Genomic DNA, 72,089 nt, shown 5'->3' on the forward strand with positions numbered 1-72,089 from the left:
TCCAGCCCACCCGGACCCAGCGGCACATCCTCCGGCCCACAGGGATCCAGAGGAATCCTCACACAGGCGGTCCTGCAGTCGCAAGAGGACAATATTCAGGGAATAACGAGGATCAATGAGCAGCTTGACCGCCTGATAAATGTTCTGGAACGTTTAGTGGACAAAATAAATTAATCTGGCTTCATGAATCATGTGGTAGCTTCTTACCCTTTCACACTGTGGAAATGAAATTCTGGCGTGCGAGGACGGCTGCCCGGCCTGGATCGACGTCCATCCCTCCAGCCTCTGTGCATAGATGGAGTGGAAACCCTTACGATGAACGTAAGCGTGTTCCTCATGGGATGGCGTTTTTCTGGCAACATGAGTGCAGTCATTAGAGAATTAGACATCTGAGAATCCGGCTGTTGCTGCAAATTAATATTGGCCTGTTCAATGATCAGGTACACCACCCAGGGCATGGCCCGGCCGAGGGTCGACTGACTCACCCCGGAATGGTCCGCCATCTCCCGCTGGAAGGCTTTTTGGACCCGATGTATGTGCGGTAATCAAAAAATGTCAGTTACCAAACACCGCCACAGGGTGTCGCCAACTGACCAAAGTGCAGTTAACGCAAGAATCGGTTTTCTGCCAACTTCTACGGCACCTCCAGAGTTGGAGTGAAACAACGCAAGAATCGCCGAACTTTTCGTGTTGATACATCTGAACGTGAGCGTTGATCCTGGCGTACGCAAGTTTTTCTTGCGTAAACCTCATTGATACATGAGGCCCCAGGACTGCTCCAAGCTGAGAGGGATCCCTCCTTTGAGCTCCATGGAGATCCTGTTCCTGCTGTCATCTCCATTTGGTGGCCATTCTCGAAAAACCCTTTCCACATATCCAGGGATGCTGGGATGCTCCAGATGTGGCTGATGATAGATCCGCCCCCTGTGTGGGTGGAGCCAAAAGACTGTGAGACCCAGAAATCAGGGCTTCTTCTCCTCCATCTTAAGGTGGTTGGACTGAAGTCTCAGCTCTGACTCTGGATCTGGTCTCTGTGAGCCAACATCAATATTCTTGGACCAGAGAAGCGAATGAGTATTTAGTGAACCGCTCCCCTGAGGTGGAACCATCCTGGGCAGAAGGAGAGGCAACAGTTCCTCCTTCAACACTTTACTGTGTTGTGAATAATCTGCAATTCCAGGGAGAGACGGTGTTCAGGAAGCTGCTGAAGGGTTTTCTTGTTGGCCTCACGTCTCCATTTGAGACGTCAGTTTCTGTCAGTGACACTTAGCAGTCATTAAGAGGGCCAAAGCCGTCCCGCTGGTCGCTACACGTCGTGTGCAGAGCCCTGGTCGTTTAGGTTGTCTTTCTTATTTTCTTCTTAAAAAAGTGAATAATTTCATGTAAAATAATTCATGTATGATATATTTTTTAAAATGATCATGTTTTTATTACTGTATTTTTTCCTCGTGTTCCAGTGATAACTTGATGATCTAAACTTGATATTTAGACAATCTGGCAGCACAAAACTAGAAAATGCCACCCTATCATTGAAACTTTCTGTCAAATCAAGTACAAATGAACATGTTGACTTTCTTCTATTCAGACAAACCTTTCCTGTAGGGCTGGTGGCGTAAAGGAGAACGCGTCTGACTTCGGATCAGAAGATTCTAGGTTCAACTCCTGGCCAGCTTGGTTGGAACTTCCTACTCAAGTGGGACCTTTGATAAAAGTCACTGAAATCCTCCAAGGTGGCTTTCCTTTGGTGCTTATTACAACCCAAAAGATGCAGAATGAGCCTGGAAGTAAATAAGGAAGTATCAAGGCTGGCCTGCCATTTATTCGAGGCAGCAAAAGAAAGAAAACCAAACCGAGGCTCTCAGCCCAGCACACATCTCTCAACGTCGTTTCAGGAGGAACTACAAACTTTCCTACTTGCTCAGGTGTGCTCATGGCTCTTCCTGTTATCACTTCATAGGGAGATAAACCCATTTTTCTGCTTGTTGTGGATCACATGCACATTAACGCGATCGGCAGAGCGCCAGGCCAGCTCAAACTTGTGTCAGCACATATTTTTGTGAGTTTTTGTTTTAAAGTTTGGTTAAATGTTTCCACCATGCCTGCACTCTGTGGATGGTACGGCGTGTGCAGTTTATGGTTTATCCCCAACGCATCTGTTATTTCTTTTATCACGTGCCCTGTGAAATGTGTTCCCCTGTCACTATTTATTGAGTGAGGGACACCAAACCGCAGGATCAAATCTCTAAGCAGTGATTTAGCCACTGGTATCTGCCGTGTTCTGGCATTTGTACAAAATCTATTTGTAAGTTAACAAAAGGACCATAAGGAGCAGGATGAGCACCTTGTTTTGTTTCCTCGCATGCTTTATCTATTCCACTAATGTACCATGAGGACTTTAAAGTTCTTACCATTCCCCTTTTGTTCACGTGTGACTTACCGTGAACAATTGGAAGTAAATAAGGGAGCAATGCTTTAGGACAAGCAGGACGTCGGTCCACTGAATAATAAACATTATTTACAAGAACACGATGAGTTTCCCAATGAACTCTGTCCAGGTTATCAGCGGCTGTTTGTAGGGCAGCAACATCACGGGTGGAAGGAGAAACTTCAGGAGCAGTAATCATTGGTAATGAGGTAACAGCAAGACCAGGAGAGGTAGCTGCCTTTTTGCCACCATTCCCTTTATTCAGCACATGTCCCAAATAGTCCTCCTTTGTTTGTACTAGCTGTAGCTTGTCCAAGCTAGCTTTGGGTCCTTTCACTGCAAGAGCAGTTAACAGTGCCTTTGTATCAATGTCACATGCTTCTTTGCTGGGGCTAGCTACGAGCAAAGCATCAACATACTGCACCAGTGTGCTACCACCAGGCAGAATGATGTCTTCTAAGTCATCTTGAAGTGCCTTAGCGTAGAGGGTAGGTGAGTGTACGAATCCCTGAGGCAAACGCGTAAAATTATATTGTTGTCCCTCATAAGTCAATGCAAACAAATACTGACTTTGAGGATGCACTGAAATACTAAAGAATGCTGAACACAGGTCTTCTACTGTATATTTGGGACCACAGGGAAAAAAGGAGCCACATAATCATTGACACTTCTCAAATCTTGCACAAAACGCCATGCATGAAGTTTGTTAGGTTTTTTATCAGTAAAATGGGAGTGTTGCATGGACTCTGACATGGGACTATTGTTCCCTGTTCCAATAATGAATGCACTACTGCTCTGATACCTTCTATAGCTTCTTTGGAAATTGGATCCTGTGGTTTCCTAGGAGGAGGAACATGAGGTCTTACATCAAGAAATACAGGAGCTACTGATTTAATTAGTCCACACTCATTAGAGTGGGAAGACCAGAGTTTAGAAGGAATACCCTGTAACAATGGGTGCGAAGTAAGTTGAGACAACTGAGGAACTGCCACTGTGGGGCAGTGGTGCAACAGTGCAAACAGGAAAGAATGAATCATCATACCAATTAGCATTTACAGTCACAGTCCAACCTACACCTTTGTAATTGCTGAACATGATGTCATCATAAAAACCCTTCCTGCAGGGAATTGTGAGTCATGTAATGTGCTATAGGGCCGAGTCGTTGTGGTTCTATTCCTTCTACAACAGCCACGGAAATATGGGGCGAGGTTTTATCAACCTGAAACAGTGACAAAGCCAAACCTCCAACGTTTGGTAAATAGAAAACACCTTTTGGGGTTCTTGCCAAAGTATCTGAGAACACAGAGAATTGTGATCCCATATTTGGGTCTAACAGTTTGAAGCAGGCAACATCCGTTCCTGTCATATCAACATGTAGAGTTACATGGAGGTCTTGTAAACCCGTTAACCTGGAATGATCTGGCAGGTCTTCTTTTCCTGCTAAGAAATCATCCGTCTGAATCCAGGACACCGTCAGCATCTGATTGAAAAGGAGTACATGAGAGAATAATAGCATCCTGTATTTACCGCCTGTAGCATGTTGAAGAAGCATTTAGAATCATGGTCAGGGACTGTGGTATGAACGCCTTCAGGAGAACAATGAATAGTTGCACGCCACTTGGTTAACAAATCCTGACCCAATAGATTACTTGGTGAGTTATCAGTGATTACAAATGGATGCTCTCATGAAATGGGTCCAAATTGAACTTTGGCTGGTGCTCCAAAGGACTTTGCATAGTTGCTCCAGCAATTGCTACTGTTTTTATATTTTCAGAAGTAGGAACTAATCCTACACAGTTAGCATCTGACTTATTAATGGTGGAAACTGTTGCACCTGTGTCCCCTAAGAGTTCAGCAGATTTTCCATCTACTGATAATTCAACTTAAGGTTCAGCAGTTAGAGTTATTCGAGAGCATTCAGTTACAAATTTCTGTTTTTCATTTTCATTGTTGCACACACTGGAAGACACTGAAGTGCTGTCCTATTGTTGAAGGGGATGCCACGGGTTCAGAGACGGTCCTGGTCTGGGGCCCCGTTGAGTCTGAGGTCTGGGGTGCCAGTTTCCTCTTCCTGTTGGTCTTGGCCTTCAAACCCTCTACCTCTTCTAGGATACAATCCTCTTCATTAATCACTTCTTCTCCTTCATCATTTAACACACATTTTTGTCCTGGTATCCTAGGTTTCCAGGTTCTAGTTCTTCTTTTAAATGCAGGGCTCCATTGAGCAGAGGGAGAGAGTGAGGCAGACAAGTTCTGCTCTCTTTTAGGAAGCTTAGACAGTTCACTAAGTGACGGAACAGGACTTTGGAGATCATCATTGGCAGCAGCAGCTGCTCAAGCAGAGGTGGAGGACTGAGTAGGTTTGCTATTGGGAGTCTGCTGCTGTAACTGGTAAAAGGTGTTCTCCTACCAGTCTATATGATCAGTGGAGTCGTTGCATCGAGTCTGTAACCTCAGGTGTTTAGGATCCCATCCTCGTCGCCATTAATTGTGGTCAAGTGGCCCGGCGTGGGGGGGTCGTCCGGCGGAGCAGTGAACAGAAAGGAGGCGGTGGTCTCTTTCTCAAACCTTACACACTTTATTCATGCATGAGAGAGAAGTTACAGCACTCATAGAGCATCAGAAGTTCTCTGATGTTTCTGAGGAACAGTCAGCTATTCATCACCGTGGGGAGGGGACATACAGATTGGAGGTAGAGTCATGTCACATCCAAGAATTCTCAAAATCTCAAAACAGGCGCCCAGGTTGAGGTCAAATAGTTCAGATTATTAAAATTAACATACGCAAACATCAATCTGCCAACCACAAAGTAAGTTTACAACTTTGAAACCTGGAGCATGAGGGTACACACTTCAGCTCCTGTGGTTTGACCCAAATATATTTTAACGTCCATGAATAAGCATCCGATTCTGCATGAATAGCACTTTTACAACATGAGCAAACATTCTCTCAGGTTTTAACCGTCTCAGCTGTGACGCTCTTCCACATTCTGCCTGACGTTTGCAGAGAAACATAGAAACCAACAGGTCATCTTCAGCTGCACAAATCCTGAGTGTCATATATTTTCATGAGCTCTTTTCTTGATAACTCATCTGGAGGGCAGGGAGCTGTTCATTCCTCTGAGTTGGAAGCTCCTGAGTCCAGAGCTCTCTTCACTGACACCCCATTACTGGCCACTGCTTCCTCCTCATCCATCGTCACTTTGATTTTCAGCAGCCAACATCTCTTCCTTTCACCTCTAAAAACTCGTGCACGCGCACGCACGCACGCACACACACACACACACACACACACACAGACTCTACTAATGATCACATCCCATTTTTCTCTTAGTTCAATTTCAGTTATTTTTGCATTTTTTGTGAAATGAATTCTTTAGTTGGACTTCAACATGCAACTCTCACTCTGGTTACGGCTTCAGAGCGACATTGTGACAAATGGCTTATTTCAAGGGTGTGTTTTCATGTGTGTTTTCAGGTGTCTCTTATCTAAGAATCTTCTGCCACATACCGAGCAGGGGAATGGTTTCTCCCCTGTGTGCATGCTCGTGTGTATTTTCAGATCCCCCTTTCTGGAAAATCTTTTGCCACAAACTGAGGAGGGGTATGGTTTCTCCCCTGTGTGCGTTCTCATGTGTCTTGTTAGTTGTCCTTTTTCTGAGAACCTTTTGCCACAGACAGGGCAGGGGACTGGTTTCTCCCCAGTGTGAATGTACATGTGTGTTTTCAGATGTCCCCTAAGTGAGAATGTTTTGCCACAGATACAACAGGAAAATGGTTTCTCCCCAGTATGTGTTCTCATGTGACTTTTCAGATATGCCTTTTCTGAAAATCTTTTGCCACAAACTGAGCATGAGAACGGTTTCTCCCCAGTGTGTGTTCTCATGTGTTTATCCAACCTACTTTTGTAACTATAACCTTGAGTGCATGTTGAGCACCTAAAGGGACGCTCATCCTTACTGACTTCAGTCTCAGCTTCAGAAGAGTCTGACATCTGGTCTTCAGTCTGGGGTTGTACAAGTGGATCTGGATCTACCTTGCTGGCTGGTTCTGGTTCTGGTCCTCCACTCTCTTCTCCATCAGCTTCTGTTTTCAGAGGATGAACTGGGCTGCTGCTCAGAGACTCTTCTTTCAAGTTCTCCTCAGTTAGACTCTGATGAAGCTGTGGGAACTGAGGTTTCTCTTCGTCCTCTTCACTCTTCACAGGGACCAGAGTGAAGGGGAACGTGGTGATATCAGCCTCCTCCTGCCCTTGAAGCTGCCCTCCCTCCTCACTGGTCCAGAGCTCCTCCCACTCCTCTTTAATGTGGGGGGGCTCTGGGTCCTGCAGCTCAGGGGGAACCTCTTCTTTAATCACCAGCAGCTGCTCCACATCTGCAGGACACAAACAGCAACATCAGAAATCTCTTCATTTGACTCTGAAACAGCGGAGCAACAGACAGAAACAGAAATCAACTAAGATCTGTTATCACGTAACTTCAAACTGAACATACTTGAATGACTGCAGATGTGTATGATGGTGTCTCATTGACTAATAAAGGTAGGGCTGCATTTCAAAATAAGAGAATATTAATAAAACTGTGCATGTTCAAATCAAGTGCTCCATTTCAGAAAAATAACACAAAGGAGCCAAAGCTTGAGTTTCTCTTGTCCTGTCTCACATCTTGACTCAGTCTCAATCTCACAGAGAGGAAATCCCTCAACAGGTGAACCCTTGACTTCCTTCCCCTCTTGTGTTCTGCTCCTCCACTTCTTTGCTCACTGAGAGAATTGAGCTGACAGGATTTTAAACCTGGGCCTGAATGGAGTGGAGGGGCTCATTAGTGAGCCTGGAACGATCCTTAGTTTGATTAAGAGGAGGAGAAACCTGCCTGCAGTGGTTATGAGGAGCCAAACAGGACCAAACACAAAGATACTGGCTGACACAACTGGACCGGAGACACTTGCTGGCTGGCATTGGCACGATTCTACACTGGAGCATCACTTGATAGCCAACCTGGCGAGTCCAAACTCAAAGGAGCAGTTTTTTGAGGCGCTGGAATAAACAGACAGACATCGCTTTCGGTCGATGCTGCTGGGAGCGACACAACACCGGTTCTCCTGGTCAGTGTGGGGGGACTCACCTGCTCTGTCCAGCCTGACTCGGGGCTTCAGCACGGCATCGAGCAGCAACCTCTGCCGGCGGTTCTCCCGCTCGTACTCCGCCACGGTTTCCTCCAGCAGAGCCACGATCTGCTCCGCGGCCGCCGCCAGCCGCTCGGTGAGCAGCGCTCTCAGCACCGGGACTCCAGCCGCTGAGTCTCCTTCTCCCAGCTGCAGCAGGAAGTCTTCAGCGGCGGCGAGGATCCGCTCCTGGACCGACACCCGCAGCAGCTGCGCGGCGCACATGTTGAGGTTCTACCGGCGCCACTCAGCCTTCCGGAGACAAAGACCGAGGCCTTCCGCTTCTTTTCTTCTTCTTCTTCTTCTTCAAAACGAGCAGAGTCCAAGTTCTGTTCTCTGTGCCACTCCAGACTCGCTAACGTTTGCTTAACTCGCTAACCTGGTAGCAGCGGTAGTGATGAGTGGAGTGATCCAGGACTTCGTTTCGAAAAACGCGTATTGATGACGTACTTAGTGACGTCCAAAACCTCGCCGACCGGCAGTGACCACGTGACTGATTCAGGACCTGGTTCTCTGGCTTGGCGTGAGATTCGAAACCACTAAAGCCTGATTTATGCTTCTCCGTCGCGTCGACGCGTGGTGACGTCAACGTCGAGGACTGTGATTGGTCCGCTCAAAACGTCATTTCCGGTTCAGTCGCAGCCCAACAACACCGCCATTTTCAAAGTTTCTGTGGTGAAGGCTCCAAGAAAAAATGGACCAAGCCGAAGAAAGGAGTATTCTTGGCACTACAAAGACTGACAAATGGCCAACAATTGTTGTCTGTGACCGGAAGAAAACCAAGGAATCCGACAAGAGCCCCGTAAACAATACAAAGACAAAGCCACACCCCCTAGCGGCTTGGCGGTGAAGAGCAGAGCAACGCGTTCCCTCGACGCAGAATAAACCAGGCTTTCCAGTCGCACCTGTCTTACGCCCCCGTGCCAGATAAGGACCCCCATCGGGCTGTGCCACTCTGGAGGGAGCGCGTCTCACAGTCAGTCAGCGGAACCATGCGGATCCGGGCCGGAGCTGTGGGAAGGAGCGCCAATTGTATCGGGTTGTTGTTTTCTGGACTGCAGCAGAACAGGAGCAGCCGGGACTGGAATGTAGAAGTAGGTTATCTTGAAGTTGACTCAGTTATGGTGAACGATATTGTGGTTCAACACTTTAATGAGCTTTAAGGCAAACATATTTCATGAGGAAACAACGCCGGAATTGGACGGATTTCAGCGGCACACAACAACGTATCCGATACACCTCATTGGAAACCTGGTGGTCTAAGACTAAGAAACACCAGTCACCATGAAGAAAGGAACTTTTAGCTGAGCACTCATGTTCTTTTCTGCAGGTTGAATGTCGCATTTGTTGGACAGAAGCGTCTCATCTCAACAAAAGCACCTCTTCAGTGCTGAGGCATGATGGGGCCAGGCATGAGAATGAAGTCCCAGATCCACCAGGATGAACTCAGGTATACAGCCACTCTCCAACTGACTCACAGGTGCTTCATTGATCATTAATTCCTATTCATTTCTTCTCTCCTTCATCTTTAACCATCCAGCTTCCAGGAAGCAGATGCTGGATGAGGCTCTGCTGAATTTGATCCTGAAGGACTGCCAGCCCCTCAGCACTGTTGAGAGGGAAGGGTTCAGGGAACTGGTTCAGGTCCTTGAGCCTCATATGTTTGCCAACCAGAAAGGTTTGTGTGGAAATGATCTAAAGCACTCCAGTTTATTTCATCTCTAATTTCAATGTATTGATTTACTCTGGGTGTCATTTTCAGACCATCAAACAAACGGTGGCCAAAAAGTACCAGGAGGAACGGGAAGGAGTGAAAAAGGAAGTCCAGCTGCCATGTGGACATCTGTGGACATGGAGGCTCCCTTGGCTCTGACCTGTCACTGCATTAGTGAGAATGAATGTGTTGGGAGTGCAAGACTTTCCACAAAGTCACCCTGCTGACAGTTTGGCCCCAGTCCAAAGAGGCATGATGGAGGACTGGGCCATCACCAACAAAGTCAAGTGTCTTGTGAGCGACGCAGCACCAAACATGACAGCATCCACTAGACAGCTCCAAATTCACCACTCAGTCTGCACTGCACATCGTCTGAATCTAGGAGTCAGAAAATCCTGTGATCAGATCCCCACTTCCATCATCAGACACAAAGCCAGGAACACTGTCACATCCTTCAGATCAGCACTACAGCCAAGGAGAAGCTGGCTCAGGTGCAGCAACAGATGGGAGGGCCAACCCTGAAACTCATCAGTGAGGTGCCAACACGCTGGAACAGCACACACAGCTGTCAGGGCTGCATGATGAGAGGGAACCAGTGTGGGAACCTCTGGCCTCTCTAAGACAGATTTGACTCCACTGACAGCTGAGGAGTTCACCACCATAGGAGAAGCACTTCTAGTAAACAGAGGTCATTCTAGTAGCCTGGTCCCTCTGTGGTTGAGCTATAATTTTAGGAAATATGGTCATTATTCAATGGTGACATCTCTCTGCTGAATAATGTAGAACTGAACGGATCCACTGGACCTTCTTTTTACAAACAGCAGCATGCAGCAGCTGTCCTGAGTGGAAAACTGCACATTTCTGTTGGTGAGAGTTAATCAAGCGATGGACTTTGTCTCTCAACAGAAGCTGTGTGGAAAAACCCTGCAGCTACGAGCGCTTCAGATTCTGAGAGTGATTCTTACGCCATTGGCTGGTTTAACCTGGCGTCTGACCGTGGAGGTGGCCGAGAGGAGCGTGACATGGCTGCACAGGTAAATCAACTAAAGCAGTGTTGGCAGCAGGCCAGGCCGACAAATGCTAATGTCTCTGACTGACTGACTGATGAAGTTGGACCATTGGTCAGACACAATGATGCATGACCCCAAATAGTGGCCTGGGTCTTGATGAAGCTCACGTTAGTGTTAGCATCATTTTGATGTCATGAGCAACTCTTACTACATCACTGTGGCATCATTTTGAAATCAGGAGCAACTCTCACTACATCACTGGAGCGTCATTTCTTCGATTAGTAGCAACTCTCACTACACCACTGTAGCATCATTTTGAAATTAGCATTAACTCTCACTACATCACTTTAGCATCATTTTGAAATTAGTAGAAATTCTCATTACATCACTGTAGCATCATTTAGAGGTTTTTAGAAACTCTCACCACATCACTGTAGCATCATTTTGAGATGAGTAGCAACTCTCACTACATCACTGTAGCATCATTTTGAGATGAGTAGCAACTCTCACTACATCACTGTAGCATCATTTAGAGGTTTTTAGAAACTCTAACCACATCGCTTTAGCATCATTTTGAGGTTCGTAGCAACTCTCACTACATCACTGTGGCATCATTTTGAGATTAGTAGCAACTCTCACTACATCACTTGAGCATCATTTTGAGATTAGTAGCAACTCTCACGACATCACTGTAGAATCATTTCTTAGGTTAGTTGCAACTCTCAGTACATCACTGTAGCATTGTTTCTGAGATTAGTAGCAACTGTCATTGCATCACTTTAGCATCATTTTGAGGATAGTAGCAACTCTCAAAACATAACTGTAGCATTGTTTTGAGGTTTTTAGCAACTCTAACCACATCACTGTAGCATCATTTTGAGGTTTAAAGCAACTCTCACTACATCACAGTGGCATCGTTTATAGATTAGTATCAACTCTCACTACATTACTGTAGCATCATTTATAGATTAGTATCAACTCTCACTACATTACTGTAGCATCATTTATAGATTAGTATCAACTCTCACTACATTACTGTAGCATCATTTATAGATTAGTATCAACTCTCACTACATTACTGTCAGCATCATTTATAGGTTAGTAGCAACTCTCACTACATTACTGGCAGCATCTTTTTGAGGTTCGTAAAAACTCTCACTACATTACTGTCAGCGTCATTTTCAGGTTTTTGGCAACTCTCACTACGTCACTGTAGCGTCATTTCTTCGATTAGTAGCAACTCTCATTACATCACTGTAGCATCATTTTGAGGATAGGAGAAACTCTCACTGCATCACTGTAGCTTTATTTTGAGGATAGTAGCAACTCTCACCACATCACTGTGGTATCATTTTAATTTTTGTAGCAACTCTCACTACATCACTGTCAGCATCATTTTGAGGTTAGTAGAAACCCTCACTAAATGACTGTAGCATCATTTTAAGGATAGTAGAAACTCTCACTACATTAGTGGAGGATCATTTCTTTTTTTTTTCTTTTTTTTTGGTAGAATGATTTCTTAGGTTCGTAGCAACTCTCACTACATCACTTCAGCATCATTTGAGATTAGTAGCAACTCTCACTACATTACTATAGCATCAGTTTGAGGTTTTAAGCAACTCTCACTACATCACTTTAGCATCATTTTGAGGTTAGTAGCAATTCTCACTACATTCCTGTCAGCATCATTTTGAGGTTTTTAGCATTTCTCACTACATCACTGTAGCATCATTTTATCCTTGAGATTGGGGACCAATAATTTTAATGTCCATTTTAGGGACATGTACTGTACACAGACACACAGATTTATGAAAGTCACTTTCAGGTGCCTGAAATTCCTTTGGGGACTAAAGTCTAGAAAAGTAATTTGAACATTTGTGTGTACTTTGTTTTGTGATGATAAGATTTACACCGACCAAGTCAGCCATATTGGCACCACAATCCAATTGGCATGTCAATAAACATCACCCAATAAACCAAGGTCTTCTGTCTAAATGTATGTCACTGAAACATACTGTATTGTATTGCCTCACACTTACAGCATACAAGGATGCATGGCGTGGGTGGAACTGCCTGAATCTCTTCTGCAATGGAAGTTTGGTCAACCGTGTGGAACATTCCTGCACGATCCCCTTTGAGTGTGAAAGTAGCATCAACACAGCACCACGTGGTCCACCAGCAGCTTGGATTTCTGCTCCTTGTCTTGTAGTTCCACTTGACTTCTCCAAGGGAAGAGACTGCAAATAGTCAAGAACTCTGGGAAATTTGGTGGCTGTGGCCTCCTCAAATTCCACATTGATGTGGACACCAGTTCAAAGTTTGAAGTGCAGTTATCAACTCTGCACTGAAGTTGTTTTGTTAAAGGATAAATGATTTCCATTGTCCAATGATTTGTTACCATTCCAATCCTCTTAAGTGATGGACTGATACTGTAAATATGCAGAAATTCTCTATTGTTCAAAGTACAGATTCTGTGTTTATACATTGTCATAGTTTTTATACTTGGAGAAACCAGAATCTAACAGGAAATCACTGTAGAAAGTTGGCTCAGTTTCATAAAGTAACAACTAAATAGCTTCAATTGACAGTACTTGACCTTAAACTTGGCTATTTTGATGGACTATGCTTGCTTTTCCACTGTCAAATGAACTTTTTTAATGGGAAATTCCTGCTCATAGACTGGTTTGTTTCATAAATGAACCAGTAAGAGCCCTGAACTTAGAGAAGAACCTGAAAGGTCCTTGTTCTTCATGTTTTTTTACGTGATGGGCCTGTTTTCCTGCAGTTGAATGCACATTTATCAACACTAAATGGACTGTAATTTCATCAGTTGGGACTGTGAAACCTTCTGTGTATTTTTACAGTTTATTCCATGTAATTTTTTGGAACAGTTAATTACTGTAATTTGACAGTGTTCGTCTGGAAACTCTGCTGTCAGACTTTTTACTGTTTTTTTTCAGTTTTTTTTCTTGACAGTGTACACAGAGGTCTGGTGGTTGAGCCGGGGCATTTTTACAAGCTGCTACCCAAAATGAACGCATTTCTTCATTCAAAAGACAAAACGGTCCCAGAGCTGATTGACCCAGAATGGAAATGGCACCTCGCATTTTGTGTCTGTGTCCCACAACATTGTGTGTGATTGACAGGTCAACTGTCTGCCAGACAGAGTCCCGCCCCCACACAGCTGAGAAACGCAGCTCTCAGCAGCTGCCTCAGTCACACAGAAGATAGACGCGTTTCCTGGTTGGCGAGTGCAGACACAACTTCTCTGAGTGCAGGATTCACTTCTCTCATTGCTGTTTGTTCACTCTTGAGGTTTTATTCCTCCACCAACCTGCTTCTGTCTGGAAAGAAACAAATAACTGGAGTGCTGCACATCAACACACTTGGAGTTTGGACACGGACGAATGAAGTTTGGCTTTTTGTTTCTTCCATCAGATCAGAGCTGATTGGAAAAAACAATCAGGTGGTTTATTAAACCAGCAGTGAGCTGGACTTCAGCCCAGGTCCACAGTCCCACTGTCAGTTCACTTCAACATGAAAGAACAAAATCCAACCCTCACATGGCCTGGAAATAAATAGCAATTACATTACAACCCCTTTATTTCTCTCCTGTTCAGGTCCAGTTGGACTCATTCATCTCTATTTGGTAGGATTTCACTTCATGAGTTCAGAAGCATCTTCACATGAGACGCTGGTTCCTCACATTGATTGATCGTTGAATTCTGTCTTTGATCTCTGCATTCTGTGTTTGATGTCTGAATTCAGTCTCTGATCTCTGGGTTCTGAGCATTGATCTCTGACTGATTCTAAACTCATCAAAGGATCACATCAGCATCTTGGTCCAGACTCCAGATGGTGGTTTTACCAAGTTCACCACAGTCCTTGTTGCTGTCTGCTGTTGGGTCACAGCAAAGTAAGGAAACAGCCTGACGGTCCTCAGGAGGAAATTCAACAGCCTCCAAAGATGGAGGTGAATCTAGACCTGCTCATGTTGGCCAACCTTGATGAACTTGGGCGGTACTGTGGTGCTGGGATGAGGTCATGGAGCTGATCTGGGAGCAGTCCTGATGTTAAATGCTGTGATGAAGGACAGTGTGGAGGCAAAATGGACAAAATGTGTCAACATGAAATAAAGTTGTAAACCTGCTTGAAGTCTTATTTTGTGTCTGATGGCCATTTTTAAAATCACTAATGATTTTTTGACTGAACATCCTGGATCCTGTGGTGCCTGATGAGGAGACAATTTGAGTACAGAGTTGGAGAAGAGGGTTTTTGGAGGGGAGATGATTTTTGCAGTGCTACAAGTCAATAATAACTGTGGCAAAATGTCATCATGTTTCAAAATGTCCTCACTAAGATGGTTATTAATTCTGTCTCTCCCTCATTCTCAGCTGCTACAGCCTTTAAAGAAAACCTTTGACTGGTGGATCTAACAAAGATCAGATGTTGTCTCCTCTAGAACATCAACAGTTTAACGTTGTGGGCAGGACTCCTACCTGAGCAGGGAGACCCCAATAGATTTCTAGTCCTGATAGGGAGAGGGAGCCTCCTGGGTCACGGAGTGGGGAACCTGATAGGGAGTGGGACGATCCGCCCATTGTGGGTGATTGACAGGGCAGGTTTGATCCATGTTTTCATTTTCAAAAGTAATTTTGAATATTTGTGGAAAGTTCGCCCACCTTGAACATGTAGAAGATGTCTTCTGATAGTTAATCGACTGTTGTCACATTTAAGGATCACTGTAGCAGGTAAGATGAAGGCTACACAGGACCAGCTGGAGATACCGGGGATTGAACCCAGGGCCTCATACATGCTCAGCATGCACTCTACCACTGAGCTACATCCCCTCTGTCAGAGTCACTGTTTAACTGGTGAATGAATTTCCAGTTGATTTTAGGAAACCTAGAAGCTCCTCAGGTGCCATCAATCTTAAGTCTCTCCTTCACTTTGTGTGTGGCTCAAAGTCAGTGGTTTCATCAGAGCTCAACAACAGAACAAGCTGAAGTCTTCTGGAGAACGAGGGCACCGATCCCACCACCTCTCACATGCTAAGCTAGCGCTCTACCATTGAGCTCCTTCCTCTGCTCAGCAACATAACAGATAATGCAGGTTGACCTTCAGGCTGCTGGGAGGTCAACACCTGAAATATTTCCAGGATTCTGTCGTGTTGGTAGAAACAGTTTGAGGGAAGAAAACCCTCAAACATGATGATGTCATTATTGAAGGCTTTACTGCTCCAAACCTTTGCTTGTTCTTCTGGGGTTGTGAGAGGTTCTGAGTGATGAATGGAAACTGAAGGTTTAGGCATCAGTTCAAAGTAGCAGGAGCTTAAGGGGACATTTCAGATTTGTTGAAGTTGAGTCCTACTGCCTTCTTGTTCATGACGATGGTGATGTCAGAGTTCTTGCTCAGAACGATCCATGCTGTTCCTCCTATTAGTTCTGGAAAGTTGGAGCAAAACGTCATGCAGGGTCACATGTTTTGTGTTATCAGCAGATTTAATCTATAGAGTGAGTGACGTGTGGTGTGTTTGTCAGGAGCTTAAAGACCAAAGTTGTTGACGTACAAGAGAAGTAAACACGTCAAAGCTGCTTCATTTTAATGAGTGAAACTGAACATTAAGAGAAGAGTGACAACAAAAATGGAGTCAAGAAGTCGTCTTCAAAACACACACACACACACACTCTCACAAACACACACACACACACTCACACACACACACACACACTCACACACACACCCACTCTCACAAACACACACACACTCACACACACACACACACACTCTCACAAACACACACACACTCACACACACACCCACTCTCACAAACACACACACACTCACAAACACACACACACACACTCACACACACACTCTCACACACACTCACACACACACAAACACACACACACTCACACACACTCACACACACACACACACACACTCACACACACACTCACACACACACTCACACACTCACATAGTCATATACATGCAGTCAAAAGCCAGTAAATTCGGAGTATTTTTGAATCCATTTTCATTTCACTCTTCTCTTTATGTTGCCCCCTGCTGGACAATAGGTTTAAGGTTAATGTGGAAAAAAGCAGACAATAAATACGACTATTATTGAAATGTCGGCGACTTCATTCGATCTGAAAGTTCATTGTTGACCAAACAGACACTGATACAACAGGCTTAAAGTCTACCTCCATCGGCTAAAGATGCCCCTGGATCATAAAGCACAGCTCGACTGCTGGCTAACATGCAGGCGTGGGCCCATCACTGAAATCAGCAGTCATGAAAAACTGTGTTGGCCTCCAGACCCAAGCTTGAAGAGGTTTGAAAACTGGACCCAGGAGAATTTTAACTGAAAACCCCTGCTCTGGAGGATCTGAGGGATGCATGACTGCCCTCTGTTGACCTGTTTAATACAGGAATATCTGAGAAGTACTGAGGACGGCAAAGGGTGCTGATTGGCCAGCAGCCCCACACAGGTCAAAGGTCACCCCTCACGGCGGACCAGTTTATTATAATAGTCAGGACACCATCCGTTACAGTTGGGTTGGGTTCAGGCTCTTCAGCGCTTCTTATTTTTCCGTGAGCTCCTCCAGCTGCTGGTCCGTCTCTCCTCTTTTCTTCCTCTTCTGCTTACTTTTTTGTTTCTTTGTTCTTTAACTTTAAACAGAACTTCTCCTCTCCCCCTTTTCACGGTCACAATACTGTTGACCTCCCGTGAGCCTTGAATCTCCATCCTGACCAGCAGACAGAAGCCACCTTGTGCTTGAGAAGAGCATCGCGAATCCCAGTGGGAGCCACGGTCGTTGAGGTGGAGGCTTGGTAGGCCGTCCCCCCACCAGGTCGTTGGAGAGGTTCCGTACATTGATGAGAACAATCCAGCTGAGAACGTAAGCAGGTCCTGTTGGTTGTCGTGCTGTCACAGTAACAAAGACCAGTGCTGCGTCTGTTCAGGCCTCAACTCCTGTCTCACTGCCAGCTCCACCTGACTCCTCAGACTCTGCTCAACCTCCATTCAGGAGTTTTCTTTGTTTGGAGGTCACTGACCCTTCATCCTGAACACCTTCTCACCTGCTACCTTTGCCGTCCACTTGAGTCTCAGATAAATCTTTTGATTCATGTCTGATCCTCCATGTGCCTTCATTGCTTTACTGGTATTATTACTCTGTCTTACGTGCTTCCTTGTTTGTATTCAATCCTCTTAAAATTCCAGGAAGTGTTTCAACTGGTTTTTATATTTGTATGTAAGTCTCTGACCCTCAAAGAACTCACTGATAAGCTGGAACCTGAGACTGAGCGTTTCTCATTGGACTCTAAATTACAACCAGCGGTGCCCTGAGTAACAACTGTGTTAGCATCCTAAAGCTACATCATCACCACCAGCTGATCAAGTCACTACTCTGTACACAAGTCACTGTAACCTAGCAAAGTTGAACCTAGAGGAAAAGTACAGTTGAAGCCAGATGCAAACAGATGTTGATGTTTACTCTGTAGTCCTGGCAGCAAGTGTCCTTGGAGACGTCACTCCAGACACTCGCAGAGCTGACAGAGATGGTTTGACACAACTCATGATGTTACTGCACTGTAGAGCAGCAAGAAGGGAGAGAGGAGGAACAACTTGATTGAATAAACAAAGACAAACAATCAAAGAGAGTCAGAGCAGAGGGAGCGGCCCTGAGTCACAGTTAATGATGGAGTCTGATGATCCATCATTCATCTCCTTTAAATGCTGTCAGGGAGGGAGAGCCGTCTGCTGGTGGTGGTGTTCATTCCTCAGTGGGAGCCTCCATGGTTAATATTCTACTGCCCTCTGGTGGTAAGGCAGTGGGGATGCAGGTGATCTGCTGGTCTGGTTGAACGTGAGTGGACAGAAACCTTGTTGAGGTGACTGGGAGTTCCTGACTGTGGTGAGCTGCCTTGCTTCTCCTCAGGTCTTCATGGTGGCTTTCTGCTGGACTGTTGTTGAAGGGAACATGGCATCGTATCATTTTCAGCTCTGACATCTGGACAGTGGACAGATGTGACATCATCATGGTCTCACTGCCTGCTTTGTTCATGGATCAATGGAACGTTGTGTTGGAACCTTTATTGTAGAACTGCTATGAGCTGAGAGCTCAGTGTTGTTGGAACAACGCAGCTCCACATGGGACTGATGTGATGAAGAGGTTTTTATTGAGCTGAAGCTGGAGAGCAACAATCAAAATGGAGCAGCAAACATAATGTCTGGTCTCTCTCTCTTCTCTTCCCCACCTCTCTGTCTCCTCTCCTCCCTCACCTCCATCTCTCTCCAGCCCTTTTTAGACAGAAAATGTGCCAAATTTGCGGCCTGGTAGAGGCGGGAATTTGCCGTCTTGTCTGTGTGAAATGGAGGCGTAATATTCCTCTTTTTAAAAAGACACCCTTGGTGGGCATCAACACTTGATGTGATGTGCAGCTCACACAACCTCAGTCATTGACAACGCAATGACTGAGGTTGGCAGAGCGGGGCAACAACAGACTCTTGAACTGAAACCCAAGATGGAAACCATCTCGGAGCAGTTGGCCACTCTGCGAAGAGGAGAGTGATGTTGAAGACAAGAAATTTGACTTTACAATTTGGATTGGACTGAAAGAGAAGACAGATTGGAATGTTTGCTCGTCTGCCCAAACCCACAGCTTCCTTATCTGCTGCCCCATTGTTTATCCTCCAGGAGAACTCCTTCTGCCTTGGTGACGTAAATGGCGCGTACTATCCTCCCCTCCCCCGTGATTTCCTGACCCCTGCCTCTGCCCTCTCCACCTCCCTTGGGGTGGCAGCGCCGACCTTGTAGTCTGGCTGCAGGCCTCACTCTCACTTGCCTCCATTGGGACAACGGACTGTTCAAGTTTAGCGTACATACACAACAAATGTATATGTGCTGTCGTTAATTCTGAAGTGTACCATTATTACGATTGACCTGTAATAATTGTGACTGTTGTGATCGCTGTATCAGGCATTTGAGTGTGGAAGTGGAATTTCCCCTTGGGGATTAATAAAGTATCAATCTATCTGTCTATCTTTAGTAAATCTGATTCCTCTCTCTGTAGTAACAGGACATGAACCACAGTCCTTGAAAGGAGCTGTCATGAAACCACTGCTTCAGAAGCCTCCTCTAGACCCTGAGGTTCTAGCCAACTATGGACTGACAGCTAACCTCCCCTCCTCTCTAAAATCCTGGAGAAAGCAGCTGCTAATCAGCTGAGTGACTTCCTCCATAACAAGAGTTGATTTGAGGGTTTTAGTCTGGTTTTAGAGCCCAGCCCAGCACAGAGACAGCACTGGTAGAAATGACTGGATATTTGTGTGTAAGCTGTAACTTCAGTCCACTACTATTGACTAGAGGAGAGGTAAAATTACGCCTGTGATCTGAGGTTTGACCCACAAAAAGAAACGCGACTTAGGAAAAGTTTTTGATCCATAATGATTCTATCAACAACTCACGCCAGCACTAGAATTGCAGATAACGTCAGCAGGACCAGACCCAATGGGTCCAAAACTGTCTCCAGTTGCTGGTAGCACCCTGGGTGAGCTGGGAAGGCCAAAGGTCCAAAAAAGTGAACCTCCCCTTCAAGACTGCAGCTGCTCCAGAATGCAGCTGCATGTGCATGGACAGGAACTAGGAGGAGAGACCACATCACCAATGCAGAACAGAGTTCAAAATCCTTCTCCTCACTCTTAAAGCTCCTAAAGGAAAATTCCAGCTAAAAAGGAACCTCAGGTGTGTTCTTGTGTTTTTATTATTTCAAACGACTGCAAATGGAACCCAGTTGTGGTGCATACTACTAATTAGCTCCCAACGCAGGTCGTGGGGGCAGCAGATAAGCAGAAAAATCATAACAATAACATCCACTCAAAATAGCAGAACACCTCTGTGGTGATCAAGTAGGGCCTCTACATGTCAACAAAAGCACTGAGAACTTTGAAAGAGTACAGAAAGTTTATTACATGACGGAGTTATAAGGACAGTTATAAGGTGTGTGGACAGCTGTTACACTTTAATTCACCTGTAGAAGAAGAAGACCTTCACTGTAAAAAAATTAATCCTGTGTGTTACTCCCGGGTGGTCAGGGACTAACGTCAGTCCTGGTCCTGATACATCAGAAATCCAACCAATCTGTCACATAGCAACCGCATATTTGTTTCACTAGTGCCCAGCGGCAACGCATTCTGCCTGAGCCGGACCACTGTGTCTGTGTGGGTGCCTGTACTTAGCATATACTGCATGTGTACTACTACAAAAAGGTACTTCACCAAAGGCTCCTGCAGTGTCATTTTCAGCAGGCTGCCTCCCACAACCCAAAGACATGCTAGAGACATTATCTGGATACTCTTGATCAACTTTAGAGACAGGGCGGGGCAAATGGTTTCTCCCCATTGTGTGTTCTCATGTGTCTTTTGAGATTTCCATTGTCTGTATATTTTTTGCTGCAAATTGAGCAGGAGAATGGTTTCTCCCCAGTGTGCATTCTCATGTGAGATGCTAGATTTCCCTTTTGTGAACATCTTTTTCCACAAACTGAGCAGGAGAATGGTTTCTCACCAGTGTGTGTTCTCATGTGTGATTTCAGATGTCCCTTTACAGAGAATCTTTTGCTACAAACTGAGCAGGGGAATGGTTTCTCCCCAGTATGTGTCCTCGTGTGTGTTTTCAGACGTTCCCTAACTGAAAAACTTTTGCCACACACTGAGCAGTGGAATGGTTTCTCCCCAGTATGTGTCCTCATGTGTGTTTTCAGACGTTCACTAACTGAGAATCTTTTGTCACAAACTCAGCAACGGAACGGTTTCTCCCCTGTGTGTGTTCTCGTGTGTTTTTTCAGATGTCCCTTGACTGAGAATCTTTTGCCACAAACTGAGCAAGGGAACGGTTTCTCCCCTGTGTGTGTTCTCATGTGTTTTTTCAGATGTCCCTTGACTGTGAATCTTTTGCCACAAACTGAGCAGGGGAATGGTTTCTCCCCACTGTGTGTTCTCATGTGTGTACCTAAACCACTTCTAAATCTAAAAACTTTACTGCATGTTGAGCACCTAAAAGGATGCTCATCCTCACTGACTTCTGTCTCAGATTCAGAAGGACCAAAGGTCACGTTCCTGATGATTTCTGATTCTCTTTCAGTCTGTACTTTTTGATCTTTTGAACTGCAATGAGTCCCTTCCTGTCCTGGGCTCAATTTCTGAAGCAAATTCCTCCTTGAGCCAAAGGGTTCCTTGTGTTTAGAGGAGGCCGTGTTATCAGGTCTGACCCAATCATCCTCACTGATTTCAGTCTCAGCTTCAGAAGAGTCTGACATCTGGTCTTCAGTCTGGGGTTGTACAAGTGGATCTGGATCTACCTTGCTGGCTGGTTCTGGTTCTGGTCCTCCACACTCTTCTCCATCAGCTTCTGTTTTCAGAGGATGAACTGGGCTGCTGCTCAGAGACTCTTCTTTCAAGTTCTCCTCAGTTAGACTCTGATGAAGCTGTGGGAACTGAGGTTTCTCTTTGTCCTCTTCACTCTTCACAGGGACCAGAGTGAAGGGGAACTTGGTGATATCAGCCTCCTCCTGCCCTTGAAGCTGCCCTCCCTCCTCACTGGTCCAGAGCTCCTCCCACTCCTCTTTAATGTGGGGGGGCTCTGGGTCCTGCAGCTCAGGGGGAACCTCTTCTTTAATCACCAGCAGCTGCTCCACATCTGCAGGACACAATCAGCAACATCATAAATCTCTTCATTTGACTCTGAAACAGTGGAGCAACAGACAGAAACAGAAATCAACTCAATGAAAAGAGACGTCCTGCTACTGACGACCAGTCAGCAAACTGGACAAAAATCAGAATCGAATCGTGAGAGAGTCAAAGATTCCACCCCTGTTACTTAGTATTGGTGTTTCTCTTCCACACAAATACCCAAAAGCAGTAGCAATCCAGTGAACAGGTTCAAGGGTCTCAGCAAGATGGCGGCGACAGGGATGCATCCCAGAAACCTGACGGCGCCACCTACATGTTGATTAGGAAGCAGCCAAGATGGCACCCAGCAGGTCCTGAGCCTGGTGAGGTTTCACGGTTCTAAAAACACTATTAAACACTTCCATGTTGTTCCACTCCTGCTCAGTCAGAACACAAGGACCCAGATTATGGACACAACAAGACCGGAGACACTTGCTGGCTAGCATTAGCAGGAGTACCGCCTCCCAGTGTCCCGGTCAGTGTGTGGGATCCAGGGATGTCCTCTCCACTGGGAAAAGTGGGACAATTCTTGATGGCCGGTCCAGCCCAGGCCAGCTGGGCAGTGAACAAAAAGATTTTTTTAATAGGCCTGTATAGTTTCCATTATAGGAGGAACGGTGGTGCAGTGGTTCAGCCTGTCGGCTCACAGCAACAAGGTTCTGGGTTCTAGCCCCTGCTCAGGCACAGGATCTTTCTGTGTGAGTCTGCATGTTCTCCCTGTTCCTACGTGGGTTCTCTCCAGGTTTTCTGGCTCTGCAAAAAAGAGGTTTAACACAACGCCAACCCTTCAGTTTGGTAAATATCGGCTATATTGAGAGCTCTTATAATTCTGACTTTATTTTGTAAGTTGATCTCAGAATTGGACCGTCCAGTTAAGATCATTTCTGTTGTTGGTTCTCAAGATCTGTATGGATGTTCTATGTTATTGATTTACTTTCTAGTGATCAGTTTTGGTTTTCAAGACTTGGTGAAGGGATTTCTCTTTAAGAACCTGGCCGACCCTTTTTAGTTTTGTTGCTATTGGCAACAGTGACGAGTGTTCTTGTTGGTTTGAATATATTTGATGCAGGCCATCCAATGAAGGCAGATGTCAAGACTTAGTTGTTGTCATCTGATGAGAGATATATTTTTAGTTTTCTTTTTCATTTGGCCCCGAGGGACTGCCACCTCCTCCTGGTCAGGGGTTTGGGGCCTCAGGGACCCTCAGAGTTCCACCAGCAGAAGCTAAAACCCTGTTCAAACTACTTTTTGTTAGCGACAGGCCCTGCTGTTCACACCATCGACGCTCAATCAGGCTGCTGTTCACACAACAAGATTTGTTGGCGCACAGGAGTGTTCAGACTACAGGATTTTCCCCGTCAGGAGGCGTGGCCAACTGCACAGCTGGCCAGGAAAGTCTTGGATGCAGCGCACGCCCCTTTCATTGTAAACATGGAGGCGGAGCAGAACGCAGCCCTCCAGGTCCTTAGTGCGCTACCATGGAGCCAAAAATCCTGTGTCCAAGGATGTGGTGAACCCTTCATAGAATCCATGCCCCTCCTCATTGTTGTTGTTGGCTCTGCGTCACTCCCCCACTGCCAGAGCTCCCATGTCTGCTGTCATTGGCTGCAGCTCCGTTTGAGTCACTGCCACAAGTCCTGATATCCAGCAGTGCTGGGTGTCCTTTTTTTTGGCCCACATCACATGTGACCTCCCAGTCCACTGTCTTGGATCTGTTCACCCTCATTACTGTAGTGTGGTGGTCATGAATGCCTCAGCCTGATTGGGGGAGGGAAGTCACTGACGCCTAAAATCTTGGAGTGAACTGGGCTTTAGCCTTCATGTGGGACCAGGTTGGACCGGTCTGAGGGTGAAGGTCTGACAAAGTGCAATCCAATTACATGACAACAACAGTGATCCAGAGACCCACTTACCCCCCCCCCCCCCCAACACCATCACACCCTTTCCCGCCTCAGTCGCCACCATGTGCCCCCTTACAAATGCCATCTAGAACCGGCCCTGCTGCAGCTCCACTTCCTGGCTGAATGAGGGGCCCAGCAGGTCCCTGGGGGACTCACCTGCTCTGTCCAGCCTGACTCGGGGCTTCAGCACGGCATCGAGCAGCAACCTCTGCCGGCGGTTCTCCCGCTCGTACTCCGCCACGGTTTCCTCCAGCAGAGCCACGATCTGCTCCGCGGCCGCCGCCAGCCGCTCGGTGAGCAGCGCTCTCAGCACCGGGACTCCAGCCGCTGAGTCTCCTTCTCCCAGCTGCAGCAGGAAGTCTTCAGCGGCGGCGAGGATCCGCTCCTGGACCGACACCCGCAGCAGCTGCGCGGCGCACATGTTGAGGTTCTACCGGCGCCACTCAGCCTTCAGGAGACAAAGACCGAGGCCTTCCGCTTCTTTTCTTCTTCTTCTTCTTCAAAACGAGCAGAGTCCAAGTTCTGTTCTCTGTGCCACTCCAGACTCGCTAACGTTTCCTTAACTCGCTAACCTGGTAGCAGCGGTAGTGATGAGTCGAGTGATCCAGGACTTCGTTTCAAAAAACGCGTATTGATGACGTACTTAGTGACGTCCAAAGCCTCGCCGACCGGCAGTGACCACGTGACAGATTCAGGACCTGGTTCTCTGGCTTGGCGTGAGATTCGAAACCACTAAAGCCTGATTTATGCTTCTCCGTCGCGTCGACGCGTGGTGACGTCAACGTCGAGGACTGTGATTGGTCCGCTCAAAACGTCATTTCCGGTTCAGTCGCAGCACAACAACACCGCCATTTTCACAGTTTCTGTGGTTATGGCTCCAAGAAAAAAATGGACCAAGCCGAAGAAAGGATTATTCTTGGCACTACAAAGACTGACAAATGGCCAACAATTGTTGTCTGTGACCGGAAGAAAACCAAGGAATCCGACAAGAGCCCCGTAAACAATACAAAGACAAAGCCACACCCCCTAGCGGCTTGGCGGTGAATTGCAGAGGTCTGATATGGACCATCAACAGTTGAACGTTGTTGGCAGGACTGGAACCTACGCAGGGAGACCCCAATGGATTTCAAGTCCATCGCCTTCACCACTCGGCCACAACAACCACATTCACACACATTTTTAGGAGACTGAAATTCACCAAATTATCTTTATTCTTATCTTTATTATTATCGTTTTGATGTTCTAGAGGAGACAACATCTGATCTTTGTTAGAGCCACCAGTCAAAGGTTTTCTTTAAAGGCTGCAGCAGCTGAGAATGAGGAATTAATAACCATCTTAGTGAGGACATTTTGAAACAATGACAGAAAAGATGACATTTTGCCAGCTCTGCTGCTCCAGCCAGTGTTGGACGGTGACTTGGGAATCTGTATTGTTGAATATCAGACTCTACTGGTGAGTGGATGCTGTATAAATTCCATCCATAAATGGAGGTGGATCCTAAAAGGGCTCGTTGACTCAGGAGGATCTCTCCACCCTACAGACTGAGAAGGAATCATCAAAGATGGGAGTTGGAGTTCTGTGGATCTGTGCTGGATTCCTCGTCCTCACGGACCAGAAGTCTGTCTGAAATACGACACTGATTGATGATCTTTTCATGAATCTGAAAATGCTTCGAAACTTAAAGAGGAAAACAAATCTATCTTTTACAATCATTTTCATCATGGGAACGGACGTCTGCTGCGGCTGGTTTTTAAACGAGAGCAGGAAAGGACAGACAGCAGAAGGCAAATAAATAGAAGAAAAGACAAAAGAGAGAGAGAGAGAGAGAGAAAGATTGAGAGGGAGGGAGGGCTCTAGTGGGGCTACTTCCTCCTCCTCTGCTCCAGTTGGTTCCGCCCTGTCTGCTGGTGTCTCCACTGCTGTCACAGAGCGGCTGATTGTCACACCAAGAGACCGCAAGTGTCTCATGTTCAGTGTCTGGCACGGGACTTTGCAAAAGTAGGTAGTTATAGTTACTAGTTACCTCTGCCAAAATGTAACTGAGATAGTACCTGAGTTACTCCACTCTGAAAGTAACTACTCACCAGGGAAAGTAACTACTGCAAGAAGACAGACATGTCCTCCCTCAAGCCTCAAACAGACCATTGGTCCTGTTTGGTGTTCCAAGTCACACGTCTGGCCTTCTGTTTGAGGGGAGGAAGGTGTGGGGAACCCAACCCCTGGTTTACTGGGAGATTCATCACAGCCGACTTGGCACACACTTTGTTTGTCTCTGACCAAAAGACACAACAGGACCTCAGAGGACCGTACGACTCTTCATTTCTTTTCACCAGGAGAGAAGTCTTTGTTTTTTGGAAAATGGCCGATTGCAACGGTAAGCAATTTCTTTATGTATTGTTGTCTTTAACTGATGCAATGATAAATTACTAGAGTGCTTTTCAACATTTGAAACCTTTTTTTGTTGAGGAAAAGTCCGGTGAGCCTCTCTGTATGATCATATCATTAACAAATAAATATTTGATTGAGTAAACCACTAAAACTTCTAGCCCATGACCTTTGCTTTCAAACACCCAGATTGACCACGTGCCTTTTGTTTTAGGGGAGGAGGGGTGAGGAACCCCAACCCTGCCTTTGAGCTGCTCTGGCTGTTTGACCTCTGTTTAATGGTGTTGTTATTTCTGCTTCTTTTTGACTGTATGGAACAAAACAAGCTGAGGGCCAGCGAGTGTATTCAGAGATGGAGGCCAGGCAGCTGGAATCTCCACCAGAGGAAGCTTCAGGGTGTGCAGGACCATACCTGGATCATGAAGACGGGTTCATGGATCGGGAACTTTCAGCCAAACTCATGGAGCGTCTAAGAACTGTTGTCTGACTGCTGCTCAATGCTGCCATGAACACACAGTGGACTGATGACTGGTGATGAAGCATTCATGTGAGAGCAACCACACGTGGGGAGGAAATACCTGATGACTATTTTGAAAGAGATCATGAAAACATACGATCCAGGCTTTGGAACAGAAACCTCATCTGCACAATTAGAAAGGACCTGTTCCTGAACCACAGGCTCATCAGTCCTGCTAAGATCACGGGCGCTGCTGAGACACTGTTGGAGACACTGTTGGAGACACTGGCGCAAGCAGGGGTGGCACCAAGAGCGACTGGTGACTGTTGGAAAGTACACAGGTAGGTGACCACTGCTGGAACATTCATGCTGAACAAGCAGGATCTCAAACATTGGTATTCTACTTAGGTGGCGCTACAGAGTTGGATGTACTATTTTGACTACTCTGACTTTGCCTACATGCAGGAATGCTGCCCAGGTCCGTACACTGCTAATGGGACTGATGGGTGCCCTCAACCTCGCATGTCCCCCACGACTGTGCTACACTTCTGAAGTGTTTCAAAAACTTCTCTTGGATCTGGATGGACTTCAACTGTCCCCCAAAGTCCATGCATTAAAGGTGAAATTGTCTTGAATGAAGATTTGAAGTGACAAACTTCACAATGCCAAACCGATGAGGTCAGGTTTGAATGGATGAATGTTGCAGTTGAACAAGATTTGAAAGCACTTTGATGAAGCGTTTCAGGAGTTCTTGTCACGCTCACTGACTGTTACACACTTACGCTCACACACTCTCACACACTCACTTTACAGATGTGCGGTACACACACGGTGAAGAGGTTTTTGCTAAGAACATTTTTGTTTTGTTTTTTTAAGAACATTTTGGTTAGTTTTTTACTGAAAGTACTTGTAATACATTGATTCTTAAAAATAAATATGTATTTGTACAGTATTTTAGTTGTGTGATTTATATATGTATGTGTGTGTGTGTGTGTGTGTGTGTGTGTGTGTGTGTGTGTTTGTGTAGGGGAGAGTGGGGTATTGTGAGACATTGGTTAAAGTGAGACTAATACCATGGGGCACAAAGTAAGTGTTTCTGTCCCTTGGTTGGCCCGTAGGGTCAGGGTTCACTCAACAGGTAGCCTAAGTGGTTCTGTCCCAAGTCCTCTTCCTGAGCCTGTCTACCTGGACAGTGAGGACCAACAGGACATCCTTGGTGCCTTTCTGAAGGCAGGACTTCATAGAACACCAACACAACTGAGCTTCACGGATGAGTGCAGTTCATCTTTGGTGTTCTAGTTCCTGAGGCAGGCCTCACCATGGATATATTTTGGTGTGTCCCAGTTCCTGGACTTTCAAAGCCTATAGAAACAGCATGCCTACCATGGTGCTACTGGTGTATGGACCTGTGTAGAATGGCTTGTTGTTCTGTAGTAGTAGAATGGTATATTTAAATGATATATTTTGAAGGAACTACTCTCTTTTGGAAGGCCATCATGGACGGCCTGACTGAGCTGCAGAATTGGTCCATGCAGGAGGCTGAGCAGGTCTTCCTCTCTGGTCCAGTGTCTCAGCACAGGTCAGAGTAGAGAATTAAAACATGAACACAAATCTTTATCTGCTATTTACTGATATCAGTGACTACCTTCAAGTAAGAGTGTTAGTGAATGGACCCTTTTTAAAGTTTATGTTATCATGTTTGAAAAATGATGCTCACAAAAACACAATAAAAGTGTTTGTGGAAAAACGATTCCGTAGATTTTATTGCCATTTTAAGAGTTCAAGCATATTTTGATGACATTGTTTGATATCATGACTCAGTTACTTTAGCAGGACCATCGTGACATGAAATCTTCCTCATCATCCCATATCGACCCTCAACCCCTCACACAGAACCAGGAGCCCTCAACTGAATGAACCTTTAAAACTGAGAAGTTGGACAGGAAGCAGTACTTTGGTGGAATGAACCGTTAAAACTATAAATTAGAAAGTATTTTGGTGGAACGAACCTTTAAAACTATAAATTAGAAAGTATTCTGGTGGAATCGTAATAAACCTTGAATACTATAGTTAGAAAGTATTTTGCTCCCACCCAACTCAACAGGTGGTGTTGTAGGGAACTGCAGCTCTCTGGTGCTGCAGGAATCTCCTCTTGGAAAGCCTCACAGTTCAGAGTCGTTCCAGAATCTAGGAGCAGAAACTAAAGTCTCCTACGACGAGGATGGGATTGGAACCCACACCTGCAGAACTCAATGGATCAGCAGTCCATCACCTTAACCACTCGGCCACCTCGTCTCCTGACCACCATGAGGTGCTGCTTTTTCTGAGCCTTTTAAACAGCTGAACTCTTTGGAGCCCAGTTGTCAGAAATGGACCCAGCAGGAGCCACTGAACACAACTCTGACATCATCAGGCTTCTTCCCAGCAGCTTGGTGCTCCAGAAGGAAGAATCCAGACCATCGCTACATCATCAGAGTGAACACCAGCTGATGTTTACCAGTTGAACAAGCCTTTGACTTCTAAATGACATCCAAGCTCAGATTCTCTTGTCCTGATAGAACAAGTCAATGTTGAAGAAGATGAGAGCACCAGTCTCTTTCATCCAATGCTGGAACAGCGCTAGACTGAAGGTTAAAGGCAAGTTTTGAACTGAAGAAGCTTCTTGGACCTCTAAACTTCTTAACTCACTTTCTCCAAGAACTGCGCCTGGACGACGGCCGTTTCCAGCGGTACTTCTGGCTGACGAGGTTCCTGTTCGATGACCTGTTTGTGAGGATCGGTGCCAGAATATCAAGGACCGACACCAACTCCAGGCTCCAGGACCGTTGACATGACTTCCCCTACGCCAGGGGAATCTCAACACTGACCGGCTCTCTGGACTCATTGTCCTGAGAATTTGTCACAAAAGTTGAATATTTTCAAATGCATGAATACGCGTCACTCACGTTCCCGGCGAGTACACACACACGGGTTCAGCTCTCTACATGGACTTTACATGTGAACTTGTTGCACGAAAAATTTGTGTCACGATTGATGTGAACATGCCTTAAGGCTGTGTGGGCTGACATCACAGTGAAATGACAGAGATCACAGAGCCTTTGAGATCACAGGCTGAGATCCTTTACTCCCTAAAATGAAGAAAATGAATGTTGTGTCTGTGTTTGTGTTGCTGCATCAGTTAAACAGTGACTCTACCAGAGGTGGTGTAGCTCAGTGGTAGAGCGCATGCTGAGCATGTATGCGGCCCTGGGTTCAATCCCCGGCATCTCCAGCTGGTCCTGTGTAGCCTTCATCTTATCTGCTAAAGTGATCCTTAAATGTGACAACAGTCGATTAATTATCAGAAGACATCTTCTACATGTTCAAGGTGGGTGAACTTTCCACAGATATTCAAAATTACTTTTGAAATGAAAACATAGATCAAACCTGCTCTGTCAATCACCCACAATGGGCGGATCGTCCCACTCCCTATCAGGTTCCCCACCCAGGAGGCTCCCTCTCCCTATCAGGACTAGAAATCCATTGGGGTCTCCCTGCTCAGGTAGGAGTCCTGCCCACAACATTAAGCTGTTAATGTTCGAGAGGAGACAACATCTGATCTTTGTTAGATCCACCAGTCAAAGGTCTTCTTTTTAGGCTGTAGCAGCTGAGAATGAGGGACTAATAACCATCTTAGTGAGGACATTTTGAAACATGATGACATTTTATTGACTTGTAGCACTGCAAAAATCATCTCCCCTCCAAAAACCCTCTTCTCCAACTCTGTACTCAAGTTGTCTCCTCATCAGACACCACAGGATCCAGGACGTTCAGTCAAAAAATCATTAGTGATTTCAAAAATGTCCATCAGACACAAAATAAGACTTCAAACAGGTTTACAACTTTATTTGATGTTGACCCATTTTGTCCATTTTGCCTCCACACTGTACTTCATCACAGCATTTAACATCAGGACTGCTCCCAGAGCAGCTCCATGACCTCATCCCAGCACCACAGTACCGCCCAAGTTCATCAAGGACAGCAAACATGAGCAGGTCTAGATTCACCTCCATCTTTGGAGGCTGTTGAATTTCCTCCTGAGGACCGTCAGGCTGTTTCCTTACTTTGCTGTGACCCAACAGCAGACAGCAACAAGGACTGTGGTGAACTTGGTAAAATCACCATCTGGAGTCTGGACCAAGATGCTGATGTGATCCTTTGATGAGTTTAGAATCAGTCAGAGATCAATGCTCAGAACCCAGAGATCAGAGACTGAATTCAGACATCAAACACAGAATGCAGAGATCAAAGACAGAATTCAACAATCAATCAATGTGAGGAACCAGCGTCTCATGTGAAGATGCTTCTGAACTCATGAAGTGAAATCCTACCAAATAGAGATGAATGAGTCCAACTGGACCTGAACAGGAGAGAAATAAAGGGGTTGTAATGTAATTGCTATTTATTTCCAGGCCATGTGAGGGTTGGATTTTGTTCTTTCATGTTGAAGTGAACTGACAGTGGGACTGTGGACCTGGGCTGAAGTCCAGCTCACTGCTGGTTTAATAAACCACCTGATTGTTTTTTCCAATCAGCTCTGATCTGATGGAAGAAACAAAAAGCCAAACTTCATTCGTCCGTGTCCAAACTCCAAGTCTGTTGATGTGCAGCACTCCAGTTATTTGTTTCTTTCCAGACAGAAGCAGGTTGGTGGAGGAATAAAACCTCAAGAGTGAACAAACAGCAATGAGAGAAGTGAATCCTGCACTCAGAGAAGTTGTGTCTGCACTCGCCAACCAGGAAACGCGTCTATCTTCTGTGTGACTGAGGCAGCTGCTGAGAGCTGCGTTTCTCAGCTGTGTGGGGGCGGGACTCTGTCTGGCAGACAGTTGACCTGTCAATCACACACAATGTTGTGGGACACAGACACAAAATGCGAGGTGCCATTTCCATTCTGGGTCAATCAGCTCTGGGACCATTTTGTCTTTTGAATGAAGAAATGCGTTCATTTTGGGTAGCAGCTTGTAAAAATGCCCCGGCTCAACCACCAGACCTCTGTGAACACTGTCAAGAAAAAAAACTGTAAAAAAAACAGTAAAAAGTCTGACAGCAGAGTTTCCAGACGAACACTGTCAAATTACAGTAATTAACTGTTCCAAAAAATTACATGGAATAAACTGTAAAAATACACAGAAGGTTTCACAGTCCAAACTGATGAAAGTACAGTCCATTTAGTGTTGATAAATGTGCATTCAACTGCAGGAAAACAGGCCCATCACGTAAAAAAACATGAAGAACAAGGACCTTTCAGGTTCTTCTCTAAGTTCAGGGCTCTTACTGGTTCATTTATGAAACAAACCAGTCTATGAGCAGGAATTTCCCATTAAAAAAGTTCATTTGACAGTGGAAAAGCAAGCATAGTCCATCAAAATAGCCAAGTTTAAGGTCAATCACTGTCAATTGAAGCTATTTAGTTGTTACTTTATGAAACTGAGCCAACTTTCTACAGTGATTTCCTGTTAGATTCTGGTTTCTCCAAGTACAAAAACTATGACAATGTATAAACACAGAATCTGTACTTTGAACAATAGAGAATTTCTGCATATTTACAGTATCAGTCCATCACTTTAGAGGATTGGAATGTAAAAAAATCATTGGACAATGGAAATCATTTATCCTTTAACGAAACAACTTCAGTGCAGAGTTGATAACTGCACTTCAAACTTTGAACTGGTGTCCACATCAATGTGGAATTTGAGGAGGCCACAGCCACCAAATTTCCCAGAGTTCTTGACTATTTGCAGTCTCTTCCCTTGGAGAAGTCAAGTGGAACTACAAGACAAGGAGCAGAAATCCAAGCTGCTGGTGGACCACGTGGTGCTGTGTTGATGCTACTTTCACACTCAAAGGGGATCGTGCAGGAATGTTCCACACGGTTGACCAAACTTCCATTACAGAAGAGATTCAGGCAGTTCCACCCACGCCATGCATCCTTGTATGCTGTAAGTGTGAGGCAATACAATACAGTATGTTTCAGTGACATACATTTAGACAGAAGACCTGGTTTATTGGGTGATGCTTATTGACATGCCAATTGGATTGTGGTGCCAATATGGCTGACTTGGTCGGTGTAAATCTTATCATCACAAAACAAAGTACACACAAATGTTCAAATTACTTTTCTAGACTTTAGTCCCCAAAGGAATTTCAGGCACCTGAAAGTGACTTTCATAAATCTGTGTGTCTGTGTACATTACATGTCCCCAAAATGGACATAAAAATTATTGGTCCCCAATCTCAAGGATAAAATGATGCGACAGTGATGTAGTAAGAGTTGCTACAAACGTCAAAATGATGCTACAGTGATGTAGTGAGAGTTGCTACAAACCTTAAATGATGCTGCAGTGATGTAATAAGAGTTGCTAAAAAACCCCACAATGATATTGTCAGGAATGTAGAGAGAGTTGCGACTAACCTAAAATGAGGCTACGTGATGTAGTAATAGTTGCTAAAAACCCCAATAAGATGCTGTCAGTAATGTAGTGTGAGTTACTACTAACCTATCAAATGATGCAACAGTGATGTGGTGAGAGTTGCGAAAAACCTCAAAATGATGCTACAGTGATGTAATAAGAATTGCTACTAATCTAAGAAATGATGGCCAGTGATGTAGTGAGAGTTGCTACTAATCTAAGAAATGATGCTACAGTGATGTAGTGAGAGTTTCAACTAATCTGAAAATGATGCTACAGTGATGTAGTAAGAGTTGCTAAAAATCTAAAAATGATGCTCCAGTGATGTGGTGAGAGTTGCTAAAAACCTCAAAATGATGCTGACAGTGATGTAATGAGAGTTTCTACTAACCAAAGAAATGATGCTACAGTGATGTGGTGAGAGTTGCTACGATGCTCAAAATGATGCTACAGTGATGTGGTGAGAGTTGCTACGATGCTCAAAATGATGCTACAGTGATGTCGTGAGAGTTGCATAAAACCTCACAATGATGCTCCAGTGATGTCGTGAGAGTTGCTACGAACCTCAAAATGATGCTAAAGTGATGTCGTGACAGTTGCTACAAACCTCAAAATGATGCGAAAGTGAAGGAATGGGAGTTGCTACTAATCTAAGAAATGATGCTAAAGTGATGTCATGAGAGTTGCTACGAACCTAAGCAATGATGCTCCAGTGATGTGGTTCGAGTTGGTGCTAATCTAAAAATGATGCTAAAGTGATGTCATGAGAGTTGCTATTAATCTCAAAATGATGCTCACAGTGATGTAATGAGAGTTGCTACTAACCTAAGAAATGATGCTACAGTGATGTAGTAAGAGTTGCTACTCATATCAAAATGATGCTACAGTGATGTAGGGAGAGTTGCCACTCATCTCAAAATGATGCCACAGTGATGAAATGAGAGTTGCTACTAACCTAAGAAATGATGCTCCAGTGATGTAGTGAGAGTTGCTGCGAAACTAAAAATAATGCTACAATGATGTGGTTAGAGTTCCTTCAAACCTCAAAATGATGCTGGAGTGATGTAGTTAGAGTTGCTCCTATCCTCAAAATGATGCTAACAGTGATGTAATGAGAGTTGCTACTAACCTAAGAAATGATGCTACAATGATGTGGTTAGAGTTGCTTAAAAACCTCAAAATGATGCTGACAGTAATGTAAGTGAGAGTTGCTACTATCCTCAAAACAATGCTACAGTGATGTCATAAGAACTGCTCATGAACTCAAAATGATGCTACAGTGATATAATGACAGTTGCTGCGAACTTAAGAAATGATGCAACAGTGATGTGGTGACAGTTGCTACGAACCTAAGAAATGATGCAACAGTGATGTGGTGAGAGTTGCTACTAATCTCAAAATGATGCTCCAGTGATGTAGTGAGTTGCTACTAACCTCAAAATGATGCTAACAGTGATGTAATGACAGTTGCTACTATCCTCAAAATGATGCTGACAGTGATGTAAATAGAGTTGCTCCTAACCTAAGAAATGATGCTACAGTAATGTGGTTAGAGTTGCTAAAAACCTCAAAATGACGCTCCAGTAATGAAGTGAGAGTGGCTACTATCCTCAAAACAATGCCACAGTGATGTAGTGAGAGTTGCTACTAATCTCAAAATGATGCTAAAGTGATACAATGAGAGTTGCTAAAAACCTCAAAATGATCCTGAAGTGATCTAGTGAGTTGCTAAAAACCTCAAACTGATGCTACAGAAAGGTAGTGATAGTTTCTACTCATCTCAAAATGATCCTGACAGTCATGTAGTGAGCGTTGCTAAAAACCTAAAAATGATAATACAGTGATGTAGTAAGAGTTGCTACTAACCTAAGAAATCATGCTACAGTGATGTGGTGAGAGTTGCTACTAAACTAAGAAATGATGCTGCAGTGATGTGGTGAGAGTTGCTACTAATCTAAGAAATCATGCTACAGTGATGTAGTGAGAGTTGCTAAAAACCTCAAAATGATGCCGTCAGTAATGTACGTGAGAGTTGCTACTATCCTCAAAATAATGCGAACAGTATGTAATGAGAGTTGCTAAAAACCTTAAAATAATGCTATAGTAATATAGTGACAGTTGCTCCTTACCTCAAAATGATGCTGACAGGAATGCAGTAAGATTTGCTAAAACTCTCAAAATGATGCTTCAGTGATGTAGTGACAGTTGCTCCTTACCTATAAATGGTGCTGACGGTAATGTAGTGAGTTGCTACTAACCTCAAAATGATGCTACAGTGATGTAGTGAGAGTTGCTACTAATCTAAAAATGATGCGAAAGTGATATGATGAGAGTTGCGAAAAACCTCAAAATGATGCTCCAGTGATGTAGTGAGTTGCTACTAACTTCAAAATTATGCTAACAGTGATGTAATGAGAATTGCTACTATCCTCAAAATGATGCTGACAGTGATGTAATTAGAGTTTCTACTAACCTAAGAAATGATGCTACAGTAATGTGGTTAAGGTTGCTAAAAACCTCAAAATGATGCTGACAGTAATGTAAGTGACAGTTGCAACTATCCTCAAAATAATGCAACAGTGATGTAGTGAGAGTTGCTACTAACCTCAAAATGATGCTAAAGTGATACCATAAGAGTTGCTAAAAACCTAAAAAAATGATCCTGAAGTGATGTAGTGAGTTGCTAAAAACCTCTAAATGATGATACAATGATGTAGTGAGAGTTACTATCCTCAAAATAATGCTAACAGTATGTAATGAGAGTTGCTAAAAACCTTACAATAATGCTATAGTAATGTAGTGACAGTTGCTCCTTACCTCAAAATGATGCTGACAGGAATGCAGTAAGATTTGCGAAAACTCTCAAAATGATGCTTCAGTGATGTAGTGACAGTTGCTCCTTACCTCAAAATGATGCTACAGAGATGTGGTGAGAGTTGCTACTAACCTAAGAAATGATGCTACAGTGATGTAGTGAGAGTTGCTACTCATCTAAAAATGATGCTAAAGTGATGTGGTGAGAGTTGCTACGAACCTAAGAAAAGATACTACAGTGATGTAATGAGAGTTGCTACTAATTTCAAAATTTTGCGACAGTGATGTAGTGAGAGTTGCTAAAAACCTGAAAATGATGCTGTCAGTAATGTAGGTGAGAGTTGCTACTATCCTCAAAATAATGCTAACAGTATGTAATGAGAGTTGCTAAAAACGTTAAAATAATGCTCTAGTAATGTAGTGACAGTTGCTCCTTACCTCAAAATGATGCTGACAGGAATGCAGTAAGATTTGCTAAAACTCTCAAAATGATGCTTCAGTGGAGTGACAGTTGCTCCTTACCTCAAAATGATGCTGACAGTAATGTAGTGAGAGTTGCTACTGACCTCAAAATGATGCTACAGTGATGTAGTGAGAGTTGCTACTAATCTAAAAATGATGCTACAGTGATATGATGAGAGTTGCTAAAAACCTCAAAATGATGCTCCAGTGATGTAGTGAGTTGCAACTAACCTCAAAATGATGCTAACAGTGATGTAATGAGAGTTGCTAAAAACCTTACAATAATGCTATAGTAATGTAGTGACAGTTGCTCCTTACCTCAAAATGATGCTGACAGGAAATGCAGTAAGATTTGCTAAAACTCTCAAAATGATGCTTCACTGATGTAGTGACAGTTGCTCCTTACCTCAAAATGATGCTACAGTGATGTAATGAGAGTTGCTAAAAACCTCAAAATGATGCTACCGTGATGTAGTGAGAGTTGCTGAAAACCTCAAACTAATGCTGCAGTTATGTAGTGATACTTTCTACTCATTTTAAATTATGCTGACAGTCATGTAGTGAGAATTGCTAAAAACCTCAAAATGATGCTACAGTGATATGGTTAGAGTTGCTAAAAACCTCAAAATGACGCTACAGTAATGAAGTGAGAGTGGCTACTATCCTCAAAACAATGCGACAGTGATGTAGTGAGAGTTGCTACTAATCTCAAAATGATGCTAAAGTGATACAATGAGAGTTGCTAAAAACCTCAAAATGATCCTGAAGTGATCTAGTGAGTTGCTAAAAACCTCAAACTGATGCTACAGAAAGGTAGTGATAGTTTCTACTCATCTCAAAATGATCCTGACAGTCATGTAGTGAGCGTTGCTAAAAACCTAAAAATGATGCTGCAGTGATGTAGTAAGAGTTGCTACTAACCTAAGAAATGATGCTACAGTGATGTGGTGAGAGTTGCTACTAACCTAAGAAATGATGCTACAGTGATGTGGTGAGAGTTGCGAAAAACTTTTAAATGGTGCTGACAGAAATGTAGTGAGATTTAAACCTCAAAATGATGCTACAGTGATGTAATTAGAGTTGTTACTAATCTAAGAAATCATGCTACAGTGATGTGGTGAGCGTTGCTACTAACCTAAGAAATGATGCTACAGTGATGTGGTGAGAGTTGCTACTCATCTAAGAAATCATGCTACAGTGATGGAGTGAGAGTTGCTAAAAACCTCAAAATGACGCTGTCAGTAATGTACGTGAGAGTTGCTACTCATCTCAAAATGATGCTACAGTGATGTGGTGAGAGTTGCTACTAACCTAAGAAATGATGCTACAGTGATGTAGTGAGAGTTTCTACTCACCTAAAAATGATGCTGTCAGTAATGTAGTGAGAGTTGCTACTAACCTAAGAAATGATGCTACAGTGATGTAGTGAGAGTTGCTACTAATTTCAAAATGATGCTACAGTGATGTAGTGAGAGTTGCTAAAAACCTGAAAATGATGCTGTCAGTAATGCAGTGAGAGTTGCTACTAACCTAAGAAATGATGCTAAAGTGATGTAATGAGAGTTGCTACTAACCTAAGAAATGATGCTAAAGTGATGTAATGAGAGTTGCTTCTAACCTAAGAAAAGATACTACAGTGATGTAATGAGAGTTACTACTAATTTCAAAATGATGCTACAGCGATGTAGTGAGAGTTGCTAAAAACCTGAAAATGATGCTGTCTGTAATGTAGTGAGAGTTGCTACTCTACTCAAAATGATGCTAAAGTGATGTAATGAGAGTTGCTACTAACCTAAGAAATGATGCTACAGTGATGTGGTGAGAGTTGCTACTAACCTAAGAAATGATGCAACAGAGATGTGGTGAGAGTTGCTACTCATCTCAAAATGATGCTACAGTGATGTGGTGAGAGTTGCGACTAACCTAAGAAATGATGCGAAGGTGATGTTGTGAGAGTTGCTACTCATCTAAAAATGATGCTAAAGTAATGTAGTGAGAGTTGCTACTAACCTAAGAAATGATGCTACAGTGATGTGGTGAGAGTTGCTACTAACCTAAGAAATGATGCTACAGTGATGTGGTGAGAGTTGCTACTAACCTAAGAAATGATGCAACAGTGATGTGGTGAGAGTTGCTAAAAACCTCAAAATGATGCTGACAGTAATGTAGGTGAGAGTTGCTACCATCCTCAAAATAATGCTAACAGTATGTAATGAGAGTTGCTAAAAACCTTAAAATAATGCTATAGTAATGTAGTGACAGTTGCTCCTTACCTCAAAATGATGTTGACAGGAATGCAGTAAGATTTGCTAAAACTCTCAAAATGATGCTTCAGTGGAGTGACAGTTGCTCCTTACCTCAAAATGATGCTGACAGTAATGTAGTGAGAGTTGCTACTAACCTCAAAATGATGCTACAGTGATGTAATTAGAGTTTCTACTAAACTAAGAAATGACGCTCCAGTGATGTAGTGAGAGTTGCTACTTTCCTCAAAATAGTGCTAAAGTGATGTAATAAGAATTGCTACTAACCTAAGAAATGATGCTCCCGTGATGTGGTGAGAGTTTCTGCTTACCTCAAAACGATGCTGATATTGATGTTGTGAGAGTTGCTACGAAACTCAAAATGATGCTACAGTGATGTAGTGAGAGTTTCTACTAAAGTCAAAAGGATGCTGACATTAATGTAGTGAGAGTGGCTTTAAACCTCAAAATGATGCTACAGTGATGTAGTGAGAGTTTCTACTAATGTCAAAAGGATGCTGACAGTAATGTAGTGAGAGTGGCTTTAAACCTCAAAATGATGCTACAGTGATGGAGTGAGACTTGCTACTCATCCCAAAATGATGCTACAGTGATGTGGTGAGAGTTGCTAAAAACCTCAAAATGATGCTACAGTGATGTGGTTAGAGTTGCTAAAAACCTCAAAATGATGCTACAGTGATGTCGTGAGAGTTGCAACTATCCACAGAATAAAGCTAGTGATGCAGTGAGAGTTGCTCCTATCCTCAAAACGATGCTACAGTGATGTAGTGAGAGTTGCGACTAACCTAAGAAATGATGCTAAAGTGATGTGGTTGGAGTTGCTACAAACCTAAAAGTGATGGTAAGCAATGTAGTGAGAGTTGCTACTCACCTCAAAATAATGCTAAAGTGATGTAATAAGAATTGCTACTAACCTAAGAAATGATGCTCCAGTGATGTGGTGAGAGTTTCTGCTTACCTCAAAACGATGCTGATATTGATGTAGTTTGAGTTGCTACGAATCAAAAAATGATGCTAAAATAATGTAATGAGAGTTTCCAAAAACCTCAAAATGATGCTACAATGATGTCGTGGGAGTTGCTAAAAACCTCAAAATGATGCTAGTGATGTATTAAGAATTGCTACTAACCTAAGAAATGATGCTACAGAAATGTAGTGAGAGTTGCTACTAATCTATAAATGATGCTCCAGTGATGTAGTGAGAGTTGGTAAAAACCTCAAAATGTTGCTACAGTAATGTAGTGAGAGTTGCTACTAATCTATAAATGATGCTCCAGTGATGTAGTGAGAGTTGGTAAAAACCTCAAAATGATGCTACAGTAATGTAGTGAGAGTTGCTACGAACCTCAAAATGATGCTACAGTGATGAAGTAAGAATTGCTACTAACCTAAGAAATTATGCTACAGAAATGTAGTGAGAGTTGCTGCTAACCTAAGAAATGAAGCTACAGAAATGTAGTGAGAGTTGCTACGAACCTCACAATGATGCTGACAGTAATGCATTGAGAGTTGCTACGAACCTAAAAATGATGCAAAATGATGTAGAGAGGGTTGCTTAAAACCTCAAACTGATGCAAAAGTGATGTCATGAGAGTTGCTACTAATCTCAAAATGATGCTAAAGTGATGTCATGAAAGTTAATGCTAATTTCAAAATGATGCTCCAGTGATGTAGTGAGAGTTGCTAAAAACCTCAAAATGATGCTGACAGTGATGTAGTCAGAGTTGCTCATGACATCAAAATGATGCTACAGTGATGTAGTCAGAGTTGCTCATGACATCAAAATGATGCTCCAGTGATGTAGTGAGAGTTGCTAAAAACCTCAAAATGATGCTGACAGTGATGTAGTCAGAGTTGCTCATGACATCAAAATGATGCTGACAGTGATGTAGTCAGAGTTGCTCATGACATCAAAATAATGCTACAGTGATGTAGGGAGAGTTGCTCATGAACTCAAAATGATGCTAACACTAACGTGAGCCTATCAAGACCCAGGCCACTATTTGGGTTCATGCATCATTGTTGCTGACCAATGGTCCAACTTCATCAGTCAGTCAGTCAGAGACATTAGCATTTGTCGGCCTGGCCTGCTGCCAAAGACTAACACTGCTTTAGTTGATTTACCTGTGCAGCCATGTCACGCTCCTCTCGGCCACCTCCACGGTCAGACGCCAGGTTAAACCAGCCAATGGCGTAAGAATCACTCTCAGAATCTGAAGCGCTCGTAGCTGCAGGGTTTTTCCACACAGCTTCTGTTGAGAGACAAAGTCCATCACTTGATGAACTCTCACCAACAGAAATGTGCAGTTTTCCACTCAGGACAGCTGCTGCATGCTGCTGTTTGTAAAAAGAAGGTCCAGTGGATCCGTTCAGTTCTACATTATTCAGCAGAGAGATGTCACCATTGAATAATGACCATATTTCCTACAATTATAGCTCAACCACAGAGGGACCAGGCTACTAGAATGACCTCTGTTTACTAGAAGTGCTTCTCCTATGGTGGTGAACTCCTCAGCTGTCAGTGGAGTCAAATCTGTCTTAGAGAGGCCAGAGGTTCCCACACTGGTTCCCTCTCATCATGCAGCCCTGACAGCTGTGTGTGCTGTTCCAGCGTGTTGGCACCTCACTGATGAGTTTCAGGGTTGGCCCTCCCATCTGTTGCTGCACCTGAGCCAGCTTCTCCTTGGCTGTAGTGCTGATCTGAAGGATGTGACAGTGTTCCTGGCTTTGTGTCTGATGATGGAAGTGGGGATCTGATCACAGGATTTTCTGACTCCTAGATTCAGACGATGTGCAGTGCAGACTGAGTGGTGAATTTGGAGCTGTCTAGTGGATGCTGTCATGTTTGGTGCTGCGTCGCTCACAAGACACTTGACTTTGTTGGTGATGGCCCAGTCCTCCATCATGCCTCTTTGGACTGGGGCCAAACTGTCAGCAGGGTGACTTTGTGGAAAGTCTTGCTCTCCCAACACATTCATTCTCACTAATGCAGTGACAGGTCAGAGCCAAGGGAGCCTCCATATCCACAGATGTCCACATGGCAGCTGGACTTCCTTTTTCACTCCTTCCCGTTCCTCCTGGTACTTTTTGGCCACCGTTTGTTTGATGGTCTGAAAATGACACCCAGAGTAAATCAAGACATTGAAATTCAAGATGAAATAAACTGGAGATATCAACTACTGCTTTAGATCATTTCCACACAAACCTTTCTGGTTGGCAAACATATGAGGCTCAAGGACCTGAACCAGTTCCCTGAACCCTTCCCTCTCAACAGTGCTGAGGGGCTGGCAGTCCTTCAGGATGAAATTCAGCAGAGCCTCATCCAGCATCTGCTTCCTGGAAGCTGGATGGTTAAAGATGAAGTAGAGAAGAAATGAATAGGAATTAATGATCAATGAAGCACCTGTGAGTCAGTTGGAGAGTGGCTGTATACCTGAGTTCATCCTGGTGGATCTGGGACTTCATTCTCATGCCTGGCCCCATCATGCCTCAGCACTGAAGAGGTGCTTTTGTTGAGATGAGACGCTTCTGTCCAACAAATGCCACATTCAACCTGCAGAAAAGAACATGAGTGCTCAGCTAAAAGTTCCTTTCTTCATGGTGACTGGTGTTTCTTAGTCTGAGACCACCAGGTTTCCAATGAGGTGTATCGGATACGTTGTTGTGTGCCGCTGAAATCCGTCCAATTCCGGCGTTGTTTCCTCATGAAATATGTTTGCCTTAAAGCTCATGAAAGTGTTGAACCACAATATCGTTCACCATAACTGAGTCAACTTCAAGATAACCTACTTCTACATTCCAGTCCCGGCTGCTCCTGTTCTGCTGCAGTCCAGAAAACAACAACCCGATACAATTGGCGCTCCTTCCCACAGCTCCGGCCCGGATCCGCATGGTTCCGCTGACTGACTGTGAGACGCGCTCCCTCCAGAGTGGCACAGCCCGATGGGGGTCCTTATCTGGCACGGGGGCGTAAGACAGCTGCGACTGGAAAGCCTGGTTTATTCTGCGTCGAGGGAACGCGTTGCTCTGCTATTCACCGCCAAGCCGCTAGGGGGTGTGGCTTTGTCTTTGTATTGTTTAAGGGGCTCTTGTCGGATTCCTTGGTTTTCTTCCGGTCACAGACAACAATTGTTGGCCATTTGTCAGTCTTTGTAGTGCCAAGAATACTCCTTTCTTCGGCTTGGTCCATTTTTTCTTGGAGCTTTCACCACAGAAACTGTGAAAATGGCGGTGTTGTTGTGCTGCGACTGAACCGGAAATGATGTTTTGAGCGGACCAATCACAGTCCTCGTCGTTGACGTCACCACGCGTCGACGCGACGCAGAAGCATAAATAAGACTTTAGTGGTTTGGAATCTCACGCCAAGCCAGAAAACCAGGTCTTGAGTCAGTCACGTGGTCACTGCCGGTCGGCGAGGCTTTGGACGTCACTAAGTACGTCATCAATACGCGTTTTTCAAAACGAAGTCCTGGATCACTCGACTCATCACTACCGCTGCTACCAGGTTAGCGAGTTAAGGAAACGTTAGCGAGTGTGGAGTGGCACAGAGAACAGAGCTTGGACTCTGCTCGTTTTGAAGAAGAAGAAGAAGAAAAGAAGCGGAAGGCCTCGGTCTTTGTCTCCGGAAGGCTGAGTGGCGCCGGTAGAACCTCAACATGTGCGCCGCGCAGCTGCTGCGGGTGTCGGTCCAGGAGCTGATCCTCGCCGCCGCTGAAGACTTCCTGCTGCAGCTGGGAGAAGGAGACTCAGCGGCTGGAGTCCCGGTGCTGAGAGCGCTGCTCACCGAGCGGCTGGCGGCGGCCGCGGAGCAGATCGTGGCTCTGCTGGAGGAAACCGTGGCGGAGTACGAGCGGGAGAACCGCCGGCAGAGGTTGCTGCTCGATGCCGTGCTGAAGCCCCGAGTCAGGCTGGACAGAGCAGGTGAGTCCCCCCACACTGACCAGGAGAACCGGTGTTGTGTCGCTCCCAGCAGCATCGACCGATGGCGATGTCTGTCTGTTTATGCCACCGCCTCAAAAAACTGCTCCTTTGAGTTTGGACTCGCCAGGTTGGCTATCAAGTGATGCTCCAGTGTAGAATCGTGCCAATGCCAGCCAGCAAGTGTCTCCGGTCCAGTTGTGTCAGCCAGTATCTTTGTGTTTGGTCCTGTTTGGCTCCTCATAACCACTGCAGGCAGGTTTCTCCTCCTCTTCATCAAACTAAGGATCGTTCCAGGCTCACTAATGAGCCCCTCCACTCCATTCAGGCCCAGGTTTAAAATCCTGTCAGCTCAATTCTGTCAGTGAGCAAAGAAGTGGAGGAGCAGAACACAAGAGGGGAAGGAAGTCAAGGGTTCACCTGTTGAGGGATTTCCTCTCTGTGAGATTGAGACTGAATCAAGATGTGAGACAGGACAAGAGAAACTCAAGCTTTGGCTCCTTTGTGTTATTTTTCTGAAATGGAGCACTTGATTTGAACATGCACAGCTATATTAATATGCTCTTATTTTGAAATGCAGCCCTACTTTTATTAGTCAATGAGACACCATCATACACATCTGCAGTCATTCAAGTATGTTCAGTTTGAAGTTACGTGATAACAGATCTTAGTTGATTTCTGTTTCTGTCTGTTGCTCCACTGTTTCAGAGTCAAATGAAGAGATTTATGATGTTGCTGTTTGTGTCCTGCAGATGTGGAGCAGCTGCTGGTGATTAAAGAAGAGGTTCCCCCTGAGCTGCAGGACCCAGAGCCCCCCCACATTAAAGAGGAGTGGGAGGAGCTCTGGACCAGTGAGGAGGGAGGGCAGCTTCAAGGGCAGCAGGAGGCTGATATCACCACGTTCCCCTTCACTCTGGTCCCTGTGAAGAGTGAAGAGGACGAAGAGAAACCTCAGTTCCCACAGCTTCACCAGAGTCTAACTGAGGAGAACTTGAAAGAAGAGTCTCTGAGCAGCAGCCCAGTTCATCCTCTGAAAACAGAAGCTGATGGAGAAGAGAGTGGAGGACCAGAACCAGAACCAGCCAGCAAGACTGAAAGAGAATCAGAAATCATCAGGAACGTGAACTTTGGTCCTTCTGAATCTCAGACAGAAGTCAGTAAGGATGAGCGTCCCTTTAGGTGCTCAACATGCAGTAAAGGTTTTAATTACAGAAAGAGTTTGGTTCTACACATTAGAACACACACTGGGGAGAAACCGTTCCCCTGCTCAGTTTGTGGCACAAGATTCTCAGAAAAGCGACATCGGAAAAGACACATGAGAATGCACACTGGAGAGAAACCATTCCCGTGCTCGGTTTGTGGCAAAGGACTCTCAGACAAGGGATGTCTGAAAAGACACATGAGAACACATACTGCAGAGAAACCATTCCCCTGCTCAGTTTGTGGCACAAAATTTTCAGAAAAGGGATGTCTGAAAAGACACCTGAGAACACATACTGGGGAGAAACCATTCCCCTGCTCAGTTTGTGGGAAAAGATTCCCTGTTCAGGGAAGTCTGAAAAAACACATGAGATTGCACACTGGAGAGAAACCATTCCCCTGCTCATTTTGTGACAAAAGATTCTCAGAAAAAGGAAATCTGAAAAGACACATGAAATTGCACACTGGAGAGAAACCATTTGTCACGCCCTGGCACTGAACCCTGAAGGAAAGTGAGTGGATTATGGTCTGTGTAGACAATGTGTTTACACAGCAAATAATTATGAGAACACACATGAAAACACACATTTTAGAGACATTAATTTTGCTGAGTTAGTTGCTACAGCTCCTCAGATCAGGAAACTTGAGACGACACAATGGAAAAACTTCTTTGCCCATTCTGCCCATGCCTGCTCCTACACAGACAGAGTGGTCCTGCTCAGGCCTGCTGCTGGGCACCACTGAAGCAAATACACGGTTGCTATGCAACGGACTAGTTGGACTTCCGATGTCCGGGAGGGCCGGCTGTAACATACAGGATGAATTTTCACAGTGAAGTTCTTCTTCTTCTTCTACAGCTGAATTAAAGTGTAAACAGCCATCCACACTCCTTTTAACTGTTTTTTATAGACTTGTCTTGTATTAAACGTTCTGTACACTTAAAGTTCTCAGTGATTTTGTTTCCACATCAAGGCTCTACTTTATCACCACTGAGGCTTTATGCTGCTTTAAGTGTATGTTATTGTTAATTTGTCTGTTTATCTGCTGCCCCCACAACCTGCATTAGGAGATAATTAGCGGTATGCACCGAAAACCAGTTTGCTGTATAACCAAATCCCTGCAATTGTCAATAATAATAACAATAATAATAATAATAATGATACAAGAACACACCTAAGGTTCATTTTGTGCCTGAATTTTCCTTTAAGAGCTAGAAAAGATGGATTTTATTGGAAGCCGGTGCAGCGAAGCTAAGACTGGGTGATATGGTCTCTCTTCCTATTTCCTGTCAATATGTGTGCAGCTGCATCCTGGAGCAGCTGCAGAGTCTTTCACCACTTGTCAGTGCAGCCTGATCATAAAGAACTACAATTCCTCTCATTGTGTAGTTACCCACAGCAAGATGAGCAAGAGGACCAGGAACAAACCCTGCTGTGAGGGAGGAGGACCACCGAGCTCCCAAAAGAAGGACTTTGTCGTCATCTCGGCTGGAGAGCCTGCTGGGGCAGAACTTTACTAATGCTCAAGTGCAACAGCCCAGCAGGTCTGCCTGTGCCAGGGCTCAGGAAGAAGTTAAGAAGTACTGTAGTTCTCCACCTCTCCGTCTCTGGGGACCCTCTTGACGGGTGAGGTGGGAATGAGCTACGTTTTCCTCTCATTTCCAGGCTTCCCAAAAGGTACCAATGTGTTTTTTTTCAACAGCAAAATAAAATACAATAGAAATGAGTTCAACTCTTGTTTTTATTCCAAATATATTGTTTTTAGAAAATTGTTGCAAAAATGTGAAAAAGTGCATCAATAAACATAAATTAAAGATGCATCAATAATCATTTTGTGATTGAATCGTAGCCCCTGAATTTTAATAATCGAATCGTGAGGTGTCCAAAGATTCCCACCATTAATTGCAGTAGAGTTTCCAAGATATTCCACTATTTTCTTGTTGTATAGGAGAGGCTTTGATGTCTGTCTCTGATGTCTAAACTCTGACTCTGATGTCATTGGTGCTGACTTAATTCTACCCCCTGACAGACTGGGAAGGCTCCTATTGGTGATGTCATCATAAATCTATGAAGGTCTTGTTTCAGTGTCAGGAACCAATCAGAGCAGCCTCCTCCTGACTAAACAGCTCTACTCATCAAGCCCCTGACCTCAGACTCTTCTTGGTGAACTGATCAGAGATCAGATTAGTAGAGAAGCAGTGACACAAAGGGAAACTTCCTCATTCCCTGAACGCAGCTTCATCAAACAGAGCAATGCTAACTGTTCACCTGCAGTAGTGATGTCATCAGGACAGGAAGTTGATCAGACATGGGAACTTTGACTCAGATCAACCAGGGAGGGAGGAGTTCTCAGAGTCTGATTGTGCTGATGAATCATCAGAACTCTCCATCATGCCGTGGTCTCAGCGTTTGACCTGAAGTCCCAGGCTTCAAGGGTTCTCCCCAAACTCTCAGGGTGGGTCTGACCACATCTGAGCAGGACACCATGAACAGGCTAAATGAGGACATCTCAGTGTCAAATCTGTCATTTCCTGTTGCCAGTAGGTGGCGCTGTGGTCACTGCTGACCTGCAGATGTGTTCAGACTGGGATGTTGATCAAACCTGGAAGTTTCAAACAGATCTGACAGGTGGAGAGGATTCAGAAGAGTTGAAGCTTCATTTTAGTTGGAGCCTGAAAATGAGGTGAGACTGAGGGCTCACAGGAGTTGCAGGTAGGTGCTGCCCCCTAGTGACCCAATGGAGAACAGCAGATGATTCCATGAATGTTGGATATTTTTCTTGTCTGGAAACGTTCCATAGAAAACTGACTTCTACTACTCAGATTTCTCAAAGCCTGATGTGAGTGACATCATTTCCTGTTTCATGTGTCGGTTTTCTCCATCTCATCAGTCGTTTGTTCTCTCTCCTGGCAGTGACCTCACCACAGACGCAGCATGACATCATACATTCAGCTGATGTCATGTGATCATTTCATCACTCCATTCATGTAGACTTTATTGTTTTATTCTATTATTTTGTCTTCACTTCTGTCTTCCGACAGACGAGTGCATCTGATGGAGGCACCGCTGATGGAGTGGAATGTTTCCACGTTGCCATGACAGCAGGGTCAGCTCACCTCACTCTCTTCCTTCTGGCGTCAGAAGAGCAGGATCAACTGCTTCTCCATCTGGGTGGATGAGCAGCTCCTCCCATCTCAGGAAGACCCCTCCCTCGCTGCGTGTGACCAACTTCTCAAAGCTCATCCTGGTTTCTTTTTCATGTTCTGTGTTCCTCTAGTGAAGCAGCTGCAGCTTCATCTCAAGCTCTGGACCACCAGGTGAGTCCTCAAACCAGTTTGTCCTCTGAGAGCAGAGGTTCAGGACTTCTTGAAGCACCTGTATCAGATCTAAACCTGCTACCTGAGCATGGTTTCATTGTCAGCACCATCTTCTAGAAGCAGATTGGCGGATGGATGGACCCGGATGTTAGAGTGAACGCTGGCGCGATTAGCTGCCGCTGCTCTCCGGTTGTTGTTTCTTAATATTTGTTATGATTTTCCACACTGTTTGTAGCAGATCGCATAATCTGGGCGAACGCGGTACTGCTGGTCTCTACACTGGGCCCACTGTCAATTCGATCGGTTTGTTAATACCGTGTTTAGGATGTCCACGTGTGACACTCACCTGGTCTCTGCTACTGTGGTTCGGTGAACGTTGTCGACATCTGCCCGTGCATCATGTGGATCTACAATCTGGCTATGAGCTTTGTGTTCTGGTGGACTGTCCTGTCCGTCGTGATATCCCCTGCTTCAACCCTGATCCAATACATGAGCGCGGAGCTCCTCCAACTCCGACACCACCGAACTGCTCCTCCACCTGTACTGCATCACTTCCCGGACATCTATCGCCGTTCTCACCGGAGGTACATCCACCGCGGAGCCAGCGTTGATGACTCCAGCGCCATAAACTCCATCTGGTCCTCCACCCGCCGCCATCCTCCGAGATACACCCGTAGGAAGGTGGACCACAGCGCGTTAGCCAGCCTAGCCAGGTCGGCTAACGTCGCCTTCTCCAACCAGCTCTGCGACGTCAAACTGGGATTATTCAACATCCGTTCCCTCACTGGCAAGGGACAACTATTGCAAGACCTATTGCAAGTCTACTCCTCATGGGTTTGTTTACACCTGTCAACTCCGTCTCACCGGCAGAGGTGGAGGTCTCGCGATAATACACCGCGAGACTTGGAAAGTCTCGTCTGTTTCAGTGCCTGTCTCTCAGTCATTCGAGTCTGTGGCACTACAGCTGAATGGACCCACCCCCGCTGTGCTTGTGAACATCTACCGCCCACCTAAACCAAATAAGGTCTTCATTGATGACTTCACTACATTCCTCACCCAAATCTGTTCACTCTCACCCAACAGAATTCTGTGAGGTGATTTCAATGTTCACATGGACAACACAGATCACCCTCTCACTAAAGATTTCACTTCTTGCCTGGACAGTTTTGGACTTCAACAATACATTGATTTCCCCACCCCTACTAAAGGCCATATTTTAGATCTAGTGTGCTGCTCTGGTGTCACTGCTTCCAACTGCTCTGTTGTTGCCTTCGGCTCTAGCATGTCTGACCACATGCTTATCTCAGTCAACCTGAGCCTGACACTTTCCAAAACCAAACAGTCACGTATCATATCCTTCCGTAACATTAAAAACATTAATATAGCAGACTTCAAATCAGGCATTGACAGTTTCTCCATCATCACCCCCCCATCCACCCCGGATCAACTGGTTTCTCTTTTCAATGATGGTCTACCGACTCTGCTCAACACACTCGCCCCCCTCAAGATCCGGACCGTTTCCTTTCCCCACTCCGCCCCCTGGTTCTCTCCTCATCTACGTCAACTGAAAGCCAAAGGACGTCAGCTGGAGCGGCTTTCTATAAAAACTGGACTCACTATCCACAAACAGATGTTCCATGACCACATTCTTCAGTATAAAAACGCACTCTCCTCCGCCAAATCCCAATATTTCACACAACAAGTCACTGCTGGTGCGGGGAACACCAGGGCCTTGTTTTCACTGGTCAACAATTCACTCCGCCCCCCTGACTCCTTCCCCCCTCACTTCTACTCCACCGACCACTGCAACTCCTTGATGTCTTTCTTCAATACAAAAATAGCCACCATCCACCAGCAACTGACCCCTCCCACGTCCAGCTGTCCACCTCCATTTGTCCCCCACCCCCCATCTCTCACTCCCAACAGCGCTGCAATCCTGGTCCACTCTCTCATCACCTCCCGTCTGGATTATTGTAACTCACTTCTTTTTGGTCTCCCACACAAACTCCTCCATCAGCTTCAATTGGTCCAGAACGCAGCTGCCCGAATCATCACCAGAACCCCTGTCATCAGTCACATCACCCCCGTTCTACATCAACTCCACTGGCTTCCCATAAAACACCGCATTGACTACAAGATCCTCCTCCATACATTCAAAACCATCCATAACCTCGCGCCTTCATACCTGTCAGACCTTCTCCACACCAACATTCCCACCCGGTCTCTCAGGTCTTCCTCCTCCATCAGCCTCAATGTCCCCTTCTTCCGTCTAACCTCCATGGGGGCTAGAGCCTTCAGTTGCTCTGCCCCTCGCCTCTGGAACTCCCTCCCTCCTGACATCAAAAACATTGACTCCATTGACACCTTCAAAAATCATCTTAAAACTCACCTTTTTAGACAGGCATATGGCTGAATGCCCTCTCTTGTGCTCTCCTAGGGACTTCTGTTGTTGTTCTTTTAAATCGTGCATGTTTTTTTTTTATTCATTTATCTATTTTAAACTGTTGTACGGCGACCTTGAGTGCCTTGAAAGGCGCCTTATAAATAAAATGTATTATTATTATTATTATTATTATTCGAAACTTTCACTCCATTACTGTTAGCATCATTTTGAGTTCATTAGCAACTATCACTACATTACTGTTAGCATCGTTTTGAGTTCATTAGCAATTCATACGACATCACTGTCGCATTATTTGGAGGTTCGTAGCAACTTTTACTACATTACTGTTGCATTATTTGGAGGTTAGTAGCAACTCTTACTTCATGACTCTCAGCATCACTTTGAGGTTGTTCGAAACACTGACTACATTACTGTAAGCATCACTGAGTTGATTAGCAACTATCACTGCATTACTGTTAGCATCATTTTTAGGTTCGTAGCAACTCTTAACCTCAAAGTGATGCTGACAGTCATGTAGTAAGAGTTGCTACGAACCTCAAAATAAGGCAAGGCAATTTTATTTGTAGAGCCCGTTTTCACAAACAGTTTGTCTCAAAGGGCTTCATGGCATCATAACAACATCCTCTGCCCTTAGACCCTCACATCGACTGAGGAAAAACTCCCTAGAAAACCCTTTTAACAGGGAAAAATCTGAGAAACCTCAGGGTGAGCAACAGAGGAAGATCCCTCACCCAGGACGGACAGACGTGCAGTAGATGCTGTTACAGACAAGAAACCAGTTTACAATGCAGAATGTGGGAAACATGGAAATGTTAATAACAGTTGAAGAAGGAAGCTTCTGGTAGGGGAGGCAGGGAGAGCAAGCCAGCTTGATGGGGGACTGGATGGCAGACTGGTTCATGGAAGGGGAGGCAGGGAGGGCAAGCCAGCTTGATGGGGGACTGGATGGCAGACTGGTTCATGGGAGGGGAGCGCAGGCCGGTGTAACAGTAGGGAATAAGGGGGGTGGGGGGGGCGATGCAGGTGGCGGTTGGAGCTCTGGTGGATCTGTGGAAACACAGAGAGACTGCGAGACACCAAGGCCAAACTACAAAGTGCAACAAGTAATGGTAATGACAGTTCCAAAAATGTGCAGGGAGGAGAGGAGGAGAGAGGGGGAGAGGAGAGGAGAGGAGAGGAGAGGAGAGGAGGGAAGGGCTCCATGTAACCTGATGTGTCCCCCAGCAGTCTAAGCCTGTAGCAGCATAGCTATCAATGGTTCAGAGCTACCTGAACCAGTCCTAACTGAAGGCTCTGTCATAGAGGAAAGTCTTAAGCCTGGACTTAAACGTAGTTAGAGTGTCTGCCTCTCTGACCCATGGAGAGATGCTGGTTCCACAGTAAAGGAGCCGGTAACTAAAGGCTCTACCTCCCAGTCTGTTTTTATTGATACTGGGAATCACTAAAAGACCTGCATTCTGGGAGCGGAGTGCTCTGGTGGGACAGTAGGGACTAATGAGCTCTTTCAAATAGGATGGAGCTTTATCATTGAGAGCCTTATAAGTCAGTAGAAGGACTTTGAAGTCGATTCTAGATCCTACAGGAAGCCAGTGGAGAGAAGCTAAAGTGGAGAGAAGCGTTCTCTCTTCTTAACTCCTGTCAAAACCCTCGCTGCAGCGTTCTGGACCAGCTGGAGACTCTTTAGAGAGTATTTAGGACATCCTGACAGGAGAGAGTTGCAGTCATCCAGCCGAGAAGTGATAAATGCATGCACCAGTTTTTCGGCATCACTCTGGGAAGGGATCTTCCTAATCTTAGCGATACTTCGCAGATGGAAGAAGGCGGTCCTAGTCACATGCTTTCAGCACCAAAGAGAAGCCACCTTGGAGGATTTCAGTGACTTTTATCAAAGGTCCCACTTGAGTAGGAAGTTCCAACCAAGCTGGCCAGGAGTTGAACCTAGAATCTTCTGATCCGAAGTCAGACGCGTTCTCCTTCACGCCACCAGCCCTACAGGAAAGGTTTGTCTGAATAGAAGAAAGTCAACATGTTCATTTGTACTTGATTTGACAGAAAGTTTCAATGATAGGGTGGCATTTTCTGGTTTTGTGCTGCCAGATTGTCTAAATATCAAGTTTAGATCATCAAGTTATCACTGGAACACGAGGAGAGAATACAGTAATAAAAACATGATCATTTAAAAAAAATATCATACATGAATTATTTTGCATGAAATTATTCACTTTTTTAAGAAGAAAATAAGAAAGACAACCTAAACGACCAGGGCTCTGCACACGACGTGTAGCGACCAGCGGGACGGCTTTGGCCTTCTTAACGACTGCTAAGTGTCACTGACAGAAACTGACACCTCAAATGGAGACGTGAGGCCAACAAGAAAACCCTTCAGCAGCTTCCTGAACACCGTCTCTCCCTGGAATTGCAGATTATTCACAAGACAGTAAAGAGTTGGAGGAGGAACTGTTGCCTCTCCTTCTGCCCAGGATGGTTCCACCTCAGGGGAGCGGTTCACGAAATACTCATTAGCTTCTCTGGTCCAAGAATATTGATGTTGGCTCGCAGAGACCAGATCCAGAGTCAGAGCTGAGACTTCAGTCCAACCACCTTAAGATGGAGGAGAAGAAGCCCTGATTTCTGGGTCTCACAGTCTTTTTCCACTTTCTTGGCTCCACCCACACAGGGGGCGGATCTATCATCAGCCACATCTTGAGCATCCCAGCATCCCTGGATATGTGGAAAGGTTTTTTCAAGAATGGCCACCAAATGGAGGGACAGCAGGAACAGGATCTCCATGGAGCTCAAAGGAGGGATCCCTCTCAGCTTGGAGCAGTCCCGGGCCTCATGTATCAACGAGGTTTATGCAAGAAAAACTTGCGTATGCCAGGATCGACGCTCACGTTCAGATGTATCAACACGAAAAGTTCGGCGATTCTTGTGTTGTTTCACTCCAACTCTGGAGGTGCCGTAGAAGTTGGCGGAAAGCCGATTCTTGCGTTAACTGCACTTTGGTCCGTTGGCGACACCCTGTGGCAGTGTTTGGTAACTGACATTTTTTGATTACCGCACATACATCGGATCCAAAAAGCCTTCCAGCAGGAGATGACAGACCATTCCGGGGTGAGTCAGTCGACCCTCGGCCGGGCCATGCCCTGGGTGGTGTACCTGATCATTGAACAGGCCAATATTAATTTGCAGCAACAGGCGGATTCTCAGATGTCTAATTCTCTAATGACTGCACTCATGTTGCCAGAAAAACGCCATCCCATGAGGAACACGCTTATGTTCATCGTAAGGGTTTCCACTCCATCAATGTGCAGATCATCGATGCACAGAGGCTGGAGGGATGGACGTCGATCCAGGCCGGGCAGCCGTCCTCGCACGCCAGAATTTCATTTCCACAGTGTGAAAGGGTAAGAAGCTACCACACGATTCATGAAGCCAGATTAATTTATTTTGTCCACAAAACGTTCCAGAACATTTATCAGGCAGTCAAGCTGCTCATTGATCCCCGTTATTCCCCTAATCATGTCCTCCTGCGACTGCAGGACCGCCTGTGTGAGGATTCCTCTGGATCCCTGTGGGCCGGAGGATGTGCCGCTGGGTCCGGGTGGGCTGGAGGACCGTCCGCCGCTTGTCGGCCTGGTGCCGGTGCCGGTGCTGGGGCCGGGGGATGGGCTGCCCGAATGCCGCTGGTCCTGGCGGATGACTCTGAGCCGGTGGACGGGCTGGCGCGGGAGCCGGCAGGGGTGCTGCACGTTGGCGGCATGGCTGACGGATCAATTTCTATTAAACATATTGGTTTATTTAAGTGTCTGATTCTGTGTATTTGTTGCCTTTACATTTGTGGCAAAGCAGCTGGAAATGTTGCTAAGAAAAGGAGTTGCCACTTCCCCTCCAGGCTCTTGGAGTCAGCGTGGGTGGTGGCGACAATCCCCCCACAGAGGTGCTGCCCATGACTGCTGCCACCCACTGCTCAAACTCCATCAGGTGCCCCTCTCCCTGACCCCCACCTGTCTGGCCGGCACTCCTCCGGAGGGCAGCTGTACGCCGCTTGACCTCCACCTTGACGTCCTGTTAGTGCCATTTTCCACATTGTTATTTAAATTTAGATTGAAGCCAATTGATTATTGTAGTTCTTCATTTAGTGATTGCGCAGTGTTTAACTTTAGCCAATAACAGGTCCCACCACTTTGTTTTCATCTCCATGGGGGTGTGTTGGTCTGAACCCACCTCGTTCACCCTCTCACTTCTTATCCACTCACAACCTTCATTGTTTATCCTGACACCACTGGACAGGCTGACCAACAGAATCTGCTGTCTCTCCTCCACCTCTCCTACCAGCACCTCCAGCTCCACGCCGTGACCCTCTTTTTCTTTGACATTATTTTGTGAGTGCCGACAGCGGAGACCCTATTTAAATGAATTTGCGTATTTCTTGGTGGGCGTAACGGGGGCGGGCCAGGTAGCTCCAACATCTGCGCTCAATTCCACACTGATTGGGATGTATCGAGGAAACGTGTGTGAATTCTGGCCTCCGCACATATTGATACATCCGGATCTTTTGGTGCGTAGGCAACTTTGCATTCTTGCGACCGCAAGTTTTTAGTATGACTTCCACGCAAGTATTGATACATGAGGCCCCTGGTCTGTCCTTAAACTCCCACATTAACAAATCTCCATGTCTGTCCTTTAACTCCCACATTAACAAATCTCCAGGTCTGTCCTTTAACTCCCACATTAACAAATCTCCAGGTCTTTCCTTGAACTCCCACATTCACAAATCTCCAGGTCTGTCCTTTAACTCCCACATTAACAAATCTCCAGGTCTGTCCTTTAACTCCCACATTCACAAATCTCCAGGTCTGTCCTTTAACTCCCACATTAACAAATCTCCAGGTCTGTCCTTTAACTCCCACATTCACAAATCTCCAGGTCTGTCCTTTAACTCCCACATTCACAAATCTCCTGGTCTGTCCTTTAACTCCCACATTAACAAATCTCCAGGTCTGTCCTTTAACACCCACATTAACAAATCTCCAGGTCTGCCCTCTTCCATCTACGTAACATCGCTAAGATCAAACACATCCTGACTCAAAAAGATGCAGAAAAACTCGTCAGTGTGTTTGTCACTTCCAGGCTGGATTACTGCATCTCCCTCCTATCAGGCTGGACTAATAAGTCCCTAAAGACTCTCCAGCTGGTCCAGAACACTGCTGCCTGACTAGAACTGGTAGAAGAGACCATGTCTCTCCTGGATTAGCTTCTCTATCTTTGCTCCCTGTCAAATTCAGAACAGAATGCAAAATTATTCGACCATACAAAGACCTCAACAATCAGGCTCCTTCATATCAGAACTCCTACTCTCCTCTTACCCAGCTAGAACCCTTCGTTCCCAGGATGCAGGTTCACTTGTGGTCCCTAGAATTTCTAAAACTAGAATTGGAACCAAAGCCTTCAGCTTGTCAGAGCTGGCGTAGGCTGGCCCTTACATATGCTGCTATAGGCTTGGACTGCTGGGGGATGTTCTATGATGCACTGGGCCTCTCTCTCCTCCTCTTTCTTCCTAGACTCATTCGTTTTACTAACTCATCTTCTTCTCTGGAGCCTTTGTGCTTCCCCACCTCCCAGATCCCTGATTGCTGCTGCTGCTGGAGGAGGCTATAGACCTGAAGAGGCTCCAGCTGCCAGCCTCAGCATCACCTGTTCATGTCCTCCTCTGTCTATCATTATCTTCCTCTTTCTCTCCTTCTTTACCTCTTCCCTCTTTTCCCTTCTGTATATCCCCTGGGGGGGGGGGGATAATGGAGGAAGACAGGAGACAAGACAGGACATATTCTTTCACCAGGGGGTCAAAGCAGACATCAGTTCCCACTGATCCTGGATCTGATCAATGTTCCTGCCTGTTAAAAAGAAGGTTTTAGTCACTACTGTTGCAGGATGTGCTTGCTGATGAAGAATTGTTGGGTGTTAACTGATGGTAGGACTGAGGTGCTGGACCTGCTCTACTTGTAGAGTGTCATGTGATCACTTTTGTTGTGATTTGGCGCTAAAAAAATAAAACTGATTTGACTGAAATGGAAACTGTTGGGGGGGTTTAGCCTCCAAGGTTATGTCTTTGATCTCTGAATTCTGTGTTTGAACTCTGAATTCTGTGTTTGATCTCTGAATTCTGTGTTTGATCTCTGAATTCAGTCTTTGATCTCCTGCTTCAGTCTTTGATCTCTGATCATGGAGCTGATCTGGGAGCAGTCCTGATGTTAAATGCTGTGATGAAGGACAGTGGTGAAATGGATGAAACATGTCAACATAAAATTAAATTCGAAACTTATTCCAAGCTTTATTTTGTGTTTGATGGCCATTTTTAAAGTCACTAATGATTTGCTTTGACTCCTGGATCCTGTGGTGCCTGATGAGGAGACAACTGGAGCACAAAGTAGGGGAAGAGGTCTGATATGGACCATCAACAGTTGAACATTGTTGGCAGGACTCCAACCTACGCAGGGAGACCCCAATGGATTTCAAGTCCATCGCCTTCACCACTCGGCCACAACAACCACATTCACACACACACATTTGTAGGAGACTGAAATTCACCAAATTATCTTTATTCTTATCTTTATTATTATCGTTTTGATGTTCTAGAGGAGACAACATCTGATCTTTGTTAGAGCCACCAGTCAAAGGTTTTCTTTAAAGGCTGCAGCAGCTGAGAATGAGGAATTAATAACCATCTTAGTGAGGACATTTTGAAACAATGACAGAAAAGATGACATTTTGCCAGCTCTGCTGCTCCAGCCAGTGTTGGACGGTGACTTGGGAATCTTTATTGTTGAATATCAGACGCCACTGGTGAGTGGATGCTGTATAAATTCCATCCATAAATGGAGGTGGATCCTAAAAGGGCTCGTTGACTCAGGAGGATCTCTCCACCCTACAGACTGAGACGGAATCATCAAAGATGGCAGTTGGAGTTCTGTGGATCTGTGCTGGATTCCTCGTCCTCACGGACCAGAAGTCTGTCTGAAATACGACACTGATTGATGATCTTTTCATGAATCTGAAAATGCTTCTAAACTTAAGAGGAAAACAAATCTATCTTTTATAATAATTTTCATCATGGGAACGGACGTCTGCTGCGGCTGGTTTTTAAACGAGAGCAGGAAAGGACAGACAGCAGAAGGCAAATAAATAGAAGAAAAGACAAAAGAGAGAGAGAGAGAGAAAGAATGAGAGGGAGGGAGGGCTCTAGTGGGGCTACTTCCTCCTCCTCTGCTCCAGTTGGTTCCGCCCTGTCTGCTGGTGTCTCCACTGCTGTCACAGAGCGGCTGATTGTCACACCAAGAGACCGCAAGTGTCTCATGTTCAGTGTCTGGCACGGGACTTTGCAAAAGTAGGTAGTTATAGTTACTAGTTACTTCTGCCAAAATGTAACTGAGATAGTACCTGAGTTCCTCCACTCTGAAAGTAACTACTCACCAGGGAAAGTAACTACTGCAAGAAGACAGACATGTCCTCCCTCAAGCCTCAAACAGACCATTGGTCCTGTTTGGTGTTCCAAGTCACACGTCTGGCCTTCTGTTTGAGGGGAGGAAGGTGTGGGGAACCCAACCCCTGGTTTACTGGGAGATTCATCACAGCCGACTTGGCACACACTTTGTTTGTCTCTGACCAAAAGACACAACAGGACCTCAGAGGACCGTACGACTCTTCATTTCTTTTCACCAGGAGAGAAGTCTTTGTTTTTTGGAAAATGGCCGATTGCAACGGTAAGCAATTTCTTTATGTATTGTTGTCTTTAACTGATGCAATGATAAATTACTGGTGTGCTTTTCAACATTTGAAACCTTTTTTTGTTGAGGAAAAGTCCGGTGAGCCTCTCTGTATGATCATATCATTAAAAAATAAATATTTGATTGAGTAAACAACTAAAACTTCTAGCCCATGACCTTTGCTTTCAAACACCCATATTGACCACGTGCCTTTTGTTTTAGGGGAGGAGGGGTGAGGAACCCCATCCCTGCCTTTGAGCTGCTCTGGCTGTTTGACCTCTGTTCAATGGTGATGTTATTTCTGCTTCTTTTTGACTGTATGGAACAAAACAAGCTGAGGGCCAGCGAGTGTATTCAGAGATGGAGGCCAGGCAGCTGGAATCTCCACCAGAGGAAGCTTCAGGGTGTGCAGGACCATACCTGGATCATGAAGACGGGTTCATGGATCGGGAACTTTCAGCCAAACTCATGGAGCGTCTAAGAACTGTTGTCTGACTGCTGCTCAATGCTGCCATGAACACACAGTGGACTGATGACTGGTGATGAAGCATTCATGTGAGAGCAACCACACGTGGGGAGGAAATACCTGATGACTATTTTGAAAGAGATCATGAAAACATACGATCCAGGCTTTGGAACAGAAACCTCATCTGCACAATTAGAAAGGACCTGTTCCTGAACCACAGGCTCATCAGTCCTGCTAAGATCACGGGCACTGCTGAGACACTGTTGGAGACACTGTTGGAGACACTGGCGCAAGCAGGGGTGGCACCAAGAGCGACTGGTGACTGTTGGAAAGTACACAGGTAGGTGACCACTGCTGGAACATTCATGCTGAACAAGCAGGATCTCAAACATTGGTATTCTACTTAGGTGGCGCTACAGAGTTGGATGTACTATTTTGACTACTCTGACTTTGCCTACATGCAGGAATGCTGCCCAGGTCCGTACACTGCTAATGGGACTGATGGGTGCCCTCAACCTTGCATGTCCCCCATGACTGTGCTACACTTCTGAAGTGTTTCAAAAACTTCTCTTGGATCTGGATGGACTTCAACTGTCCCCCAAAGTCCACGCATTAAAGGTGAAATTGTCTTGAATGAAGATTTGAAGTGACAAACTTCACAATGCCAAACCGATGAGGTCAGGTTTGAATGGATGAATGTTGCAGTTGAACAAGATTTGAAAGCACTTTGATGAAGCGTTTCAGGAGTTCTTGTCACGCTCACTGACTGTTACACACTTACGCTCACACACTCTCACACACTCACTTTACAGATGTGCGGTACACAAACGGTGAAGAGGTTTTTGCTAAGAACATTTTTGTTTTGTTTTTTTAAGAACATTTTGGTTAGTTTTTTCCTGAAAGTACTTGTAATACATTGATTCTTAAAAATAAATATGTATTTGTACTTTGACTACTCTAAATTGATAGTAGGTGTGACTGTGAGTGTGAATGGTTGTCTGTCTCTATGTGTTGGCCCTGCGATGGACTGGCGACCTGTCCAGGGTGAACCCCGCCTCTCGCCCGTTGACGCTGGGATAGGCTCCACCCCCCAGTGACCCTTAATGTGTAGGAACAAGCGGAAGACTATGGATGGATGTATTTGTACTGTATTTTAGATGTGTGATCCTCTTCCTGAGACTGTCTACCTGGACAGTGAGGACCAACAGGACATCCTTGGTGCCTTTCTGAAGGCAGTACTTCATAGAACACCAACACAACTGAGCTTCACGGATGAAGTGCAGTTCATCTTTGGTGTTCTAGTTCCTGAGGGAGGCCTCACCATGGATATATTTTACAGAGTTTGTCCTTGCAGGAGTAAGTGACTTAATAGAGTCTAACAAAGGGTTGAACCTGAATGAGAAACTCATTCCCTAACCAGGAATCGAACCCGGGCAGCGGCGGTGAGAGCGCCGAATCCTAGCCACTAGACCATCAGGGACCACACTGAGCTCTCCAACAACAGAGACTATAGACAATGACTCAAGAACACAGGACTCTGTTGTCTCAGCTTGAGATACAGAGGGTCCACCAAGACCACCAGACACCTCAGCCTCCTAAAGACAGTCCACCCCCAGGATCCTGCCCCCCTCTGCTCCAACTCAGCCCTCCATTCATAACGTGACTTTGTCTCAGTCTCTTCACAATGCCAGTCACTGAAACACTGACAATGTGATGGGGGCATTTTCTTCCAGGCTCACAACTGCTACTTCCTACAGTCGTCTCTACTGTGTACTTGTACTACCAGTTGTTATGAGCGTCTGTGGATTTCTAAATATTCCAGTCCTCAGTTTGCAACTGTATAGTGATGATGGGTCCGTTTAGAGCCAATCAATTTTAATAATTGATCTTTGCATCTGGACATTATTTTAGGAACACAAATACTTTTACTTCATTCTGAGGATGAGCAGACGTTCAATATAATTCTCATTTCCTGGTCAAAGACTCCTGCTAGTCAGTGAGGATCTGGGCTGGATTGTAAAGATTCTGAGAGGGAAACCTTCACTCTGGACTGGACTGAGAACGGAGCAGCTGCAGCTTCCTGGAGCCTGACTTGCCTCTGTGGTCTAAGGCTGTGTGGGCTGACATCAGAGTGAAACTCCTGAGATCACAGAGCCTTTGAGATCACAGGCTGAGTTCCTTTTTATCCCTAAAATGAAGAATAAAAATGTTGTGTCTGTGTTTGTGTTTGCTGCATCAGTTAAACAGTGACTCTAACAGAGGGGATGTAGCTCAGTGGTAGAGCGCATGCTTTGCATATATGAGGCCCCGGGTTCAATCCCTGGCATCTCCAGCTGGTCCTTTGGAGCCTTCATCTTATCAGCTAAATTGATCCATAAATGTGACAACAGTTGATAACAAACAACCAGAAGAGAAACCAGTCTGTTGCATATCAAAGTATTTGTAGCTGCGTCAGTGTGACTGTGAGCCTTCATAGCCAGCATGAAGGAGCTGGTTTTATCTTTGGAGGGGAAATCCCACACACAGCTGCTCTCAGTTCCAAATGTGTGTGTCCTCACTCCTCCGTCCTCCTGCTGCCCTCAGAATACAGACACAATTCAACCTGGCAAGTTTGGAGCATAGAAGTGCTCCTGAAGAGATGTGTGTCAGCCCACAGCTGGCTGTTCTTACCTGGAACCTCAAGATGAAACTGCTTCCACAGATTGGAAATGAATCTGATGTTGACTTTTGGACAAATCACCTGTTCATCAGTTCATCATCACTTCCATCTATTTTCTACTGCTTATCTTGTTATAGAAAGGAGTCTATCAGCTGTGTGACTGAGGCAGTTACTGTGAGCTGCTGCATGTCTCAGTGTGTGTGGGGGGGGCTGTGTGTGACTGGTCGGCTGCCAAGGATTTTTGATGAGAGCAATCATGATCAGCTCAGAGATCACGGCAAAGAAGAAGGAGAGTTTTTGGTTTTTGGGGGGTTCAATTTCTAAGTCAGACACATCATCACAATTTGAATTTTTCCTCCAGTAAAAAACAAAACAACACAAAACCAAACAAAAACATGATTTGACTTTTGATGTCTACATTTTTTGGAAATTGTGAGTCCAACAAGCAGGAGGCCGTTTGAGCTTGGAAACTGTGAAGCATCACCAGTAACTGCTGGTTAATTTACAGTTGTTTCCTCCAAAAAGTTTAAAAATGAACTCAATGCTGAATCCCTAGTGGTCATCACTGAGCTGCAGAATTGGTCCATGCAGGAGGCTGAGCAGGTCTTCCTCTCTGGTCCAGTGTATCAAACATCAGCTGCAATGTCTCAGAATACTGCCAGTGCAATGAAGAGAGTGTTGGCTGACTACAATGGCAATGCCAGAAAACAGCAGCATGACATTTTTGTAGATGTTTGCGTCCAGGTATGAAGGTAGAATGACAGGCCCAATGTTCAGTAAAAACATCCTAAATCCGGTTGCTTTCCACCTATCAAGTTCCCTCAGTGTTCAGGTTTCCTGGCAAATTCTACAGGAGTATGATTGCGTAAACCTGTCAAACAGTCAGACATCCGGTTGACAAGGCCGGCAGGTAAAGGGAATTTGAGAGGCCCCCTAAGCCAAATGTCCAGAAGTTTCCTTACAGCACCCAAGCACACTGAATGCATAAAATCACCTGGGACCTGAGATACCATCCCTATGCTTAAAAAAAACACGATGGCAGCTGATTGTACAATAAAACATTTTATTGTGCATTTTGTTCAAAACCTGACCATAAAATGGCTCGTCATTTAGAGTCTAAACATAAAGATAGGCCAGATGTGGCTGGAGCAGTTGCATTCCTAAAAGGCTCTAAAGAGCGAAGGATTCAGTTGGCTATCTTAAGGAATAGGGGGAACCGTATCCACAATGGTGATGTCCTCAAACAGGGAAAAGGACTGAAGGGTGACTGTCTCATTCAGGTTCAACCCTTTGTTAGACTCTATTAAGTCACTGACTCCTTAACTCTGTAATCCTCCTTAGTAGCTTTGGTTATTGATGATCTGCAATGGTTCATGGGGGTGGTGCCTATCCCAGCAGCCTTCAGGTGAGGGGCGGGGTTTATCCTGGACAGGTCACCAGTCCATGGCAGGGCCAACACATCGAGACAGATTGATTATAAAAATGTTCATCCCCAGTTTGAAGTTAGAGACAGGATTTAAGTGTGGAAGGGTTTTTTTTATCTTCAATTTAATTCAAAGTGTTGGAAACTGTTTCTAACAAATTCTACTGTTGAACAGTCAAAATGTTTTCTAACCAAGCTGAATGCTCTCATATACTTTTTAAAGTTGAGTTCCTTTCATGTCCTCCTGAGATCAAAGACAGAATTCTAGGTACAAATAAATAAACAATAAAAGCCCTGATGACATCATCATCAATTCTGACTTTGATCTGGAGGCTCTTGCTTCAAATAAAAACCGTTGTTCCAGGGAAAAATCTGCATATAAACACACAAACAAACACACACACACACACTCTCTCTCACACACACACACACACACACACACACACACACACATACACACACACACACACACACACACACACACACACACACACACACACTCACTCACTCCCAGTCACTAACCCATATTGTCACCACTTAAACCACCACTGGAGTATTGAAAGAGATTCCACATGTTGGTCAACCAGAGAAGCTCCAACTGGTGAAGGTCATCCAACCCTGCATGAAGGTCAACCTCCATCATCTGCTGCTCATTAGCAGGGACTTAGCTCCAATGGTAGAGTGCTAGCTTAGCATGTGAGAGGTAGAGGGATCCATGCCCTCCTTCTCAGAATACTTGAACTTGTTCTGTTGATCAGAGGAGCTGCTGGGTGATGAATGCTGATGTTTTTCCACTGCTGTGATAAAGTGTCCCCTGTTACTGAGATGTGGATGAACACCTGCTCAGGTGAAAGCTGCAATCAAACCAGGGACTCTGAACCTCCCACACAGTGAAGGAGTTTGTCCTGCAGGTTGATGGATGCTTTGAAATTCCTTCAACATTGATTACTTTCCTGTCTCCTGCTGAGTCCGCATCCAGAACCTGGTCAAGAGGAGGCTAAGAGCTCAGGAGGTGATGTGACGGCTGGTTGGACAACTCAGCAGCCAGAGCTTCCAGTCTGAGACCCCAGCTCCACACCATGGAGAGCCTCCTGGATGATGTCCTCAAGCAGCATCCCTGTTTGTCTCCTGGCTGCAGCTGGACGCCCTCACAGCTCTGAGAGTCCAGCAGTGTTGCTCTCTGTCCATCTGATGTCCGTCCTCTCCTGTGTTTGTCCGTTGAGAAGAAGGGAGACAGATTTCTCTTCCTCTCTTCTCTCCAGACGACCTTCTTCCTGTGTCAAACTACTTTGCTCTGCTCAAAGATCAAACTGATCCAGTGGCTATGGGTGCCTGGACCTCTCTGGACCAGCCGGTCCTGAGTGGATCCAACAGTTTCCCATGGGTGACTCTGTCATGGTCTCTCTCCTCCTGCTGTCTCCAACTCTCAGAGTGCTTCTACTGGTTTCTCCCCATCGTCCCTGTTGCTAGGCAGAGCACTGGTGAGGACTGAGGCCAGTGATGACATCACCTCCAGCTGAGACCTGCCAGGTGATCCTGCTTCATTCAACTCTGCTGCCTCTGCCACTGCCCTGACTGGTGAGGCTGACAGCAGGTTCTCTCTCATCTAAACTCTCTGTTTACAATGGAGGCTGAAATCCTTGTGATTGGTGGTTCAATCATCAGGTCTGTTGAACTCCCAGGTGCCATCACCTGCTGTCTTCCTGGTGCCAAAGTTGTGGTCATTATTGAACCGTCTCCAGGACTCATCGATCTCCACCCCTCTTGCAGGTTCTCCCTGTCTCTGTGTGGGTTCTCTCTAGTTCTCCAGCTTCCTCCCACAGTCCAAAGCCATCAAGAGGGTCGTGGTTACCTGGACACTCTGAATGACTGTGAGTGTGAATGGTTGTCTGTCTGTGTGTGTTGGTCCTGGGATGGACTGGCGAACCATCAAGGGTGAACCCCCTCCTCACCTGATGTCAGCTGTGATAGGCTCCACCCCCACGAACCATTGCAGACAATCAGTATAGAAATGGAAACTTAGCTGCTATGTTGAATCACTTAAACCTTCTGAAGTCTACTTTTGCCTCAGTGGAAAAGTAGAATGTTATTAACTCTCACAATGGTTTGAATTCTGATTTCCACCCCTTTTTAACAGATCCACATTTCAAAACAACCAGGTTTATTTTGCTCCTTTCTTTTAGCAGAGGATGATTTTGATCCATCAACCTCTGGGTTCTGGGCCCAGCACACAGCCTCTGCACCACTCTGCTCCACCATTTATTAAACAGGCCTTGATTTAGTATTATTTATTTCTATTATTATTATTATTATTTATTTTATTGACTTCACCTTGATAACCAGGAGGTAACGTGGTAGTCAGAGCAGCGATGCTCAGGTCTGTGGACTCAGAGGAGGGCTCTTCTTCTGGTCCTGGGTTTGAAGACATCAGCAGCCTTGTTGGAGTCAACTGGGATGTTCCTCTCAATATCCAGCAGCATTAAATCAGAGAGCCTGTCTGCTCCATGGCTCCTCCTGAGCTGGTCCTGGATCAGCTTCCGTTTGGAGAGTCACCGTTACACTGAAGCAGAGGTCACTGGCAGTGTTGCATATACTGGGAGGAGCCTGATGCTCTGGGTACACTGTGCCCATGTTGTTGGCTTGAAGGCAGCTCAGCGTCACTGCACATTGTTGTTTTGGAGAGTTCAAGATGAGGAGAACACCTCAAGTTCAGGACATTTTCTTCCCAGAGTGATAAAAGCAGCCAACACCTCCAGCACAGAGAGACCTGCCACACCTCTCTAGTGACCTGGGACATGATGGCAGTGGTGGGATTTGAACCCACGCCTCCACAGAGACTGGAGCCTTAATCCAGCCCCTTGGACCACTCGGCCACACTACCTCACTGTGCTGGTCGGCGAGTTGGTCTGCTAAAGGCATGTTGAAGAGGAAGTAACAGGGGGACTCCTTCCCTCCCACAGTCACAGGAAGTGACGACAGCGCTGCTAGAAATGGTAAAAGGACTCAATTTGTACAGAGCCTTTCTACCTCAGCAGCCACACTAGCAAACCCCTTTGTTTGGTTTGTTGTTGTTTAGTGACTGTGGATGAACACACAGGAGAAGTTGAGCATGAATCTGTGTTCCTGTTCACTTGAATACATGCAGGAGTAGCAGGTGGAAATACTACTGTTCACTTTTGTTCAGATTTCAGAACTGTTGACACAACGGTGTCAGATTAAAGCATCTCCACCTTCCAGATGCTGGTCTCCTTCTGGGGTCCTGACTGACCTCCATCTTGTGTTCTGGATCCACTTGAACCCAGCAGCTCCAGATCCCTTCACTCCCTTACAGGGATAGAAAATGGCTGCTGGATGGAAGTCCCCCAACTGTGGCTGTTCTGAAACTCTTCTCCTCAGTCACTCCTTAGTTGACACTGAGATGGAAACTCTGAGTATCAGGTTCAGAACAGCTGATCTGAGTTGGTCCAATCAGCTGTGAGTGTGTTCACTTTGAGTGGCACACGTGCACAACCACGACAAAATGACATCATCAATGTAGCCCTGATACCACGAGTCACCATGACAACCGAGAACAAAATAACAAGTTACTTTGAAATAGACCTTCATTCCTTTCTGGATCCCATCACTAATATGAGCCTTCCCAGTCTGTCAGGTGGTAGAATTCAGTCAGCACCAATGACAGGAGAGTCAGAGTTTAGAGATCAAAGACAGACATTAAAGTCAATATATTAAATTTGATGTTTCCATGGAGGGGCAGTTTTACATTTTTATTCTTGGATGCATTTATATTTTAGAATCAGAAAGGCAGTTACAATGACATCATCAAGACAAAACCTGGTGTTACAAAGGTGAGGTGAACAATTTTAACAGTCAATCCCAAATTTAGGCCTGAAGTTAGAAAATAATATTAGCTAGCTAGCAACATTAGCTAGTTAATGTTAGCAAGCTGGCAATATTTAGCGCCATCAAATAGTTAAAACAAGGTCAGCAGCTGTTATGATGATGGTCACATGATTTAACCTTCCTCCTGTGTGACCTGTTGGAGGTTCTAAATGCATCAAAGAACCACATCAATTTGTTTATTGTATCAAGGATTTTTGACTTTGTCAGGAACCTCTAGTTCAACAAAATAAAACCAACAAATGTTTTTCAATGAATGATCAAATAGTGAGGGTCTGTCTGGACCAGTTATCAAAATAAGATGATAAAGCAACAATCAGAGCCAAACCTGAAGTCAGAAGTGCACTGTCAGCAACACTGCCAGCAGCTCCTCTCCCAGTCATGGGAGCTTCAGGGACTCCCATCAGCCTCGTTCTCCCATCAACCTGCACAACAACACAACAAACAAAGACCATCCTTGATGTGTCTGCATAGAATGCATTTGTGTTGTGGACCCACATCCACCAAGAGTGCAACAGCATCCTCCTCAGCAGCCCTGCCTCAACACCAACCAGAACAGCCACAGCCACAACCCCACTCAGGACCTGATTCCAAAAGAAAGAGGGTCAGGACTGCCCAAGCAGTCAGGACAGCAGGACAAATGGATTGTGCTTCAACTGCAGGAAACATTTCTGCAGAGAACACACAGAAGTGTCACACATGCATCTAAACACACACACACAATCAATCAATCAATCAATCAATCAATCAATATTTCCATGGATAAGGAAGCCTAACAAGGTCACCAAGAGATGGAAACAACTTGGAGGATAGAAAATTGTTTTAGTTTATTTGACAGCTGATTGAAGACGTGGCTCAAAACTGACCGTTAACATAGAGATGGGAACAGGAAGCTGACGCAAGAGGAAGGTTCCAGCTCTGAAAAAGGAGTTTGATCAAAATCTTGAACTGACAGTAGAAATATCCTTTTGTATGTTGACCTTTGTTGACAGAAGTCACTTTAGCTTGGCAGTGAAAAGAATGGCTGCTAGCTTGACAAAGAACTGCACAAACCAGGTTCAAGCTGGACTTTGGACCCTGGTATCTGCAACGACTCCATCAACTCCTAATCTAGCAGCTCTGCTGGGTCCAACTTTTTACAGAACATTTGACAGACCTGTGGAGCAGTGAGGACACACATGAGTTGATCACATGATCCACTGAAGCACCATTTTACCTGCCACTGAGGTCACCAACATGAACTGGAGTTGGGAATCTTGAACTGAACCTGGTATCACAGCGACACCTACTGCTGCAAAATGGAACAGAAACATTGAACCCAAGTACAGGATTTGAGGGAGACTGATGATCGCTGTTTGGGTTTTTGAAGAACAAGGAGGGTGTGGGTTCAAGCTGGATTCTCAGAGACTATTTCCCCAACCTCTACGTTGGCATCTACACTGTCATCCATTCACATGATTGGATGACCCAGTCATGTGACTGAAGTCATCCAGTCATGTGACTGATGTCATCAAGTCATGTCAGTGATGTCACTTTGCAGGACTGTCATTGCCGTCACATTATAGAAAAGAATCCAGACTCCACATTTATGGGGCAGTTTTGGTCTTTAAACACTTGACAGTTCCAGGAGATTTAGTCTGGCTCAAGATCTTCAGATCAACCCAGGACAGAAGGCTATGACTCCATTGGATTGTATAGTTGGAGCATTCAGAGATCTGGTGGATCTCAGTAAGAGCTGTATTTATCCACTGAATGATCCTGGTCAATGTGATCCTGCTCCTCCATCTCTAAGGCTGACAGAGCAGGAGGACCTGACTGAGAAGAAAGCTGCACTTGAGCAGCTTCAGTCTCTGAGTGACAACACACAGGCAGAAAACCAGAATTTGAGGGAACAAGTTTCTACTCTTGAACGGGAGAATAAAAGAGCAATCCAGGAGCTGCAGAACCTCACTGCTGTGGTGGCCAACCTCCAAACGGTCCAGGACAAGAACCAGACTCAGATAGAAGATCTGAACGCAACAGTCCACAGTCTTCAGCGTGAGGGGAGGAAGGTTGATGGAGAGAACAATGAGCTCAGAAAAGAGCTGACCCACGTTCAGTCTCTGAGGGAGAGTGAACAGGTGGAGATGAAATGTCTTGAGGAAGACCTGAACGAGAAGAAAAGTGCACTTGATCAGCTTCAGTCTCTGTGTGACAAGAGATGGACAGAAAATCAGAATTTGTGGGGACAGGTTTCTAGTCTTGGACAAGAGAAGATTATTGCATATCAGCTGGTAGAGAACATGTCTGCCATGGTGGGCAACCTTGAATCTGTGAGGGAGGAGAACCAGACTCAGATCAGAGACCTGAACACACAAGTCCACAATCTTCAGCTTGAGGTGAAGATGGTTTGCAAGGAGAAGTGTGACCTCAAGTGTGAGCTCAACTCCATCCAGGCAGAGAAGAACAAAATGAGAGAAGAACTCACTGAGAAGAAGACGACTCTTGAACAGCTGAGATCCCAGAGTGAGGAGAGAGAGGCAGAAAATGGATGTTTGAGGAGACGAGTTTCTACTGCATCTCAGGAGACAGAGACCTTCACTGCAGAGTTGGCCCACCTTGAATCAAGGAAGGACCAGGACCCCACAAAGAGTGACAGTCTGAACGGTGAAGTTCAGAGTCTTCTATATGCAGTGAGAATACAAAAGAAGAAAAGGAACAGTGCTCAGTGGGAAATCCTTGGAAATCTTCATGATTTAAAAAGCTGTTTGAAAGAGGAAAATCATGACCTTCAAGTGAAGGTCCAGCAAACTTCTGAAGAGCAAACAGACTCTCCCCTACGTCCAGCCAGAGAAGAGCAAGCAGACTCTCCCCTACGTCCAGCCAGAGAAGAGCAAGCAGACTCTCCCCTACGTCCAGCCAGAGAAGAGCAAACAGACTCTCCCCTACATCCAGCCAGAGAAGAGCAAGCAGACTCTCCCCTACGTCCAGCCAGAGAAGAGCAAGCAGACGCTCTCATATGTTCCTCTGCAGAGGAGCGATGGGATTCTGCTGCATGTCCTGCAACTGAAAAGCAGAATGATGGGGGCACCCTGGAGACTGGACCTGCTACGGGTCAAACCAGAGGTCTACTGAGCCGTGTGACATCTGGTGTAGAAGATGCTCTGTTTATGTTCATCGTTCTTTCTTTGTGTGCTTTTCCTCAACTTTGTTTTCTTTGTTTGTTATATATGATGATACCTTGATCACCACAGCAGTTGATCCCAGCTTGATTAGCTGAGTCCTTTGCAGTCTAAAGCACTTTAATGACACCTGTGGGGTCCCTTATCCTCCCTGACCACAGGGATTCAGCCTCAGTTAAGGAGAGTGAACCTTCCAGGTTGCAGCTCCTAGACTCTGGAACGCTCTCCCACTGGACATGAGGACGCTGAAGACGCCTTCAGAAAGAAGCTAAAGACCCATTTGTTTAGTGATATTATTTTTCATGATGGAATCGTCCCTCTGTACCTGCCCACACAGGTCACGAGGTCAAATGATTCCCTGTTTAAAACAGCTCTTCCATCACATGGATGTGCATTCCAACAGTCAGAGCTCACAGATGCTCCTATTCCCTCCGGTGGGAGGCACTACGACTGACTGAGGGTCAGGGGGGTCAGGCTAGTCCAGATAGTGGGTCTGTATGACGTTGGTAGGGAGGGATAAGGTAGTGGCAGAGTTCAGGCTGTAGCTGTGCTCCAACAGTTGAGACAGGGCAGACAAAAAATGACCTCCCTATGGCGTTAGGAGTGATTCTTACAAGAACCAATCAATAAAAGTGGGTGGTGACCTGCACATGTGACGCTTGTGTTGATGATTACTGGGTCTCCTCCATGCTCATTTATCATGAATGAATCCCTCTGAGTAAAACACCTGATGACTCCTGAGTTGTTTCACAAAATGTGTGTGTGTGTGTGTGTGTGTGTGTGTGTGTGTGTGTGTGTGTGTGTGTGTGTGTGTGTGTGTGTGTGTGTGTGTGGGCAATAACTACAAGCTGTCTATGTATAGATCAAAAAATTATGAATCAGTTGGATACATTGACAGTGGAAGTTCAGGTTTCCTGTAATTCAGTTTGCAGACAACACAGAAAACTGCCCATGACTCCTCCCCTCATTCTGGAGGAGGCTTTAACATGAAAATGAAAATGCTGACAGACACAAATGCAAATCAGGGTATTTGACCAGAGGTGACATATTTTTTAATGCTTTTCTTGTTATATTAGTTATATATGTTCTGTATGGTTATATTTGTTATGGTTGTTATGGAATTTATGGTTATTATCTCTGTTTCTTGTGTCTTTGTCTTGTCGTCCTCCCCTTCGTCCGTCCTGGATTTTTGACCTTGGTTGCAGGAAGCGTGTGACCTCAACTCCTTTTTCTGTGTTGCTGAACGTAGAGCCTTGCTTCATTGTGCTAGCTAAAGTGTGATCATCCCTGCTAATTCCTTATTTCGTTGACTAATTACCCACCAAAAATTAATACCGAATTGCTTTATTTGGCTGAAGTTTAAAAGACCACCATTCTTGTAGCAACAGTCTTTCTGCCTTGTAAATTCTCCACTCTAAGCTAACGATGGCTTCTCCCTCTTGTTCTCCTCTCTCCTGCTCAGAGTGCCACATGTTTTGTTCCTCCTCTGCCTCCTTTAGTGATACTGATAAGTGTTTTAATGCAGACTTTCCCTTGTGACAACCGATTTGATTTGGAAACCATCTCATCTAAATCTCCCTCCAAAAACCCTCTTCTGAAACTTTATACCCAAGTTGTCTCCTCATCAGGCACCACAGTATCCAGTAGGTTCAGTTGAAACAGTCATTAGTGATTAATGTTCATGTTCAATGATGAGGTTTTGATATATTATTCTAGAATCATCTGAACAAACCCTCCTCAACACAGTGAAGCCTTCATCTGACAGGAGGAGTCTCTTTCCCCAGTGATTCCACTGATAGTGAAAAGCTTCGTTCATCAGACTGGTCTGATAGGATCAACTACTGGTTGCTCTGGAGTGAAAACAGCAACCTGTCAGGAAACATTCGTCAGTTCAAAGCCAAGATTAAAGCAAGAGCCTCCAGATCAAAGAGAGAATTAATGATGATGTCATCAGGGGGCTTTGATAGTGTATTTATTTGTACCTAGAATTCTGTCTTTGATCTCAGGAGGACATGAAAGAAACACAATAGAGGAAAGTATAAGAGAGCACATTCAGCTTCATTCACTGTTACACTGTTTATACTGTTTAC

At 45.2% G+C, this 72,089-nt stretch overlaps 1 long non-coding RNA gene, 5 other non-coding genes and 1 pseudogene across 7 annotated transcripts; 3 read left to right on the top strand and 4 right to left on the bottom strand.

Moving 5' to 3' along the window:
* The first annotated feature begins 9,735 nt into the window (after positions 1-9,735).
* On the top strand, positions 9,736-12,637 carry LOC147272287 (uncharacterized). 2 transcript variants are annotated; one of them, XR_015117552.1, is made up of 3 exons: positions 9,736-9,832; positions 10,208-10,335; positions 12,353-12,637. It is a non-coding gene; the product is annotated as an uncharacterized LOC147272287 (long non-coding RNA). The 2 variants fall into 2 exon arrangements; XR_015117551.1 differs by having other exon boundaries at positions 9,743-9,837.
* Positions 12,638-15,089: 2,452 nt separating this feature from the next.
* On the bottom strand, positions 15,090-15,161 carry trnaa-agc (transfer RNA alanine (anticodon AGC)). Its single transcript has one exon. It is a non-coding gene; the product is annotated as a tRNA-Ala (tRNA).
* Positions 15,162-20,583: 5,422 nt separating this feature from the next.
* Positions 20,584-21,698, bottom strand: LOC147272289 (uncharacterized; annotated as a pseudogene).
* A 3,334-nt stretch (positions 21,699-25,032) lies between these two features.
* trnas-uga (transfer RNA serine (anticodon UGA)) lies at positions 25,033-25,114 on the bottom strand. The gene has a single exon. It is a non-coding gene; the product is annotated as a tRNA-Ser (tRNA).
* A 4,880-nt stretch (positions 25,115-29,994) lies between these two features.
* On the top strand, positions 29,995-30,066 carry trnaa-agc (transfer RNA alanine (anticodon AGC)). The gene has a single exon. It is a non-coding gene; the product is annotated as a tRNA-Ala (tRNA).
* A 27,027-nt stretch (positions 30,067-57,093) lies between these two features.
* On the bottom strand, positions 57,094-57,175 carry trnas-uga (transfer RNA serine (anticodon UGA)). Its single transcript has one exon. It is a non-coding gene; the product is annotated as a tRNA-Ser (tRNA).
* Positions 57,176-61,116: 3,941 nt separating this feature from the next.
* Positions 61,117-61,188, top strand: trnaa-ugc (transfer RNA alanine (anticodon UGC)). The gene has a single exon. It is a non-coding gene; the product is annotated as a tRNA-Ala (tRNA).
* The last annotated feature ends 10,901 nt before the right edge of the window (positions 61,189-72,089 follow it).

The sequence above is a fragment of the Aulostomus chinensis genome, chromosome 1, assembly GCF_037954235.1.
Source record: "Aulostomus chinensis isolate RoL2024-O1b breed Wild chromosome 1, RoL_Achi_v1.0, whole genome shotgun sequence".
Taxonomy (NCBI): Eukaryota; Metazoa; Chordata; class Actinopteri; order Syngnathiformes; family Aulostomidae; genus Aulostomus; species Aulostomus chinensis.